The sequence below is a fragment of the Neofelis nebulosa genome, chromosome 3, assembly GCF_028018385.1.
Source record: "Neofelis nebulosa isolate mNeoNeb1 chromosome 3, mNeoNeb1.pri, whole genome shotgun sequence".
In the NCBI taxonomy this organism is placed as follows: domain Eukaryota; kingdom Metazoa; phylum Chordata; class Mammalia; order Carnivora; family Felidae; genus Neofelis; species Neofelis nebulosa.
This window is the reverse complement of record NC_080784.1, coordinates 200366635-200436978: the sequence shown is the minus strand read 5'-3', so window position 1 is coordinate 200436978 and position 70344 is coordinate 200366635. Positions and strand designations below refer to the sequence as shown.

The following is a 70344-nucleotide window of genomic DNA, read 5'->3' as shown; positions in this document are numbered from 1 at the left end:
CTACCACTTCCTGGAGAGCTCTCAAGTCAGAGTATCTTGAACGGAGTTGAACGGAAAGGGTCATTGTTTACAAAACATCTTTTTTTTTTTTTTAATGTTTTAAATATTTATTTATTTTTGAGACACAGAGCGACAGAGTGCAAGCAGGGGAGGGGCAGAGAGAGGGAGACAGAATCCGAAGCAGGCTCCAGGCTCCGAGCTGTCAACACAGAGCCCGACGCGGGGCTCGAACCCATGAAGCGTGGGATCGTGACCTGAGCCGAAGTTGGACGTTTAAGCGACTGAGCCACCCAGGCATCCCCAGCATCATTTTCAATGGCTATTTTAGCTTCTAGTTTTGCGGTGACCACATGTCGTTTAGCCAGTCGGTCAGGTACGTTGTTTTCCCTTTTCCGATATTACAAACAGCTCATAGAAATGAGATTCTATAATTCATGACTTTCTATGTCCGGCTTGATTTGTTTCATGTGATGTTGACCCTCATCCTGTTGTATCAGCTTCTTGATAAACCTTCTTTCCTTGGCTTCCAAGATCCTGTGTTCTTGTGTTTCCTCTCCTTCCCTAGCTGCCCCTTCTCTCAGAGCTGGGGCTAGGGTGAGGGAGGTGAGGCATTCGTGTTGGCAGCAAAACGTCTGGAGGCACCAAAACCCTCAATCATCAAGATAAATATCTAATGCAACATTTTTTAAAAGTCCACATGAATGCCAAAGAAGTCCATGCTGACGACGTGTTAACATTTCAAGTAAAGGCAGAATCCGGTGGCGCCAAGAGTGGGCAGAGACAAGGGAGGTGAGCCTTACAGATGGAGGGTTGGACCCAGGATGGTGAGAGTTGTGGCAGCCCCAGGACGCGAATCCAGTACGCGTTCATCTTGCTCCAATTCTGACTGTCGTAGTCCATGGTCACCAGCTTCTTCCAGGTCCGGCAGCCTTCCCCGTTCTATAGTGTCCTCATCTGAGTCAGACTTGAGATTTCAACTCAATGTCCCATACCAGTGTCCTAAACAATACTTCTTCCGGTCTGCCTTCGCCGTTTTCTGGCAGAACCCCAAGCCTGGGTGGCTAAGTCTCCACTTTCTCTTCTGCCCCATGGATGGGCTAGCCGGCCTGTGGATTCAGTCCCTAGGGCAGGGCGCCATGCTCAAACAGGGGTGATGCTCCCAGCACCTCACTCTCCATAGTGTTTGTCAAGCCTTCTTTACTTTTCTTGGCCCCGTAACCTCCCCGTCCGCCCCTTGCTCTCAGCAGATGGTTGCAGTGGCCCCCAGACTCAGCCAACGACTATCTGATACAAGGGTACAAAGAGCAGGTTCCCTTGAATTCAGGTGGGACGGCAGGTGGATATGATAAGGATTCCCCCATTTAATCCCCCAAAGACTCTGTGGCCATATACTCAATAACCATACACTGGGGCAAATTAGCCATCAGGCATTGGATACAGGCTCTGGGCTGGCACTGCTATTCTAATGGTCACAGCCCCCCATTAGAATCTGCTACACAGGAATCAAGTAGTCAGTATCGTTCTGGCCCAGGTATGTCATAGAGTGGGTACACTGAGTCACCAAACCCACCCCGCAGTCGTTTCCCTGGGTCCTGAACGTGTTTAGGAAAGACACGCTAAGACCCTGGAAAAGAACGCTCACATTGGTTCCTTGACCTGCAGAGTGAGAGATATTGCCTAAGAAAGCCCGAGAACTTCCACCCCGTGCCAAGGTAGTAAATGAGAAACAATATTACATTGTTTACAAAATGTGTGAGATTATTATTTGCAGAGATCAGCGCCACCCTCAGAGTATTGAGGCATCCAGGAGTAGTGGTCCCTGTGATATCCCCACGTGATTCACCAGGCTGACCCTCCCAGAACTCTACGGGTCAGAGCAAAAGACCCTGGAACTTTGGGAACTTAACCCAGTAGTAGATGCCCAGCTGTAGTTACTGACTGATATGGTGAGTCTTCTAGTGTGGATGCTTTTGAGTACGCTGAATGCAGCTTATTCATGGGCAACAAGATCTTTTTCTACACTGATGAGAGAGAACGATCAGAAGCAGTTTACATCCACATGGGACAACATGGTACCCACGTATGGCCTTCCTCTAGGGCTCTACTCCTTCTTCTGTTGTTGTGACGGCAGCGCAAAGGGACCTAGACCATCTGGACATCCTACGGGACATGGCAATGGTTTGCCATGTCGATGGCATTGTGTCAAGTGCCCTTGAAAAGCATGAAGTACTAATTCTGTGTGCTTTGGTAAAGCATGTTCATTCTGGAAGGTGGGAGGGAGGTAAACCAGACAAGATCCCAAAGGCCTAGAGCCCAAAGGGCCAAGGGTCACATCAGTGAAGCTCTTAGGGGTCCACTGGTGGAGACCATGCTGGAAAATCCTCTCTGGGGTAAAGGACAGAGTCTTGCACGTCGATCTCCTACCCCTGGGAAAGACATTCAACCTCTCCAGGTTTGAGAGGCACACATTCCACAACTGGGGATATGATTTCCACCTATGTGTCAGATGTGGAAGGTTTGCGTGGGACCCCAAGGTAGGCAAACCCCATGTACGGGTCCAGGAAGAGGCATAAGCAGCCTCGCCCCTGTGCTGTCCAGCCCAGTAGATCCCGCAGAACCACAGGCATCTGTGGGGAAAGATGTCAGATGGAGACCCTGCAGGCCCCATCGGGAGAGGCACGGTGCAGACCCCCAAGAGTCTAGAGCAAGACTGTGCCATCCACAGCAGAGGACTGGGCACTGTTTGAAAACAGCTCCCGGCATGCTGCTGGGCCTTAGTAGAAACTGTATCTGAGGATGCCATGCCATCTGAGCATGTGGCCACTCATGACCTTGACATTTGCTAAGATCGGGTAGGCCCTGGGAAGTGGAACATAGGGGGTTGAAGGTCCAGAGAGCCCTGCAAACTGCATGAACAGGTGCCCCAGGCCCCAGGTCATCTGCCTCTATGGCACTGATGCTTCTCCCTCAGCTGTGCTTCTCCCTCAGCTGATGCTTCTCCCTCAGCTGATGCTTCTCCTGCAGCGGACACCTTTGGCCAACGATACCATAAATGAGTGACACAAACCACAGGAATTTGCCTTCTCACAGCTCTGGAGGCTGGAGAGTCCAAGATCAAGGTTCCAGTAGGGTCGGGTTCTCCTGAGAGCTCTCCTCCTGGCTGGTAGATGGCCACCTTCTTATAGTGTCCTCACATAGCACAGAAGCACAGAGAGAGAGAGAGAAAGGACCACTTCCATGGTGTCTCTGCTTTAAGGACACTGGTCCTATCAGATCAGAGCCCCTCCCCACCCCTTATGACCTTATTTAACCGTAATTACTCTCCTGAAGACTTTGTCTCCAGATACCGTTGCAGCGGGGGCAGGACTTCGACAGGGGGACACGAGCATTCAGCCCATAGCACCAGCTGATAGAGCGAGAGAGTAATCTGAGCTCGGCTCGCGGGTGCATCAGCTTGGCACGGGGGCAAGCCCAAATGGTCTACAGCTGACCTGCAGCCACTCCGAGGGGGCCGGAAAGATAATGACCGGAGGACAGCGTCCATTGCCAGGACTTCAGGTGGTGCGTCTGGTCATCTACTTTGTGGCCCAAGGTCGGGGCACACAGCATGGCTTAAGAGGCTGTCTGGCAGGTGGCCCTTGCGTAACTCTCCAGCGTCCTGTTTCCTGGCTGCCCACCCACGCTGCACCAGGCACTTCCTCACCGTTCTCTAGATATTATGAGTCTTTTCCCAGGCTGTCCCTCCACCTAAATGCCTTCTCCATGTACTCATCCTTCACCACTCCGTCCAAGTGTCCTTTCCTTACACTACCCACCCCCCCTACAGGGTTGGCGGGTGTCCCTCTGTTCGCCTGGTTTTCTGCCTAATGGAAGTCTTGGCTTTGTCATGCATGCTGCGGTTCATTACAAACACTGATCCCCACCAGATCGCATGCACCTCGAAGGTCGAGGCCCCTGTAGGCTGACAGCTCCAGACCCACACGTCCAGCTACGCACTGGACATCGTCACCTGGGTGACTCACAGACTCTTGAGTTTCTCTCCTAAACGTTCCCCCATTCTGGGCCCCCCGTGGCCCCGTCTCAGGATGCAGTTCTCCCAGCTCCCTTGGGTAGCTAGAAACCTTGGTGGCATCCTGGTTCTTCCTCGCTTCCCTTTCGACCTCACCGTGCATCAGCAACACGCACCGGTTCTAGATCCAACCTGTCTCTCACCTCCACCTCTCCTCTCCCCTGGCTGCCACCGTTCTCAGCTACCTCTCCTGTGGGGTCACCGCTGGCTTCCCCCCGCACTGGGAGGACCCCCTTCGCTGCCACCATGCCGTCTTTCTCTCCATCCAGCCCCTGGTTTGCGTCCTTCCTGGTGTCTGTCACCCTTTACGATCGTTCTGTCTGTCGCCTGATGTTTGCTATCTCTCCCAAGCGGGGACTGTGTGTCTGTCCCTGTCAGCGTACCCCCAACAGTCAGCATGGTGGCCGACTCATAGAAAGTGCCCAACAAAAGCTCATTGACTTAGCGCTAAAGGCGCATTAACGGCCAGCTGGACTATTACGACCGGAGCGCGTTTGTGCGCGGCACTTAGATACGGACAGCACCAGTCCACACCGTGAGAATCAAGCACTTACACCCACGTTTCCAAAACACCAGTTCGTGAAGTCAAACACGGTCGTGATAAGTGCGGCGCCAGAGGGCAGAGGAAGGACAGGCAATCTGCCAGGCGAGGACCCCACATTGAGACAACCTTCTTGCCAGGGTCTGCTCCCATCCGCTGCCTGGAAATCACCGGCAGGGCAATTTCATCCGGAGGTTGGAGCAGCACTGAGAGCAGAGCCAAGGTCCTCAGCCAGGAAATTATATCCTGATTCCTCCCGTGAAAATTGTCCACTCGGAAGCCCGGGAAGGATGCAGGGGAATCCACCCCATCGGCCCGTCCGATTAATGTCTGACAACCTCTCCGGTCCCAATGCTTACCTCCCACAACGTTCATGATTACCCCTTTTCCTTCTCCTGTTTCCCCGTATTGAAATGCACGTGCATAAAAATCAAAGACGAGCTACTTCCTGGGGACAGGCTGCAAGGGCTCCCGAAAGACTCGGGAGGCTGCAAGGGCTCCCAAGAGAGCCGGGACCCCATTTGTAAGGTCAGTCATAACCTGGGTCCATTCTTCCGCTGGGTTTTGGTAGGAGAGCAAGACGGGAACACAGGGAAACAAATCAAATTTTAGAGGCTTCCCCTCTTTTGTCTGGTGCTATTTTCTCCCAGTTCTGACTTTTAACATTTCATTAAAAAAGCCATTTTGATCTTCTAAGAGTCAAGATTAAAAACAAAAACAAAAACAAACTACATCTTTCTTGTAAGAAATGGCTGCATTGACTGAAACCCATGTGGGGGATTTGATAAGGGACAGCAGCAGTGTTCCCTCCTGTTTTTGTAAAGAAGAAAGCAGGAAACCCAAGAAGGCGAATTGGACCCTTTGTCTGTGGTCATGAGGGAAGCCCGGGGCCAAGGCCAGCTGCGCTCAGGCCCCTGCGTCCCTGGCCCTCGACGTGCAGGGAAGGCGGGGTGGCGACGGCCACCTGCCAGGCACCCTGTATGCCTGAGCTCATGTCACCCAGTCCCCAAGCGCTCTGCAAGGGCACCATCCAGAGCCCGTGTCTGAGCAAGGAAAGCCTAAGGACAGTGTCGAGGTCAGACGCGGGCCGAGATGAAGTGAGACTCTAAGTCAGATCTGTCGGTGCCAAAGCCTGGGGGCTGCCTCTCCCCGATGTCTTTCCCTCCCCTGTTCAGGCATCCAGAGCCTCACATGTGCTCGGCTGGCCGGCGAGGGCCCTGGCTGGACTTTCTGGGCCCACGTCAATCAGCTGAACTCACCCGGTCTCCTTGCCAGGGCCCAGCGTCTCAGCCCTCTTTTTCTTCCCTCTTAGTTTTGTTTTGGTTTTAATGCTTATTTATTTATTTTTGAGAGAGAAATAGAGCACAAGCAGGGGAGGGTCAGAGAGAGGGGGAGACACGGAATCCGAGGCAGGCTCCAGGCTCCGAGCTGTCAGCCCAGAGCCCGACGCGGGGCTCGAACCCACGAACCGTGAGATCATGACCTGAGCTGAAGTCGGATGCTTCACTGACTGACCCACCCAGGCGCCCCAGCCTTTTCTTCCCTCTTAAATGGAGCCACCACCCTTCCTCCAACATCCACTCCTTGGGGATCCTCTAGCCACCCCAATGGGCCCACGCACGGAACACAGCATCCCACGCTCATTCTAGGACCTTGGGCCCTGACCCCTCGAGGGAACACGTGAGCAGTGCAACAACAATGACACATTAATGACAGTCATTTGTTGACTACCTTGCAGATGTTATACCTCATAACAACCGCAGGAGGGAACACCGTCTCAATCCACCGCAGACACCAAGAAAGCCAAGGCCCAGGGTGGTTCACTGATCCATCCAGAATGAAGTTAGCCAGGAGAAGAGCAGGGGCCACGCCAGGCTAGGGTTTCTGCACGGCATCCCAGACTAAGTCCAGCTTCCTGGAAGTGTGGAGCCTGGACTCAGACAGCCTGGGTTTATAGTCCAGCTGTGTGACCTTGGGAGAGTTACCCAACCTCTCTGGTTTCTGTTCCTTCATCGGTAAAGCGGAGATGATAAACATCCTACCTGCTTGGTGGGGTTGCTGAAGGGTTACCTGACACAGACGTAACATCCTTAGCGTCGTGCTTGGCAACTGGGCTTAATATATGCCACTGGTTATTTTTCTTCTAGGAATTTGTATTCCGCAAAACGTCATGGACGGTTGGGTAAGAATCTTAACTGAAGTTGGAATGCTAGAAAGTCAGGGGCGCCTGGGTGGCTCAGTTGGTTAAGCGTCCGGCTCTTGGTGTCAGCTTAGGTCACGATCTCATGGTTTGTGACATCGAGCCCTGCGTTGGTCTCTGCACTGACAGTGTGGAGCCTGCTTGGGAGTCTCTCTCTCTCTCAATCTCTCTCTGCCCTTCCCTGCTCGCATTATCTCTCTTTCTCAATAAATAAATAAGAGAGAGAGGGAGACACAGAATCTGAAGCAGGCTCCAGGCTCTGAGCTGACAGCACAGAGCCCAATGCGGGGCTCGAACCCACAAACCTTGAGATCATGAGCTGAGCTGAAGTTGGATGCTTAATCGACTGAGCCACCCAGTACATTTAACCAGAGAAAGTTTGCCCCGGCCACCTCCCCACCTCCAGGGAGGTGGGTGCCCAAGCCCACATCCCCACCGACACTGAGCATGGCCCGCTGAGAAAGCATCGCCCCAAGGGGCTAGACCTTCCTGTGCCTCACACACGAGGGCCTTGACTCAGCAGTGAGTCAACCCCGCGCTCCCAGCACGACCCGTCTAACGGGTGCACTGATTTCACGGGCAAGCCTCTGGGAATTAGCTCCAGTGGCATCTCCTCAAAGCATTGGTCAGGCTTCCTGTTTTCCACATCTGTGACTTGCCCATCAAGATCCTTTGCCATTTCCATAGTCGTTCCTGTCTTTCTTGGTAATTTCCAGAGAAGTTCTTGTGCATTGTGGGTATACAGCTGGCCCTTAAACAACACAGGTTTGAACTGTGCGAGTGGACTTCTATGGGGCTGGGCATTTTCTCTTCCTTGTGAATTTCTTAGTAACATTTCTCTAGCTTACTTTATTGTAAGAATATAGCATAAAACACATATAACATGTAAAATGTGGGCTATTTATGAATCCATCGGTCTTCCCGTCAACAGTAGGCTATCAGTAGTTAAACTGGGGGGAGGGAGTCAAAAATCATAAGTGGATTTTCGACTGTGTAGAGGGGTTTGCTCCCCAAAGGTGCACGTGGTCACGTCAGTTTCAGATATTACAAATACTCTGTTGCAATCTGTCATCTATGAATTTGTCCCTGGTGACCTCCCATGCAACAGACATCCTCTGTTTTTTTTATTTATTATTATTTTTTTTTAATTTTTTTTTTCAACGTTTTTTATTTATTTTTGGGACAGAGAGAGACAGAGCATGAACGGGGGAGGGGCAGAGAGAGAGGGAGACACAGAATCGGAAACAGGCTCCAGGCTCCGAGCCGTCAGCCCAGAGCCCGACGCGGGGCTCGAACTCACGGACCGGACCGCGAGATCGTGACCTGGCTGAAGTCGGACGCTTAACCGACTGCGCCACCCAGGCGCCCCAGACATCCTCTGTTTTGACGTGATCTCACTCGTCAGTTCACCGAGTAGATATCGGCTTGTTGGGATGCCTCTCAACAGAGGAGCCCCCAGCATGGACCGGAACATTCCAGAAGCAGTCCGAGCAGTGCACTGAGAGTCTGGGTGACTGAATCTGAGTAAGTGCAGAATGGCGTTGCCGCCGATCTCCGTTTTACGCCAACTCGCTGGCTTCTGTCTGCACCTTCAGACTGCTGAGGTTGTTCAATTCTGATCCAGAAACTGCACAGCACGGTGTCATCACGGCACACTGATAATCACACACGCTGTGGTTTGGTTGACATCTGATAGGTGGAGGGAGATTAAGGAGAGCCACATTCCATGCTGTGTCCTTCAGAGACCCTGTGTCCTACAGAGATCGTACCCTGTACGACGACTGTACCCCGTACTTGCCGTGTGACCCTGGCCACTCCCCTTCTCTGAGCCTCCTCTCTGTTGACTACAGCAATGATAGTGGCACCTGTATCACAAGCTGCCGTGAGTCGCAAGTGTGTTACTCCACGGAAAGAGGTGAGAACAGGGCCCGGGGCACAGAGAAGATACGGTACGAATGTTTTTGCCATGATTGCTAGCATTATGGAAGAATTACAATGCTCCCATTTAAGGGATATTGAAATGGAGTCTCAAAGAGTTGAAATAACTTGTCCCCACCACCCTGCCAAAGAAAACAGAGTCAAGGCTGCGTGCTCTGTCCACGGACCCCGCGGCTCACCCCAATTCCCTCCCAGGATGTCTAGGTGCGCTGAAATCTGCCTCTCTGTCTGTCCCTCGCTGGGCTTTGTGTTTGGCGTCTAAGGGCAGCGAGGATCAAGGCTACCTCTGCTCCCCGGAACAGACACTCACACGTTTGAAGAGGGTGCACGTGCACTCCTGACCCAAAGGACCTCTTCTCCCGGTTCACTGGCCCCTTCCCTTAAAGTGCCCTGTGGCCGACCACCCACGTGTGTGTCCCACCTGCTTCTGCTGCCCTCGGTCACGTGTGCTGGTTGCCTTCCATCTCGGTGTGGCCCTGCTTTGCTGTGACTTTTTGCTTGTTTTTAATGCTGTCCTGGAAACATGCTCTGGGGTGTAAAACCCACAGGAGAGTAGCATCTGTGTGTGTGTGGGGGTGCTATTTATTTTATTTATTTATTTTGAGAGAGAGAGAGAGAGAGAGCGAGAGCACAAGTGGGTGTTGGAACAGAGACAGAGGGAGAGAGAATCCCACCCAGGTTCTGTGCTGTTAGGTGCGGAGCCCGACGTGGGGCTCGAACCCACCAACTGTGAGATCATGACCTGACCTGAAATCAAGAGCCTGACGCTTAACCGACCGAGCCACCCGGGTGCCCCACACGGGGGGTTTTCTAAAGGACACTTGACTTTCTCAATCATGCTACTGTATCACCCCACTGGCCTCACGCGACCACCTTCGACGTCTTACTTTCCCCCTTTTGCAGATGAGAGAACTGAAGTGTCATTAATTTATCACCAATTCACCCTTTCCACGTCTTCGCGAACGCTTTAATAAACCCTCCTTGAGGGCTGTCTACATGCAGCCTTGTGTTCAGGACATGACGCCCAGCCGCTCCCCCCCGCCACGTACCCCAGTTCTTGAGAATTCAGGATGGGGCGCCGTGTGCACACTTCAGTCCGCACCGTAGAGAGAGAAGCCCAGAACTCTGGCCCCCGCTCTGCCCACTGGGCCCCCACCCCCCTGATATTTAAAACAACATGAGCTGCAGCCACAAAACACAAGACGGCTACTCACCACCTCCGGTCTTGGGCTCAGACCTTGGGGAGAGCTTCTGAGCTCACGGCCACTTAGGAACTAATTGGAGCCACATGATGGCCTTGAGATTCCTGCTGGCTGGACAGCCAGTCCTACCTCCCCGGTAGGGCTGGTCTCTCAAGAGTTTCCGTGAAGTCCCGTGGCTTTTTCAGTACTAGCTGCCCCCAGGCTGTTTGTCCAATCTGCTGACTGGATTCCTGTTGCCTCTTCAGAGCTCCTTCCGGATCTGACCACAATCCTCCTCCTTTCAAGGGGTGAGATGTTAATTTCCTTAATGACTCACTATTGCCCCACTCCAGTCAGGGTTTCGCAAACACTGGCACTGTTACCTTTTAACGATAATTCCATGCATTTCAGGATGTTTAGTAGCATCCCCAGATCCTCTGCCCACTTGATGTCCCTATCGCTCTTACACCCCCAGCCCCAGGCCCAGCCCCTCATCCTCCACCCCCTTGAGACAACAAAAAAGTCTCCAGACATTTGCCAGATGTCTCCCAAGGTTATCTCTGTCTTTATGCCACCGTTTCAACTGGATCCAGTGATCCGTATCACTCTCCCCATGCCTTTGCCATCACCCATTCTCTAGTTGTAGAAAACGAAAGTGGGGTGCTTTCTTTATGAGTGTGTTCAACAAGAGGTCAACCAGAGAGAGAGAGAGAGATTATTTTAAGGAATTGGCTCATATGATTGATGGAGGCACATGTCCAAAATCTGCAGGGCAGCCCAGCACGCTGTAGACCCAGAGAAGAGTTGAAGTCCAAGTCCAAAGACTGTCTGCTGCAGAGTTCCTTCGTGCTCAGAGGAGGTCAGTCTTTTCCCTCTGAAAGCCTTCAATTGATTAGATGGCCCCCAGCATTATGGAGGGCAATCAGCTTTATGCAAGGTCTACTCTGATTGAGATGTTAATCTCCTTCAGAAAACCCCTTCCTAGAAGCATCCAGGACAATGTTTGACTACATATCTTGGCACGGTGGCTCAGCCAAGTTGGCGCGTAAAATTAATCAGCATAGTCAGCAAGGATGAATGAATGTATGGCAAAGAAAGGGAGGATGTACTTGAACTCATCTGGAATGTGGACTTCCATGATTATTGTCTGAAATGTCCGTGCCACACTGGGGCCATCAGCGATTCTCAACCCTGGCCGTTACAATCACCTAGGCAGCCTTGAAAGAATGCAGATGTCAGGGGCGCCTGGGGGGCTCAGTCGGTTAAGCATCCGACTTCCACTCCTGTCATGATCTTGCAGTTCGTGAGTTCGAGCCCCATAATGGGCTCTGTGCTGACAGCTCAGAGCCTGGAGCCTGCTTCGGATTCTGTGTCTCCCTCTCTCTCTGCCCCTCCCTCATTCATGCTCTGTCTCTCTCTGTCTCAGAAATAAATAAACATTAAAAAAATTGTTTTTAAATAAAACAAAATAATAATAATAAAAAAAGATATTATCTTATCCTCACAATTACCCAATGAGGTAGAGTGTATGATGGCCCCAGGCTATAAATGAGGAAACCGAGGCACAGAGAGGTAAGTGACTTGCCCAAGAAAGTTGCTGACAGTCTTGGGTTCATCTGACTCTGAAGGTTAACATTTTTTTTTTAAGTTTATTTATTTATTTTGAGAGAGACACTGAGAAAGTGTAAGTGGGGGAGGGGCAGAGAGACAGAGGGACAGAGGATCCAAAGCGGGCTCTGTGCTGACAGCAGAGAGCCTGATACAGGGCTCGAACTCACGAACCATGAGGTCATGCCCTGAGCCGAAACCAAGAGTCAGATGCTTACCCCACCAAGCCACCCAGGCACCCCTGAAGGTTAAGGGTTTTTAGGAACTTTGCTTCCCAGAGACTTAGATCAGGATTACAGCCACTGGAAAAGAGGAGGCAAAAATGCCAGGATTCCTGGATGTCACCATCGTGTACCTAGAGAACCTAAGAAAATAGAAATCGAAATGAATATGAGAGCATAGTCATTAGCCACTTCACAAAGGCTTTTGTTTAAAAACAAAGTCACTTGACAAAAATGTTGGTGCATGTCCAAAATTCAGTCATGTTCCTGGTGAATAGCAGGGACAGAAATCATATTTAAAACAGGAAGCAGAAATCATATTTAAAAACGAAGATCCCATTCATAACAGCAACAAAAACATGAAATACCTGAGAATACATTTAGCACGAGGGGTGAGGTAGGTTAATGAACACAGCTACCAAATTTTATTAAGGGATATTAGAGAAGATTCGACCTTTGGAGAGATGGTCTGTGCCCACGGTAGGTACTGTAAAAATGCCACTTCTCTTCAAATTAGAGGTTAAAACAGTTTTCTTGTTTTCAAATAAAAATTGGGCATTGACGTAATTTTGAAGCAATTCAAAAATTCTCAGGTCTAATACAGAGTGCCTTCTGAGTTCCCAGCAACTTCTAGTATCTCGAAAGGAAAAGTCAGCCCTCCTGAGCTCTTGAATCACTTCCAGACTTCCTTTTAGATTCAGTTACCTAAGGCCATGAGATTCTTTTTGCTTGGCTATCCCTGGGCACACTCAGATCCAAACTGATTTATCCAAAAAGTGGCTTTACAGTTTTTAAAACCTTAAATTGTGAAACATATTGTAGGGTTACAAATATTATCCACACACCCACACTTTAACAAATAGTTAAATGTCTACCTGTGTACCATTTGGGGCCGACAGACTCTTAAGGGGGCCCCATGATCCGGCTTTCATGTGCTTGTGTGATCCTTCCCCCTGAGCATGGGTAGAACCTGCGGCCTGGTTCTGGACATAGAGAATATACCAAGAGTGAGGGGGTGTATGGGATTGCATGTGTGTGATTATGTTACATAAGATGGTAACTTCCACAGAATGATGTGTTGTGAGCTGGCCACAAGGCCGGGAACTGGGGACAGCCTCCAGCGCATACCCAGAGAGACGCCGAGGCCCTCAGCCCAGCAGCTTTCAGGAATCTGAGGGTTGTCAACAATCACATGAGCAAGGGAGGAGACCCTTCTCCAGTAGAGCCTCAGATGAGACCACAGCCCCAATCGACACCATGATTGTAGCCCCACAGAGGACACAGCTAAGCTTTGCCGAGACTCTGGGCCTACAGAATCATGAGATAACAGGCATATATGTTTTTAAGCTGGTAAATTCGGGAAAATATTGTTATTACCAATAGATAGCTAATGTACTACCACACAAGTGAAGCAATAGAATATTTCCAATGCTTTAGAGGCCCCATGTGCCTCTCCTAACACATTACTTCCCTCCTCCCAAGAAGAAAGCACTATCCTAATTTTTCTGTTGATCATTCCTTTGCCTTCCTTTGTAGATTTACCATCTATGTAAGTATCAGTAAATAGGATATGTTTGGGGGCACCTGGGTGGCTCAGTTGGTTGAGTGTCCGACTTTGGCTCAGGTCATGATCTTGCAGTTCGTGGGCTCGAGCCCCGCGTCGGGCTCTGTGCTGACAGCTCGGAGCCTGGAGCCTGCTTCGAGTTCTGTGTCTCCCTCTCTCTCTCTGCCCCTCCCCAACTCCTGCTCTGTCTCTCTCTCTCTCTCTCTCTCTCTCTCAAAATTAAATAAACATTAAAAAAAAAAGTGAAATACAACACAGAAGAACCTAAAGGTAAATATTCCTCTGATTTGAGAATAAATTTCCCAAGATTGTTTTAGCTTAGAAGGAATAAAAAATCGTGACATTTATTGATAAATTTGACTGCATAAAGATTGAACTCTTTTTACCAGAAAGCAACCTAAATGAAGTTGGAAGACAAAAAATAACCCATGAGTATGAAACAGTATCAACTTCTTGAGATATGTCAGGAGCTCACACTGACGCTCCAAAGGCTAGAGATTCATATAAGGAAAAGCAAAAATAATGAGTCTATCAGAAATGGTCAACGTCATGAGTGCAAATGGAATTGCAGTGCCATATTGGCAAAATTGGAGTGATGGTTCCCAAAGTTGGTGAGGGGTGGAGTGAGACAGGCGTCCCCTCACTGTTGGGAGCGATGCAAATGAAAAGAATGTTTCTGGGGAGCAGTGTGGACAAATCGTTCCTATATCTTGAAAATGTGCGTAGTCTTTGGTTATAGTTATCCCATTTGTGACCATTTGTCCCGAGCGAGAATCACAAATGCGATGACTGATGTTAAAACACGTTCATCAGGACATCTGCACTGGCAAAGATGGAAACAGAGTGAATATCAGGGGAATCACGAAACAAATTATGGTATATCCACCCGCTTGTCCGATACGATGCAGATATTAAGGAGTGTTTACTTACAGCCTTTAATGACAAAGATGAATTCTTATGGCTGTGCGTTAAACAAAAACAGCACTGGAATCCTCGTGATAGACTCTTCCCGCCAAAGAGACAGCAGTTTTTGGTGGGGTTGGACACACGGGGGTCAGATCCCAGCGACACTACCAATTTGCTGTGTACCTTTGCAAAGTTGCTTCATCCTTTGGAGCCTCAGATCTGCTCATGGCATTGCTTTAAGGATCCAATGAGATCACATAAACAAGATAGCCCTGCGTATTCTAGGTCCTTGAGAAATGTTACCTGCTGCCTCTTGTTAATAACACAGAACATGGGGTTTATGTGGCAGGCAGAGGGAAGAGGAAAGGACACCAAATCACGTACAGATTGATTATAAGTTTAAAATACATCTTTCTCCACTAAAGGTGGAACCAGTTGGTGTCAGTGTTCCATTTTTTTTTTCAACGTTTTTTTTATTTTTTTTATTTTTTTATTTATTTTTGGGACAGAGAGAGACAGAGCATGAACAGGGGAGGGGCAGAGAGAGAGAGGGAGACACAGAATCGGAAACAGGCTCCAGGCTCCGAGCCATCAGCCCAGAGCCTGACGCGGGGCTCGAACTCACGGACCGCGAGATCGTGACCTGGCTGAAGTCGGACGCTTAACCGACTGCGCCACCCAGGCGCCCCGTGTCAGTGTTCCATTTTTAAGGAAAAGTGGAAAAGAGTCGCCCGTCTGCATTTCCAGGAGAGTGGGGCTTCTGTCTTGGGTGGAGCCTGTGACAGTCTTGGGTTCACAGGACCCCAGCACCTGATTTTCAGGTGAGAAATCTCATACCAGTCTTATTTCCTAACACTCGACCTCTGAAAAAAATCTTGTAATGCTCTAACCCAGATGGGAAATGGGGTCTGGTGTGTGACCAGCCTGCCATGGTGGTCGTCAACTTTTGCTGTACATCAACACCAGCAAACACACAAAATGCAGATTCCCAGGCTCCGCACCGAGAGATTCAGATTTGGTAGGTCTGGAACGAGGCTGAGAAGCGCATGCGTGCGTGTGAAACATATTAAAGTTTGTCACTCGTAAGCATGAGCTCAATGCACATGTATACACCTGTGCATGTAGGGTATATGTGCACATGTGCTATATATGTACCGTGGTATACATATGGTATACTACGTACAGATAATACACTAGCATATATACCTGCATGTATATGTTTTTTCACATATGTATATACGTGTCTAACCACCATTCATATACAGATATAGAACAGTTCCAAAATCCCATACGCCCCCTCCCTTCAATAATCCCTACCCTCACGCTGGGTAACCATTATACTGTCAACACAGATGAGCTTAGTCCATTCTTCTTTTTTAAAAAAAATTTTTTTTAACGTTTATTTATTTTTGAGACAGAGAGAGACAGAGCATGAATGGGGGGAGGGTCAGAGAGAGGGAGACACAGAATCTGAAACAGGCTCCAGGCTCCGAGCGGTCAGCACAGAGCCCGACGCGGGGCTCGAACTCACGGACCGCGAGATCATGACCTGAGCCGAAGTCGGACACTTAACCAACCGACTGAGCCACCCAGGCGCCCCGAGCTTAGTTTGTTCTTAAATTTCATATAAAGGAAACCATCTCGTATTCACTCCTTTGCGCCTCGTTTCTCCTGCTCCACGGTATGTTTACAAGACGGATTCCAGGTTGTTCCCTGGAAAGGTAGTCGGTTCACTTTCATCGCCCAGGGTGGACAAACCACAGTGAGTCCCTCCATTCTTCCGTGGGTGGGCACCCAAGGCTTGAGGTTCTTTGGAAGAGTGCTGCTCCAGTGTTCTTACCCGTGTCTTTTGCGGGACGTAGACTCCCATCCTCTTGTTCATACTTGGGCGTGGGATCGATGGGCTGCCAAGGCAAGATGCGTCTAATGCCAGCAGACATTACCACACAGTAGAAATCCATGTTTGTATAAGGAGTTTTGACACAGGTGGTCTTGGACCACACTTTGAGAAACCCTACTTAGCCACAAGCCCCATTACGCGAGCAAACACATTCCTTTGAGTTGACCCTTTCTTGGGGTGCAAGTGGGGACAAGCTTGTTAACACTGAGATGCCAGCTAAGTGATTTGGGGAAGGGGGGAGAAATGCAAAATTAAATTTCTACCATCCCTTAGCACCTCTTTGGAACTAATGTTTGCAATTTACTGCTTGTGCTCCAGAACGAGAAGCTGAGAGCAGCGAAGCTTTGATGGGGGGGGGGGGGGGGGCGGGTAGGAAGGTGAGAAGCCAGGCCACTGTGCCCCATCAACCAAGCCCTAGCTCACCCCGACCACGAGCCAGAGTAATGTCCACTTAATTGCTGGTAAAAAGGGATATGCTTGGGACCTTGGGTTGTCCCTACAAGGAACAACTCTCCCTTCCACTCACCTTAAGCTAATTGCAAAGCCATTTCCCCATGCTCGTGACAAAGGAGGTGGCTTGCAGGAGGTGAGACAGATGGCCCTCCTCCTGCTGTGCCCAGCAGGTCTGACAATAAAGGCCGGTTATAGAAAAACTGGCTCTTTTAGCCAACTCTGGCCGTTTCAGCACAGACTCAGCCAGCTTGTCTGAGGTCAGAAGGCCAGGAGGCAGGGCTTCGTGTTGGCACACTGACAGGGGTGTGGGAAGGAGGGCCTGCCTGTCCTGCTGGCCAATGCCCTGCTTCTCCGGTCTTTCAGCCAGGAGCCGGTCACCCTCCCGGATTCCGGTGACCTCAGCAGGCTGGCTCAGCCGTGGCCCAGGCGTGATCTCAAGCTGCTCTCTGCTGTTTTCAGCGGAGCACTGCAATCAGGGGCCGCAGAGACCGGAGACACGAGCAGGTCTTCTCCAGAAATGGGAGAATGGCTTCCACTTGGAGGCAGGTGGGGGGACGGAGACGTGGGTTTAGCAAAAGAGCCGGGGCTCTGTCCACGCAAGGTGGGTGGTAACCCCACCCACCCCACCCGCCGGGCCGGGCCTCACGTCCCTCCCTCGGGCCCCACAGCTCCCTGTGTGTCGTCTACCAGAGGACTCCTCCCTCACACTCTCTCCCACTTCTCTAGAAACCCAGTGAAACAGGACAAACCGTGTCTGGCTTCCCTCAAAGCTGAGTATGTCCCCAAAGCTGGATGTGTTGCCTGGTACGTAATGATCGATGAATATTTAGTTGAATACACGAATGGATAAATAATTGAGCGGACTTTGAACCAAAAGGAAGAAGTCCAATATCTTGTTCACGCTCTCTTTAAGAGAATTAAGCCACTAGGATCACGGAGTTATAAAGCTCTTCTGCCCACAACAACAACAACAACAACAGATCCCTGGCTCTTTCAAAATGAAATCCCTAGCTCTTGTCGGAACTGGCAGGGACCGGAGATACTTGGGATCATCACAACCGAAGTAGGAAGCTACCGGGATCTAGGGTGTAGAGGCCACAAACATCACCAAACCTCCCCGGATGAACAGGCTGGTCCAGCCCAACACAGCGGTGTCCCGGGCAAACTGTGAATAATGCCGAGGCCGAGAGGGCGTGATGTGAGCACGCGGTCTGCTGGACGGCTGGTGTTGACCTTGTGGGTACCAAGTGGAGGCAGCAAATCTAAATCTGCCGGGGAGAAACTTGCTCCAGTCAAAAGCAAGACTGGAAAACTGAAACCGATAACGACCGCTCAGAGATTTTACAAGCGTTATCAGCAGAAGCCAAAGATTTGGTACATCTGTGTGTCAGCAAGTGAATGCATGCTGTTTCTATAGGACATCCCGGCTAACCCCAGAAGCGTGTTTGCGTCTTGTAGCTAAGGTAACACACTGATAAAGGCACTTCCCAGACCGAAGATTGTGGGTTTTGGCTTTTTAATTTGGCCAGACCTGGAATACTAGCTTCATCTAGACAAACAGTATTTTGCAACCTTCATCTATTATCAGTGTTCTTCCCATATGCAATGAGTTGGATGCTATATTGGAAAGGAAAGAAGGCAGGAAGAAGGGAGGGAGGGAAGGAAGGAAGGAAGGAAGGAAGGAAGGAAGGAAGGAAGGAAGGAAGGAAGGAGAGGAGGAAGGAGGGAAAGGGAGGAAGGAAAGGGAGAGAGGGAAGGGAGGGAGGAAGAGAGGGAGGGAAGGAAGGAAGGAAAGAAGGAAGGAAGGGAAGGAGAAAGGAGAGAAAGGGAGGAAGGAAAGGGAGAGAGGGGAGGAAGGAAGGAAGAAGGGAGGGAGAAAGGAAAGGAGGGAAGGAAGGAAGGAAGGAAAGGGAGGGAGGGAGGAAGAAGGAGTGAATTAAAGAAGGTGTTAATAGTCAAAGATAGAAGTTATTCGGGGCACAGGCTCGACCTGCATTCATGCAGCACAGAGGACACCCAGGTGAGCACAAAGGCGGAAGACAAGGCCACTTGTGGCTCTCCTGGAGCAGTCAGAAGTGTGACCTCCCCACTCCCTAGTCTGCTGAAAAAATAACACGTCTCAGACTTACCATCCTCAGGATGCCGGGAAGTCTAACTTATGCCCAGATCATTAGAGAGCAAGTTGATGGTCATAATTCAGGTGCCAGTAAGATGGCGTCTGTGTCCACCTGTGAAATGATGCTGCTCCCCAGGTGGCCACGCCGATGGTTCCAGCCGGCATTTCTTACAATCTTTTGTGGGGGTGGGAAACAAGGGGATACACAACATGACCTTCGGTGAAGGCTCTACTAGTTTAAGCTAATTTGTTTATTATACAAGAACACAAGTGCTGGATTAAGTTCTTAATAATAGTTCCTTGCATTCTTCCCTCAATAGCCCTATTAAAACAAATCCCCCGCAAATCTGGCTTCCCTGCGTCCCCCACACCCACCCTATGCCCGGAGGCTCAGCGTGGACACTTAGCCTGTCCCAGACCCCTCAGGAGGTGGGCGGCAGATCGAGGGCTAACGGCTCTTCTAATCAGCGTCTGATGTTGGACGTGGGTCCTGGAAATGCACTCCTGCGTCTATGGTCTGCTTGCTTCGAGCCTAATTGGTCCAACGGCGCCTCCTTTGCTCTGCTGCGCCCCCAGGCAAGTCACGAGGTCTCTCCCCTTCCCGCTCACGGTGGCCCCTGCCATCTGACCTGCTCCACAGCAGCAGGGGGACCTGCCCTCTGGGGCGTCCAGCGGGGCCCGAGGCCTGTCTGGCAGCCAGCTCGGTCACTATGTGTCCTGTGTCCTGCAAACCAACTGCCCCCCAGATCTAGTCCGCACGCCTGAAAACGGGACAGAGAGTGAACTCCCCCACCAGGCTGGGGAGATCGTCCGCTTTGTGATGTGAACGATTGAGCGGCTCCCCCCCAGGCATCGTGGTTGCCATTTACCTGTGAGACACGAGTCTGATGGGCAAGACAGTGTTCATCTTCCTCATTTTTTTTTTTTTAATTACGGCATAGAAGGTACCAGAATAGATAAACGCAATCACGAAGTGCAGCGGTATCCAAATCAAAAGGCTCGATTTAGGGTCACTGGAGCTAGTCTGGCTCAGGCACAAAAATGTTTTTTTATACGCTTCCCTTCTTCACACGGGATTTCTAACATCCCGGGACCTACTGGGTCGGTTGTTTCCAAGATTCTTTTGTCCTTTCAAAATTAGTCAGTTATTGGGGTACCTGGGTGGCTCAGTCGGTTAAGCATTCTATTCTTGGTCATGATCTCACAGTTCATGGGTTCGAGCCCCATATCAGGGCTCTGAGCTGTCAGCTCAGAGCCTGCTGGGGATTCTCCCTCTCCCTCTCTCTCTCTCTGCCCCTCCCTTGCTCTCTCTCTCTCAAAACTTAAAAAAAAAGAAATCTACTAAAACCCCAAAATTAGTCCGTTATTAAGAATTAATTGCATTCACTATATTAATTTATAATTAATAGTCATTAATAATTAACCATAGTATTGATTTTAATTATTACTATGATGATAAACCAAGAAATAACTAAATGATGGGGCACCTGGGTGGCTCAGTCAACTAAGCGTGCCACTGGCTCAGGCCATGATCTTGCAGTTTGTGAGTTCGAGCTCCTTGTCAGGCTCTGTGCTGACGGCTCAGAGCCTGGCGCCTGCTCTGGATTCTGTGTCTCCCTCCCTCTCTGCCCCTCCCCTGCTCATGCTCTGCCTCTCTGTCTTGCAAAAATACATAAACATTAACAAAAAAAGAGAAAGAAATGACAGTAAACTCATAAATGACGAGTCACTTAGAAAGGGCACTTCTGTGGTGACAAGTTCTTTACCTTGAGCAGGAAGGCACCTGGGTGGCCCCAAAGTTACACCTCAAGTGGAACGCACATACAGGTAGGTATCCCTCGCTTTTCCAAACTTTGCGTGACGCTCCTACGGAAGCTCCTACGACGCTTTTACGAAAGACCTACATTAGTACCCGTTTTCACTAGCTGGAAGAAGTCCAAAGAGGATTTGCACTTTTGTGAAAAATGGCGAAAAGCAAAAGGAGCGGTCGGAGTTGGTTTTGCAGCGAGGGGAGCCGGTGCAGAGGCAGCGCCCCCCCGCGCCTTCCCCGGGAACCACACTCAGCCCTTGATTGTCAAGCCGCTAGCTTGGCACCTTGTCTGTGAGCCTCTGGGCGGCATCTCGACTTGTGTGCGTCTGTGAGCAAGATGTGCCCGAAAGTATCGGAAAAGCCTTAGAGAAGTTTCATTTGGGGGTCTGGGGATGCTAAAAAAGTTTTCTGTAGAAATAAATGGTAACTACTTCTTTGCTTTTGGCCATTTTGGCTCAGAAAGTTTCACAGGCAAACTGTACTTTGATTAGCCGGGCCACCCTGTATGTTGTCAGTACTCAATTCCCTCATCCTCTAAGGAGATTCTCTATGCCCCGTGGCCCTCAGAATCCTGGCTTACAGTAAGCCTATGAAAACAACCTCCCCTTCCCTCAGTTTCTGTTCCCTAGTAGTTGCTAATTACTGATTTTAGACAGGATTATGATAGCCAGGAGTAAATCCGAAAACAGCAGACTCCCAGAAATCTGGGACTTAATGCAAGAACATGGGGGAAAAAAAATCGAGGTTTTTGTATTAAATGTGAGGTTTATAATTGTTTATCTCCATAAAAGGGATAAATGAATAAATCCAAGCAAGAACACCGGATGATATTAAACCCTGTCTTGGGTATTTTTCAGGAAAGTCACGGCCGGATTTCCTGTTTAGCTTTCTGAAAGCCTCTTCCCAGCCTCGAGAGACCACCTGCTCCAGGAAGCCTGCCCTGATTTCCTTCCTCAGAGTTCCCCCTGGACTTCACGTGGGCTCCTCCTGGGGCACAGGTCACTATTTGTTGTATGTTATCACTAGGTGCGTACTCATTTGGTGCCCTGCATTCACAGTGCTAACTACCGTATGTGTTACTTACAAATCAATTTCCTAATTCCTTCTACATCTACAATGTCTCACATTTATGGCATTAACCGTGGGCCAGACACTGATGTAGGCTTTACCTGGGGTATCTCACATAATCCCTGCACAACCGTGAGGTGTGTACCATTATTACCCCCAGTTTACAGATGTAGAAACTGATGCAGACTATAGACACCAACAGCCCCGATACGCAGGTCTTTCTTTGTTTCTGTGTTAAGTCAGCTTGGGCTAGGCTCTGCTGTGGTAACCACGAAATCAGTGGATTTATGGAATAAGGGTTTATTTGCTGCTTGCACCGCAGTCAGGGCGGGAGCAGAGATGAACACACAGCCCTTACCCACCTCTGCCTGAAAGCGCCCCCCGCTAGCCCTTACAGGGTGCAGTATGAAGGCGTCCCTCCTCGAAAGGAGTAGGGATCTTGGGTCAACTCAAGCTCTGCTTTAGAAAGCCTCTAGTGAGGGGTGTCTGGGTGGCTCAGTCAGTCAAGCGTCTGACTTCAGCCCTGGTCATGATCTCACAGTTTGTGGGTTCGAGCCCTACATCGGGCTCTGTGCTGACAGCTCAGAGTCTGGACCCCACTTTGGATTCTGTGTCTCCCTCTCTCTCTGCCCCTCCCCTGCTCATGCTCTGGCTCTCAAAAATAAACATTAAAAAAAATTTTTTTTAAACACAAAGCCTCCAGTGAGGAATTGAGGCGGGTGACTCCCTGTGCTGTCTGGTGTACGGCCCTCCTGCCTCCCAGCTTTGTGTCTTCTCGACCAGAAAACCTTGGTTTCAAGATCCAAGCCTGTGGTCTTTTTCCATAAATGTAGTCACTTTATATGCATTATTCTATCAGTTTTCTATCAAAAATTTTTAAAACGGTCTCATGTATGCACATATAATTTCCATTAAAAAAAAAAAATCCCGTGTGCTCAAGGAAAATTATACCGAGCATAAAAATGTACCCATCCTTGGGCCTAGTGCATAAAGCGTGGCGTTTGCTGTATTTTTAAATGTTTACTGTGTTTTTTTCTGCTTCAGTGCACTTTAAAAAATTACAGCCAAATGTATCATTCTTTTATTCTTTATAGTTTTTCTCATTCTTAGCAATACTCATGTCTGTGTGGACGCAAAGTCCCTGGATTTCTTCTAGTATTATTGAAACTCCGTTGTTTAAAATAAAAAACTTGCATCTGCTTTTGATTTAGCCTGGTGTAAGAACAAGGTACACAATCTTATTTTTTTCAGATTGTTACCAAACTTAATCTTCATTGTTTAGTGAATAATTCGCCATTTCCCCATTGATGTGAAGTGAAAAGCAGCCCATCCCCAGTCCACACAGGAATGAACCACACTCCTGGACTTTGTGATTTGTGGTGGCCCCAGCTTTAGATATTATAGACTTAACATTTAATTCTCTCTTCCTCTCACAGGTCCTTTTTATACATGAACTATGGAAGCAGTATGATGAAACCAGAAGAACAACTACAAATTTAGACATCTTTACGATGTTGTCTTTCTAGCCAAGAAAATAACCTTTCACAATTAAAAGGAGTGTTTGGGAATTTCGGTTTTTTCCCACATCTAAACGCACGCTATTCCTTACTTTTGAAAGCAACCCCAGAAAGGTCACAGACTGCCCCAGCACTTGAGAATCAGTGGGATCTGGGGATCATCTGGTCCGCTGTTTTCAGTTTACGGATAATCCATTTAGGCCCAGAGAAGGGAGAGGAGGTGGCCCAGGTCACACAGCAATTTGGCAGCTGGGATGAGGATCCAGAAGGCCCCTTCCCTGGGGCTTCTCTCCCACCACTGGGTAGATCCAACGATCCGGGTTCCGGAACTGTCTACCTCTGAGGGTGCAGGCCAGGGAGAAACCAGAAGGTCCTGCACAGCTCTCCCCGTCCCCGCCCCCACGGGCCCCCCACCACACAGAGTCAGCAATCCACAGTGAAGAGAAAGACATTTAATCACTTCTTGGTCTTATCTCTTAAAGCGCTCAAAGTGTTTTCACAAGTGCAAAGGGAGCGATTGCTCTCGGCCGACATTTACCAGCAATTTCCGACACACGCAAAAGAACTACAGATCACCGTGCTTTATACTTACTTTTAATTTCTGCACTGAAAAAAAAAAAAAAGGTGAAAACCATAACAGGTTAGTTTACAGTGACTTCACCTCTGCCTTTAAATTAACCTTTGCTCTTGAGGGCAGAAGGGGGAAAGAAAGACAGGAACACATCAGAGCGGGAGAGCAAACGGGGGCCGAGACACCTGGGTCCCGCTAACAAGGGCTCTGAAACCCGGAGGCGGCGCCCTCAGCGCGCTAGCCCGTAAACACGGACAGGCAACAGTTAAGATACACTTAAAAAAAAAAAAAAAAAAAAAATCCCGCAATTCCGTTCTTAAAATCAAGCACAAAAACGGACAGTGAACTCAAGGTCCGCTGCGGAGGCCACCACACAGCGCACGCCCCGGCTCCGAGCGGCACCTGCTCTACACACAAGGCCGGCTTCGCTGAGCTGCCCGGAGCGCGCCCTCTCCTCGCCGGCAGGGGGCGCTCTGCAGGTGAGGTGGCGGACAGAGAGCAAGAGCCGCGAGGCGGGGGGGGGGGGGGGGGGGGGGGGGCCGGTGGGCGAGCGGGTCTGTGTGCTTTCGAGGCTCTGCCTCTGGAATGTTCTGCACTCGGGCTGGGCTGGGCTGGGTGGTGGGTTTTAGTTACGCTCCACACGCTGTTTAAGTGCTTGCTTTATTTTTCATGTGCAAACGGTCACTGTCTAAAGCTTTCAGAAGGACGTGTACAGACAGGAACACCCTGCAGAGACGAGACGCGGGTGCTCGTGAGCTAAGGCCCCTCCCTCTGGAGGGGGGCAGGGGCGGGGGGCGCACGACAGAGAGATTTAGAGAAATGATGTGTTCTGCTGCGGTTAGGCGCTAGTCCCTGATTCGGTCCGTCCACGGGAGGGGGCTCCTCAGTAGGTGATTGTCCACTCTTTGACAGAGGCGTCGTGGGAGGTGGTGACCAGCGTGCGCTCGTCCAGCCAGGCCAGGCTGCTGACGTGGTGGAGCCGGTGCGCATCTGGGAAGAAAGAAGGCGCTCTGAACAAGGGCCCCGCGTCCCCAGTCCCACAACCCCTTCGGCCTGGGGCAGGAGACCCGCTGCGCCGGCACCAACAACAGGCCCGAGAAACCCAGTTGGACGGCTATTCATCGGACCCTGCCCCTCTTCGCAGGAGAAGCATGGGGCGGGGAAGGAAGGTGGGCGCGGGCATTCTCGACCCCCCCCTCCCTCCCCGGCACCCAGCATGACTGACGCTTGGGCTCAGCAGCGTCCTTGCTGGACCTCCCAGACACGGGTACCGTCCTGACAACCAGATACCTCCCCTGGGAGACAAAACTGCTCCTCCCCCGAAAAATCTTTTTTTTTGTGCATAAAACAAGACACAGACAGTACACAAACGGCTTCCTGGGCTGTCTGCGGTAATAAAATGCGGTGGCAATGAATAAAGGCTGAGAAGCACTGGGCGGGCGGGTCTCCTCACCCCACCCCTCTCTGTAACAGGTGCACCAGGCATGACCCAATTCCTCCCCAGTCTCCTGCCCTCACCCAACGGACACCTGCACCGGGAACTTGCTGGGTCTTACTACACAGCCAGGAGGGCTCGTGGGAATCTGTCCTGTGTGGCCCGCAGCCTGCTGTGCCCTCCCTCTGCCTACAGCACCCGCAACAGGCCTCGAGGTGGACTCAGAGATACTATTAAATAGAAAAGCCTCCCATTTGTTTTAACACGAAAGGCTGCCCGCTGTGCAGAAAAGGGCGAGGGGGACCAGATGGCACAAGGAGGCCACTGAGGAGCAGTTCAGGAGGGAGAGGCGGGTTGGGGGGGGGGGGGGTCACCAGGCAGAATTTCAGATCCACCTCGGACAGGCGTGGTCCCTCCCAGGGCTCTGAGCCACGTGTGACTACGGAGCCACAGGCAGAAAAAATGTGTTGCATTAAATAAAACTTATGGAGAACAGTTTCACCTGTTTTTAAAAAGGGGGGGGGGTGCTAGGAAAGCGTGAAGGCCACGTGAGGCTCCACTACACTGCCCGCCATGGGTGGAGAATCTACCCTGCTCAGCGTTTGGTGCAAGGGGGTGAGGAGGGGGAAGGGAAGTGCCGTGGTCTGAGTGTTGGCGTCTGCTCCCAAAAACCGCATGCTGAAAACCTAGCGCCCAAGGCGACGGTATTAGGAGGTAGGACCTTAGAAGAGCTGGGGTCACAAGCGGGAGCACTGCTCCTTCCCCCCGCGTGAGGCCCGACGAGAAGTGTCTGACCTCGAAGAGCCCCCCCACCCCTCCAGCCACACCGACCTCGTCTCCGGAGCTGTGAGCAGTCGCTCTGTGGTTTGAGCCGCCCAGCCTGTGATGCTTTGGCACAGAGGCCCAACGACTAAGACAGGAGGAGAGGTCAAGAGTGGCCCCCGTGCCCTGTGGACGGAGACCACCTGCTCTCACGCTGGGAACACGAGCGTGCTTGGTCGCTCGTGTCCGGCAGGGGCCGGCAGAACGCAGCAGACGGAACCGTGCCTCCCGGCCAACTCCCCGGAAACAGACGGGACACTCAGGCCCGGGAGCCGAGGCAGGAGCGAGAGTCACCTTGGATCTTGACCCTGGTCTCGGGGTCACTCAGGGTCCAGACGTACACCATCATGTCCATGCCGCCGGACGCAAAGTGTTCGTTGTCTGGGGACCAGGCCAGGCAGACGATCTTTGCATGGTGTCCATAAAAGACGTTGTTCTCCTAGTCGCGGGGTGAGAACAGAAAGGTGGTAGTCAGGGTTCAGGCCAGAGTGGCGTGTGTCACCTCGCCCGGCCCTCGCGGTGACAATGAGGGTCGACTTCAGAGGCGCTTTCTCTGCCAGGCACTGCGCACGTCTCACGGACGCCTCAGAAGAACCCGCGGTGCCCGCTGCTCTGTGAGAGGAGGAAACTGAGGCCCAGGAAGGAGCGCCCCAACATCAAGCAGCAGCCACTGCGTCCCCTGGGCCCCCTGCATCACAGCACTTATCCTGAAGCGCTAGATGTGTGTGCGGTCCACACTGAGCCCTTGGCCCAGCGAGGGGACAGGAACACCTGCCGAGAAACAGCCACCCAGGCTCAAGGGGGTCCTGCTCCGTGCAGGCAGCACTCAGTGAAGTGAATGCTCGGGGCAGAGGGAGGCCGGCCTGCCTCTCCCCTCACACACCTGCCCGCTACCCTGGAGCCCAGGCTGGGGGCAGGGGCCCGGACAGAGGCTGTGAGCTGGATGAGGCCTAATGCTTCCCTTGATGCTTTAGGAATGCTTTTCCTTCAGAGCACTCCGTTTTCTTATTCCCTAGAAAGGGTCAACCTGATGGTGATTTTCTTTCCCAAGTGTGCCTGGTCTGTGCACTGCTGGTCCCGCTCCTGAGGACCGCTTACTTAGCAGGCCGTGAACCAGACCTGGGCGGTACAGAGACGAAGTCATTTACATAGAGTCTGAGGAACGTGGTCAGGGGGCCGAAGGAAATCTGGGAGGCGGGGTGTTATGTCCGTGGAGGTCCGGGTTCCAGGCGTGTGCCCAACTCCAGCGTATACCTGCATTTGCTCACACCTGCCGTCAGAAGTGACGTTACGGGAAAGACAACTAAAAGGAGACTCCCCTCTAGTTAACGATACATAAGCCTAAGTATTTACGGGGAAACATACGGATGTCTGTAGTTTACTTTAAAAGCACCCAAAATGAAGATGAAAATCACTGGATGGATGAGGGGACACAGCGAGACATTAATGGCAGAATCTAGATGGTAAATTCTTCAGCCTCTGCCATGTTCCAACCCATCCTAAGTGCGGGGGCTGGCACACTGAAGGGCCCAGGGACCCGGAACCCCCCAGCCAGTGCCCCCTGCTGTGGCCACAGACAGCAAGCGACAGAACCCCTAGCTGAGCTCAGTCCCCTGTCTGTGAACCGGGGCGAACAGCTCTGGGCCCGAGTTCTCCCCACGATGAACGCTCCCGCCCCTTGGCTGTGAAGTTCCTTGGCTGTCCTCCCAGGCCCAGGCACGTCTACCCTCGCTGAGCCGCTGCCCAGCTTCCTACCCAACCCGCCCCCCCCGCCCTGCCCCCACACGAACAGTGCTGGGATGATCAGTGTCCACCTTCCCAAGACTTTAAATGGCAGTGAGACTCCCGAGGAAAATCTAGTCTCAGCCCTTCGACCTTGGCGAAAAAGAAGGTCCCTGAGACCAGGAGTCACTTAGCCAGGCAATCCGGGTGACCGATCGGTCTGTCTTCCCAGCACGCCTCGCCGGTGCCCGGGGCCCTTCCTGGCAACCGTTCTGCCTCGTTAACCAGCCACAAGCTCCTGGACGACAGGGTGTATCTCCCTGCCCTATGTCACTCAGCTCTGAGAGCATGGGTGCCACGTGGTCTTGGGCATCCGTGGCTCCCCACTCGCCATCTGCACCGCCCGGCACGGGGACAGAGCCGCGCGGCCCGCCCACTCACCGAGTAACCATCAGCGACGCTGAAGACCGTGACCACTTTGCTGGCGTCACACACGGCGAGGAAGGCGCCATCGTGGGAGTATGCCACATCGGTCACAGGGCCCTTGGCCTCCAGGAGCTTGCCCTCGTCCTTGAGCGTGGTGCCCAGGATGGAGTACAAGCGGACATTCCCATCCTGCAGGACAGAAGAGCGGCAGGTCACTTCCCGTTGTGTGCACACGAGTGCACACAGGCGTGTACACACACACACACACGCTCCTGACACCCTCCTAAAACCTCTCAGCAGTTCCCAGGGCTCGCTCAGCACAGTTGGGAAGAATTACTCGGGAGGGTAATTGAAATGCAGAATGCTAGGCACCCCCAATTCTGACTGTGTGTTTGGGTGCTCAGGATTCTGCCTTTTTTCATAAATGTTCCAGTAAGTTCTAACACAGGTGACCACAGGCCAAGCTCTGAGAATGACCTATACATGACAGCACTCCAGTGAGGGCCCTTGGTCTGGCTTTGTCCCCTCTGGCCACGCTGCCTGTCCCCTGTGCTCTGTCCCTGCCCTGCTTCCTTCAGGTACCAACTCACTCCGACCAGGCCCCTGCTCTGTCCAGCCTGCTGTTGCCTAGGATGCCCTGTGGCTGCCCTGGGAGGCAAATGGAGGGCCAGCCCGCCCCCTCGGGGCAGTGGAGCTGTCAGTGTGGCACAGACAATCTCAGGTCTCCTAGCTATGTCCACGACGCACTCCTCTCTGCCTCTAACATGGGAGGAACAGCCTCATCCAGCCCCCACAGGGTTCCTGAGCACGGGAGTTCCGGGGCTCACGCGACAAGCCCATCCAATGCCTAATGCAGCGGGGGTCGGGGCTCCACGTCTCGTGAGCACACTGCCCACGAGGAACACATTCCAACGAAGGAAAAGCCTGTGTTCACAGATGGCACATGAAGCACATCCTGGGAGGCCCACACCGATGTCCACTACTGGGCCAAGTACGTGATGGGACAGCCACCTGCTGCAAGGTCATCAAAATAAACCAAGACGGCTAGTGTGTGTGAGACGTGGGGAAACTCGGTATAGACATACGTATGTCCTGTGCCATCATGGCGATTCACAGGCCAGGAGTGGTAGACAACCAGGAAAGATGGAAGCTGCCGAGGCCTCGGGGACTGAGGGGAGCTGAGGGGACGACAAACTAGCCATCTTTCTTTTCAAGAGAAACAGTAAAGGTCTGATAAGCAGGGCACAGTGGTACGGCCTTGCAGGGGGAACACCAGGTTCAAACCCCACATCTGACCTTGACCTCCTACCCCGGGACCAAGGCTGTGAGCTCCTCCCTAAGAAGGTGACACCTGTTTCTCAGAACCTGCCAGAGGACAGCATCTGGAAAGGAATGGGGGACGGGCCCAGGAAAGACCACTGGGACTGCAGGTGCGCCGGCCGACGGAGACGGCGTCTGGGCCGGGTGGGAGCCCTGTGGGAACCGCCGGGGCTGTGGCCCAGTCCCGGCCTTGGGCTGCCTGGTGGGAGGAGACGCGGTGCGCCCTGTGGAGGGGCAGCCACACTCACAGGGACACGTCTGCTGCTGCACGGACAGGCAGCAAGTCCAAGTGGAGTGGCCAGCGTGGAGCTGATGCACCCCACGCGCCAGGTGCAAGCCACGCCCCCAGGCCAGCCTTTCGACCCTCACGCCGGATCCATGAGGACGGCCGTGCGCCTCTCGGTGGGCAGCTGATCCCCGGGTCCTCAAGCGGCTGGGGAGCAGGCGGCCCCTGGCCGGTCTCTGACACGGCAGGTGCTGCCTGACGCCCGCTTCCTTCCCTGGAGGCACGAAGGTCTGCCGGACCTCCTCCGCCAGGGGCCCCCCAGGACCAGACGGGAAGAAGGGAACCAGTTTGCCTCGGCCTGGTGGGCAAAGACCGGTCCCGCGGCTCTAGGTTTAGAGAGCGGGAGCGCCACACGGTGCAAGACAGGGCCAGCACTGAAGGAAAACCCTGAACCTATCGGGTCAGTGCTGCTTCCGAGGCGCTGAGCATCTTCTCGTCACGCTCCCTTCTACAACCTGCAAGCCCAGCTCATCCATGCCGGTCCTCTCAACATGCCAAGTCACGTGTGCCCCAAGTACTCACGTGGCCGATGGCTCCTGCCGCAGGCCCTCCGGCCCAGTACCACCCCGCCTGAGCTCACTGCCTGGGGCCCCCACCACTCCCCTCCCGTCCTGCCTCGGGTCATCCCCGCGCTCATATGGCTCGTGTCACCCCCAAACCACCCAGACGAGCCAGGGCAGAGGACGTGAGGGACGGGAGCCTTACCGCGCCCCCGACAGCCACCGTCTCACCGCTGGGGTGCACCGCCACGACTTCGGGCTCGTAGCCAGGGTCGTCGATGCTGAAGCACTTCTTCTGATCTTTGAGCAGGACGATCTGAAAAGCACAGTCCACCAGTCAAGGTGCAGTGGCCAGGGTCAGATTGCTCGGCCCTGCTCTGAGCTCTGTCCCGAAGCTCGCTGGGGGCGGGGGCCCTGGGATGCTGGTTCCGTGCGCCCTCCCTTGCTAGCCGTTGGGGACAGGGACAGTTCCTAGTCACGGTATCACAATACCAGCTGCTGTCACCATCGCCACGTTACTGCCATTGCCACTACGAGCACCCACTCCTCGGGAAGCCATCTGCCATCTGAACTCCCTTCCTCTTGTTACGCAGTAAACGAGCCTTGCCAAACAGCGTTCTCACGAGGTTCAAGAGACACAAACGTTTGGCTCTAAGGCAACACTGGGAACAAACGGGACACACGACGATTCTCAGTTCTGGTTTCCCAGGTCCAAAGAAACCCCCTTCGCAGCTCCGATCTGCAGCGTGTGAAACCTCCAACGTGTCAGACGGGCGTCCCCCGCGGCTGGGGAGATGGCCTTGGTACCCGTCTTGCAGACAGAAAACCAGGCCCCAGGTGTGGGCGCCAGCGGGCAGAGAGCAGAGCCAGGCCCAGGTCCACGGAGGCTCTTTCTCCCCAACAGGCCTCCTCTAGAGCGCGCCTGGTCCCAGGGAGCGGAAGGACAGCACGCGCGGGTGGCACACAGAAAGACGGCTGGAGGCGCCCCACTGGGCCCCCTGGCAGCACGTCCCTGCTTCCCTTGGACTCCGTCGGGGGCAGGACGGAGTCCTCAGGCAGGGCTGAGCGCCTGGGCGTCCCAGACCCACCGAGGGGCTCTGCACACAGACCTACTCAGCCTCCCAGGCTAAAAGACGCTGGAGGTGCCTCAACATTATCAAATATAGTCCCTGCCAGAAGCAAAATAGCCACTGAAGTTCACGCAGCGTGTGCCACAGCCTTGCCAATGGTGCTGCACGCGTTGTGGGCCCCTTCCCCACCCCGGAGAGGGCACCGTCACCCCACCCACCGTGCGGAGGAGAAACTGGGGTACACCCAGAGCCACAGGTCCGAGGCCTCACAACTCGCAAAACCAAGTTGTGGGGCGCCTGGGTGGCTCAGTCAGTTAAGCCACCACGATTTCGGCTCAGGTCATGATCTCGCAGTTCGTGAGTTTGAGCCCCGTGTCGGGCTCTGTGTTGACAGCTCAGAGCCTGGAGGCTGCTTCGGATTCTGGGTCTCCCTCTTTCTGCCCCTCCCCCACTCACGTGCTCTTTCTCAAAAATAAACATTAAAAAAAAATTTTTAATAAAAGACAGGAAAAAAACCCAAAATAAACCCAGAAAACAAGCAACCAAGCTGGGACGCACGTCCGGGCCCACAAGACCTCAGCGTCCCCGGCTAGCACAGTGTACCTCCTGCCATCTGGTGGGGACCCTCTGCCGCCCTGCACCCCCACTCGCTCCTTGCCTCCCCTCTTGCCACCAGCTCACTGGCCTGTTCCCAGATAGCGTGGCCCTGATCTGGGACAGCTTTGTCTTCACCCCACCGCACCCCAGCCCGAGCTGCCAGCTGTCCCCCCCCTGCCCCCCTCTCCAGTGGCTTCCGCTTCTGGCGTCCTATGGGGTGAGGGCCAGGGGAAGAGGAGCAGGTGGGTGGGTGCCGGTACCCTCACTGAGACGTGAAAATGCACCTGAACAACCTGCCCCTGTCACCCGCCCAGCAGGTGCGGGCACTGGGTTTACCCGACAGGGGAGGCCTTAGGAGCATGAGCATCTGAGACGAGGCTGGACCCTGGCTGTTTCCTGACCTAGAATCACAGCCTCCTTCTGGCATGTTCCGCTGACCCTACGGCCTGCACTGGGGAGTTCAAGAGAAGCTTCCTACCTGGAGCGGGGGAGGGGCAGGGCCAGGGCAGCAGCGGCACGGCACGGAACAACGCTGTACTCCGTGGCCCCCCTGACCCGCTTGCACACGCCTCGCCGCCGTGAGCCTTGGAGGAGGGCCTGTCAGGACGGCCCTCCGCAGGCAGGAAACTGCCGCCTGAGGCCCTGCCACAGAGCCCAGCCCCGCCCATCCTTCTGGAAGGCTGCCTCTCCGTGCCCCCTCCCCCGCCCCACAGCGCTCCACGCGGTTCACTCCAGCAGTTCTCCCACTGACCACCCAGGCTGCCTGGTAATTGCCCGGCCGAAGTTCCTGTTATCTGGGACGTGGAAGTCCGTTGGCGCGGCACGGGGTGGGGCGGCTACTCGGAGCGGCCAGCCTTCTCTAGCAGGGCTGTCGCTCCTGCCATTGGGGGCTCGGTCACTCCTGCCCTCCCTGATCTACATGGCGGGACGCCTGGGTCTGCGGACACGGGCCGCCTGTTTCGGAGCAGGACGTGGTATGGAGCAGGTCAGGCTGGGGTCTCAGTCAAGAGACCAGAGATGCTGAAATGCTGAAAGATCAGGTGTGTAGGTGGCCCGTCTTGAACAGGAACCCAGGCTGCACACCTGGAATGGCCCAGGTGCCCCGGCCATCACGCAGCCTTGGGGAAGAGAGCCGACTACTGTCTGCCTCAGCCTCGTTTACGAATGAACTTACACGGGCACGAGGGGCCGGACCCACACGTCCTCGAAATCCTCCCCGTGAGCTGTCAGGGAGGGAGGAGAAAAGCAGAGCCCAGAGAGGGCGAGGAACGTGCATGGAATCACACGCTCCAGGGCTCGGGGCTGGGATGTGAACTCCTGTCGTGAGGAGGACACCGCCCCTGCTGTGCCTCCAGCAGGCCTTGTGGGCTGATGGACACGGGGGGTGCCGTGGGAGGCCGGACCCCGGTGCCAGGCTGAGACTGGGTCGAGCAACGGCTCCCTGTTGACTCAGCCAAGCCGGTGGTTCCCCCTCCCATCCCCCCACTCGCAAAGGCATACAAAAGCCTTGTCAAGGCTGAGAAATCTAACTCCTGAAGCCTGTGGTCTGTGGGTGTTGGCAGTAATGTTACCCCCCTTTCTACCCCAGGTCAAAGAAAACCAAACATGGGAACTGTATTTTGCTAGCAATCTATCAACAAGGTCTTGTTGTGACCCGTTTAGAAAGTTCACAAGGTACACAGAACTAAATGTTTTGGCTGGCAGCGATCATGTGAAACCTGTTTATTCTTAGAATGACCTGATCCATAAGAGTCTTGATATAAAAGATTGTGTACAGCAACAATAAAGCTGTCACTTGGGTCATCAGCCCAGGGGACCCTCCTGTTCCCAAACTGGCTTCTGTTCTTTTTTTTTCTTACGTTCCCCTACCCTCAGGACCCTGATCTCGGTGTTTGTTGTGCCGGTCGCAACAGGGTGCCTGATGCCCGACAGCTGCCCAGGTACGAATCGCAGCTCCGCTCTCTGTCCGCCGCAGACCGTGGGCAAGCAGCTTACCCTCCTTGTGCCTCTGTTTCCTCATCTATAACATGGGGATGATGCTGTCCTAGAGAACAGGACTGCTGAGGACCGACTGATCGAACACACGTGCAGTGCTCGGTACAGACAGGTGTCAGAGCTCCTGTCAAATGGGAGAGCAGCATAGCTCGGACCTCAGACCTGGCGCTCTGCCGCTCCCTCCGGCCAGACCGACGCGGACCTACCTGCCCGATGCACACGACCACGGCGTAGCCTCCGGGGCCCACAGCCACGCACTTGGGTTGGACGTCCAGCTTCACAACCCCCTGCCCGCTGTTGGAGACAAGGGAAAACGCATTACACCCACCTCACGGGGGCTCAGTGTGCGTGTTAAGCACACCACACACTCATTGCACACCCGAGCAACTCAGGGTAGGAAGTGAAAGCTCTACTCCGTCCGTGCCACAGGAGCCACGAGCGGAGACCTGGGACCACAAAGGAAGGACCCTTTCTGGGACAGAGACCAGAGATCACACAGGGGCTGGTGGCGGGCAAGAGGAAGTAAGGAAGGGGGCCCCCGACGAGCTGTTGGCCCTCATCCCTGGCGTTCCCAGGGCACGGATCGAACTGAGCCCACCCCTCACGCCAGCAGCCACACAGCCACTCTGCTCAGCACGGTGACCCTTCCAAAGAAGCTGGCGTGTCCATGGGTGAAAATCCTATGTTCGCTTTTGGCGGACGCCCTGAAACCACGCCCTAGGGGAACTTGCACACACACACCCCTGTGACCAGGCCAAATGCGGGGTCCACGTGGCTCGGGGTCTCCCTCCGGTGAGGCTCAGGGCGCCGCACCGCGTGCAGCTCCTGGGAAGGCTTTCACGGGGGCCGTGCTGAGGCGGGGTCACTACGGGGCAGCACGGAGGGCGGCTGGGGCCTGGACGCTGGGTTCTGGGCCAGCTTCTGCCCTTCACCGTGAGGCTCAGCTGACTCCAGGCCCGGTCCTGCCAGGCGCGGGGGGGGGACACACCGCATCCAAGTGAGGGTCACCAGCATGTCTCCAGGAGTCTGGAGGGACGGGGGTCCGCACACGGAGCACAGTGGGGAGGCAGGGGGCGGGGGGAGACAGGCGCCCCATCCGTGCTTCTACGAGCCAGACCTTGCTCTCCTTCCTCCCCACTGTGCACGGGAAGCTACAGGCTATTTGCTAACAGCCGCTATCCCAGCTCCGGGGCCGACCAGTTCAAGACCCCAGAGCCAGACCAAACAAGACCGCCTCTTACTCAGATCACCTGGGTGCCTGTCTGTCCTCTGGAGCCACCCACCACGTGCCAGGGGCCTTCGAGGGCCTTGCTGGGCCTTCCCAACAGCCCGCAAGGCAGCCTCGCCTCCTCTGTTGCCTTCCTTCGCTGTTGAGGAACAGAACGAGGAAGGCGCTCGGGCTGAGATGTTCTGCTTACTTCCCAGGCAGAGTCTACACCCGTCATGGTCTACGTGGGCCACCTGGACTCTAACCCGGCCCGTGGCCGAAGGCCTGGCCCTGGGAGCCTGTGGGGACAGCGCTGAGAAGAGCCACGTGTCATCGGCAGCACTAAGCGCTGCAGGCAAGGGGCCTCCTGTTCCAGGGCGCGCGCCCCGGCCCTGGCCCGCTCACCTGTAGTCCCTCAGCGTGAGGTTGGTATACCGCACCGTATCGTCCATGCTGCAGCTCACCAGCTGCCCAGACTCGTCCACGGTCATCCTGGACACCTGGTTCGTGTGGCCCTTGCCGGCGAAGGAGTCGTTCTCCCCGGTCTCTGAATCCCAGTAATGTGGGGCGGGGGGTTAAGGAAAGGCCACCTCCAGGAGACGGTGCAGGCCCCGCTGGGGAGGCCTGGCCATTCCTCGCTTGGGGCAGCATATTCGGGACAGGACCGTGGGCACGGGGCCCGAGGGGAAGCCCAGGGCGAGTTTATGTCTCAATTCCAGGACAGGCGTTCTGGTGTCGCAGCGAGCAGGCCACTGAGGACACGCTGAGTTACAAACAGTGCAACCTGAGGCCACGGGAGCCGATCATGGGACCGCGCCAGTCCCCGCCAGCTGACGGTGTGTGCGGGTCACAGTCCCCCCGTGACGGGCTCCTGCAGCGAGGGGACGGGGCCCTGCCAGAGTGGAGGCTGGCCAGTAACTTGTCACCGGGACGGGACGCTGTGCGGCTGAGCCCATGCTGCAGCCTGCTTTCTGCGGCGGGCCATCCAGCCCGGGACTGTCGGCAGGAGACTGGTCCCTCCCCACGCAAACAGATGGCCAGCTAGGACCACCACATAACAGCCCGGGGCTGACCCACTTGGCAGGGTGGGTTTATAGACCGTGGGTTTGGGGTGTTCCGGCAGAAGGTGTGTTTTAAGCTATGGGACTTCTCTTTCATATGAACAATCGCAAATCTCACTTTAAATGAAGATCATCGCCCCCATCAGAAAGCTACAGTTGTGTTCCACTGTTGACATGCTCTTGTGATGGAGACCCCAGCCCTCCATACCCGAGGGAACATTAGTACCTGGGAGCCTCGGGGGTTCATGTCGGCGTGCTCCGATGCCGGGGCAGACCTGGAAGGGGAGGGGGGCCACGCCAGGGCAGCTGAAGATGGCACGCTGCTCCAGGAGAGACAGGTTCTAGAGCCTTCTCTGCCTCTGATTCTAATGCAGCTCCCACCGTATGCCACCCTCCTTACATTTGACGGGGTGGAGAGTGACCTATGTGCCCCCTCCCCCGGGGTGTGGGGAGACCTCCCTAGCCGGATCTCTCCCCTGAAAACCGCAGAGCCTTGGAGCGATGAGCCGGCTCTGCAGGGGTGAAGGAAGGAGCACACGGTTCCGGGACAGCCCCTTCCAAGAACTAAGAAGCACGCAGACTAGGAAACAGTCCACACAGGGCCAGGCCTTTCACACGGCGCCAGCAGCTGGATGACCTGCCCGGGCCCCACCCAGTACCCTATGGACCGCAATCTTGGGAGGAGGAGGGGCTACCGGCCCCAGGCCACAAACAGCACGGCTGTGAGGGCGGCTTCACGTGCCTCCAGAGAAAGTCTCCAGGGACCGTCAGGAACCTCACCAGAGGGAGAAACAGGCCCCAGTCCCTTGCTGCCCACAAGCAGTGTGAGTCTGCGGAAGGCCCTGGAGCGTTCTGAGCTTCGGTCTTCCATTTTTAAAACAAGGGGACCGTCCTGAAAGGTTCTAGCTTCTACTGAATTCTGAGACTTCTGACTCACTGCTTATGAGAGGGATCGGGCCGCTCGAGGGGCCCACGCGGAAGAGAGGCAGCTTGGACCAGAGTTCCATCCAGAGCCACTCCCAGCCGCCCAGGAAAAAGTGACCCGCCAGGTCTGGGCTGCAGCCTTGTCCCCAGTGTGGACACGGCCCGTCTGAGCAGCCAGGGCTGGCTGCGCCCTGCTGCTGCCACCTGGCTGTCCTTGCCTCTGGGTCCGCGAGGACAGAAACCTCCCACGTCTCCTGCCAGCGGCCCCACAGCCAGCTCTGTGAGTCAAAGGATATTAATGTGTCCATCGTGGCTCCCGGAGTAGATGTAGGACTTGCCTCCGTTTTTGTGCACCGTCAGACACTGGATTGACTTGCTGTGACCCTGTGGGGGACACGGACGGGGCAGGGTGAGCGCAGAGCACAGCATCCTGCCGCTGCAACTTGCCAGCCACCCTCTACTGACTGACACGTGCCCCTGGGTGACAAAGAGGCGGAAGACCCTCGACACTGCCGCTGACGTCAGTGGCAACACCCAGCGGCCCCCCGCGTGCCTGCAAACGCCTCCCCGGAGCCCCGGTCAGCTTTATCCCCAGCTGACTGAGCAGGTGACAAAATCGTATTGTGCAGCCTCTTCCCTCCTAGTACCTCAGCTTAACCCGGGCCAAGGACAGGATCTAAGGGAGCCCAGGAGCCAAGAGCCTCGTCTCAGTAGCGCCCCCGCAAGGGGGAAATGCTGCTCACACCTGTGGAGCTGCAGCAGCTAACAGACGGGTCTCGGGGGGGTCTGGAGCTCAGAGGCGGGTGGAGAGGCGTCCGGGCCACCCAGAGAGACCCAGGCAGTCCTGGGGTGCTGCTGACAGCCTGTTCTCTTCCCAGACCTGTAACTCACAAGCTGTTCGAGGGCTCTGACCAACACCCCCCCCCCAACTTCCCTGCCTGGCAACGTGGCAGGCACAGAGGACTCTACAGCTGGACCTCTGCTGCAAAGGGGACACGTAACCCCTCTGTAACTGTTAAGGGGGTGGGGGGCCTGATCACTGATCCCCCTTCACCAGGGGCGGGAGGAGGGCCTTTGCCAGTAATGCTCTGCTGACGGTTGGCACAATTTTGCACAGGCCCCGACCCAGGAACTTCCAAGCTTTCTGTGGGGTTCCACTTGTTGCCACGATGTGGCAAGTGTCTTCAGAGGAACGGTGCACAGTTCTCAGGGGACATACTGGGCTACTCCCACCTCCTGTCTCCTTCTAGGACAGGGCCCTGCCAGCCCTGACACTTTAAGTGTGGTCCTCAGACCAGAGCCAGCCCTACTGGGCGTCCACCTGTGTCCTGGGGACTCGGGACCTGCACTCGGTAAGATGCCCTGGGGCTCTGTGCACAATCTCTGCCTGGGGCCACCGCCTCACCTGGGAACTTGTGAGAACCCCGGGCTCTCGTGTGCCCCACAGATGTCCACGGACGAACCCAGCTGCAGTGTTTTAACAAGCTGGCCCTCTCGGATGAGCCTGATGGACCTTCTCCCTTGAGAATCGGTGCTCCGGCTACACAGGAGAATCCCCTGGGTGTGTTTACAAGTACCAGCACCTAGGCCCATCCCTACAGGGATGACCCAGTCCCTCTGGGGCAAGCCAGGCACCAGCCCTTTTTAAATCTGAACATGCAACCAAGGCTGAGAACTGCTCTTCTGACTCCAGTCTTTTCCTGAGCTCCCACATGTGGCTTAGAAACCCCTGCAGCCCAGGATCGGCACCAGATACGTTGGGATTCACACACCTACACACTGGCAGGCACGGGGCCAGGAGTCTCTTCTGAGAACTGTAAAAGCCCACAAGATTCCCTGAGCTGGCCTGGGAGAACGGAAGCCTAACTTGTGGTCCCTGTGCTTCTGGTGGCCTATGGGAAACCGCCCTCCTGGGCACAGGTGGGCTGACGGCGATGCCTGAATGTCTCAAGCAATTTCTCCCCATCACATCTGGAGGCCCAGCAAAGTGACTGTCCTGGGGTGGGGCCCACCCCCAGCACCCCCAGCACCCCCAGGCTCAGTGTCAGGCCGGATACACCCTTCACAGCACGTCCATCACACCAGGCTGGGGCCTAACTCGAGGAGGGGTCCCCACGCCCCGTCCTCAGGGCCAAGGTGGGTGAAGCTTCATGACAGCAGATGGCACGAGGCCAGCAGTGAGGACAGATGCGGCCGTTGCAGTGGGTCAGTCCTCCCTCCACGCAGCATCCGCACCTGAATGGGACACAGTGGTTCCCACCCTGGACGATGCCTCCCTTGACTCCTGGGCAGAAGCAAGGCCTGCAGGGATAGCAGCAGAGCCCGCCCTGTCCTCAGGGAGCTCCTGGCTCTTGCCTGGCTGCTGATTTCCAGAGATAGTGAGATCACAAGGGCTAAGGCGGAAGAAGACGCACTCATCCCTGTCAAAGGAGGAGCACTGGGGGCAGACCCTGGGCATCACCCGGCCCAAGGAAGCCTGCAGGTGACAGGACGGGAGCCGGGGACAGGGTCCTACCACCTCCCGTGGCTTGCTGCTACACAAACTCCCAGCTGGGCATTCAAGGCCTCTGTACCCTAAGGTCCACCTGCTTCTCCAAGCTCATTCCCTGCCACGGGCCTTCCCTGCTTGAACCACCCAAAACCCAAAGTCTCTCCTTCCCACGTTCAAATGCCACCTAAACGCCAAGGTCCAGCGCCAAGGCCTCCTGATCCTCCTTGAGGCTCTCTGCGGGCCCTCCGTGTCTGTAGCGATGCCCTTGGGCTCCGTGTGTTACACCTGGAAGCTCCGAAGTGAGGGAGGCTGCCCCAGAGAGGTCAGAGGGGCTCCTGACTGCAGGGTGAGGGCCACCGTCCAACAACCCAGGCCCTGAATCCTGGCGCTTCTAGAAACTCAAGGAGAGCTCGACATCCGGACTCTCACTTCTGCTGAACGCACGTCCCACTTGCCAAGCCCCCAGGGCCGGCCCCTAACTCAGCCTCACCTTGATGACCCGCAGGGGCTTGCTGGGGTTGTTTCTGTCCAGGTAATTGATGTACCCGGACAGGGAGACGCTGAGCAGGTGGTCCTTCTGCCACAAGCAGCCCAGCTGCTGGTCCAGGACGGTGGAGCCCATCGTAAACGTGCTGACGACAGAGTTCACGTTGACGTCCCAAATCTTAGAGGTTTTGTCTCCGGAGGCAGAAAGCAAGTGGGTGCCGTCAGGACTCCAACTGATCTGTCAAATGGAACAGTGGACCACGTGTCAGAGAACAGAGTGGGAAGGGGCCTCAGGAAGCAGCCTGTCCACAGCCCTCAGCCCGGGAGGGACCCGCTGGGACCACGACACCCTTTCCACGGGACCCTGAAGCCCACTACCGCCACCCCTGCTTCCAACTCTTCACTGATGATGGCAAACACAGATGCCGCCCGACCACAGCCGCAGACAAATCTGTACTCACGGCATAAATGCCTCCGTCGTGAGCCTTGTTTCCTCCCAGGGCACACACTTTCTCTCCCGTCTTTCCATCATAGATGTAGATCTTTTGAGGAATAAACACACACACACACACACACACACACACACACGGGTCACAGGTGTGAGGATGCTCTTGCCAGCTGTGCGTGAAACCAGCCCCTCCTGCCACGGCTCTACCGTCAAGAGTCTGCTACTGTGACTCCTAAAAAAAAGCAACCTGAAACGAGTGCTAACGGGATTTCCAGCTCTATTAAAAAGGAGAAAGGTAGGGCGCCTGTGTGGCTCAGTCAGTTGTGTACCTGACTCTTGATTTTGGCTCACGTCGTGATCTCAGGGTTGGGGGATCGACCCCCACATCAGGCTCTGTACTGAGCGCAGAATCTGCCTGGGATTCTCTCTCTCCCCCTCTGCCCTCACCCCGCTCACACTCTCTCCAAAAATAGAAAACAAAAGGAGAGGTGAAAAGGGGTCCACCAACCCAGTAACCCGAGCGCCTTCCAGGAGCGGGAGGGAGGGGGAGTTCTAGTTCCTCATGGGAACACGGGCTTTGGAGGGTCTGCCTGCCCTGAACCACTGGGAGGCCATCGATGAGCCCCCGCCCCCGCCCTCAGCCCTCACCTGGCCGTCCGCGCTGGCTGTGGCAAACCTGTTCCCGTCAGGAGAGAATCGCACACAGTTGACAAAGCGGCTGTGGTCCTGTGGGAAGATGTACAGTTATCCACCTGATGACGGGAGGTTCTGGAAAGTTCTTTATGAAATATGCAGTCTGCTTCACACATCCACTCTGGCTGCCGATGTGAACTGCCAGGTCACAGGACGACCTCAGGGCTTAAATAAACAAGTCTGAAGCAGCCCCTGACTCACTGGGAGGGCCAGGCCTCCCCATTCCCACACTCAGGGTGCATTCCTTCCCCTCTGGCAGACACAACCTGCCGTCTTCCCTCAGGGGCCCAGTGAGAACTCCAGTCCAGAACCTGGAGGCCTCTTGGCTGAGTCTCCAGGGTGCAGCACCTTGGGTTGGAGCTAACAGCCAGAAATTCAACGATGGTCATGTACTTCCTGGGAGCAAGACTCCAAGTGACCCTCCAGGGGTGAGTCCCTTTCCTAGAGGAACAACTCACTCTTTCCCAAATCGAGGGTTCGTATAAGAAAACATCCTCTAAACACCCCCTGCTCCTCCCCACCCTGGCAAGCACTATTAGCTCTCCCAAGGGTAAGAAGGGTTAACTGCTTCTGTGGGTATAAACAGCTAACCTTCAGGAAAACCCCCCACTCATCACCTGCCCCACAGTGCCCTCCAAAGCCAAGCACTGACTCAACTTAATCAGGAGCTGCATGCGAGGGGTCCACATGTGTGTCTGTCATGTTATGGGTTGAATTACGCCCCAAAGACACAAGCTGAATTGGTGCTATCTGAATGGAAACCTCACTTGGAAAGAGGGTCTTTCCAGAAGCAATCAAGATGAGGTCATTAGCACGGTCCTAATGCAATGACCCAGACGGGTGGGGGGGAGGGGGGTGCAGAACAAGCCCAGATAGAGGCGGACTGGGGTTAGGCTCCCTTGAGCCAAAGAACCCCAGAGGTAACAGAATTGGGAAGGAGTCGGGGGGTGGAGGAACAAGCTGGGGACACCTGGATCTCAGGCTCTGGCTTCCAGAAACGAGAACAAATGCCTGGCGATCACGCCGCGTGTTGCCGAACTTCGTTAGGGCATGTGGAACGCGTCATCCGAAACGCTCCTGCGGTCACAACCCTTCACGGACACCGTGACCACTGTCCTCATGAAGAAACCCAGGCCAGGAAGGAGAAGTCGGGGCTGGGTTCCCGGGCAGTGGAGCCCCAGAGCCGGGATCAAAGGAATCCATGTGTCTGCAAAGTCCAGCTGGGAGGGGGAGGACGGGTTTCCCTGGTGGAGGCAGCCCTCGCTCCACAGCACCACATGACTGCGATCTGGCTCCAGGCCAGGTGCTCAGGCCCCACGAGATGCGGTCCCCGTCCTGAGCTGGAGCCCAAAGCAGGCCCGGCACCTCCTATTCAGCACTTCCTCCCCTTCCCTCAGCTGTAGGCCAGAAGCAGCCAAAGCCGCATCTCACCGGGAGGGACCCCCTGCAGGGGTGGGGAGGCCAGGTCACCCTCGAGGGACCAGCTGGGACAAGAAAGCCTGAGCACCGAGGGGGGCGATGCTGGTGGCTGGTTTACACAGCCTGCTTTCCTTCCTGCCTCCTTCCGGTGAGCACCGTCATGGGGCTGGGACTTGGCTCTGACCGAAGAACTTGTCCTCTGGGGCACCATCACCGGTGCCCCTGACGGAGGCACGATGGGCTCACGGCTTCAGCCCGCACTTGGCTTTGGTTGTGCGACCGCCAGGAGGCGGTCCCTATTACGAACAGGCCACCCGTCTGCCTCCCGGGGCCCAGCTTCCACCGGGGTGACAGGGACCTGAGTTTGCTGTGTGTGCTCATCTGTGTTAAGGCTGGCCTTCCCTGCTCCCGGGTCTGTGCTCCGAGACCAGCAGCAGGAGCAGTCCAGCAACGTGAGCCACAGTGGAACCAAACTGCTCTCCAAACCAGGATCCTACGAGCCCTCCTGGCTGCTTCTGCCTCCACCACCATCACCGGTCACCCGCCACCTAGCCACCGCGAGGGCTTCAGGGAGCCTCCAGGCACTTCCCAGGAGACAACAGGGCTGGGAGAGAACCCGGGGCTCCTATTTCTCCTCCAGAGCTCTGGACTTGACTGCACTGGCTCTGGGGCCTTCCGGCAGGGAGCCACCCAGGTGCTGTCCATCCAGCCGCGGCCGGCCCAGGGAAGCAGGGCCCCCCAAACTGGGACACCAAAAGCACGCACGACAAATGGAGCAGACCCTGGGCTAAATAGGGGGCTACGGTGGGGTGCTGATTCCCCTTTACTGGGCGTAAGGAATATACTATGAATTAGCTGGCCAGCCATCATTTAATTCCGCCTCGTAACAAACTTCAGTTTTGCCGGTTCCCTTAGAGAACAGGAATGTCCCCGTATCCCAACCCCAGCTGGCCTTAGTCAGGACGCCCTCCTGAAGGGCACCGGACACCCAAGCCCCGCACCTGCCCAGGTCCAGCCAACAGCTGGAGCGATCCCGCTGTGCTGCCACAGCCTCTCCCCAGACCCTCCGCCCCATCTCTCTGAATCGGGTCTCTGAGAGCACTCAGCACCCCTGATGTTACAGGGGACACCACACGGTGGGTCTGTGGCCCTTCTCCCTGCTGGAACGCAGCATGCCCCTCCCCAGGCCCGGGAACAAGGCAGGTTGTGGGACAGCCCCGGCCGGTCTGGCGCGGGCCAGGCACGGCAGACAAGCTGAGGCCCAGGCACTGTGTGAACCCAAGGCCTCGGGCTTTAGAAACTCCTCCCCGTCAGCTTTTCCTGCAGCTTGAGCCAAGAGCCCAAATGAGCCGGAGACTGATGTCTGCTCCCGAAATAGCCCACTTAAAGGGAGACGGCAGTGAACAGCCCGTTAACCAAAAAAGTGAGGGCTAAAAATAGCCCGCTCCACGGGGAGGTGAGGCCTGAGTGCAAGAAGGACCGGGTCTGGGGAAACTTCACAGGGAGGGTTCAGACATCCGAAGGTTTCCTGCGGCTGCCTAACCCAGCCACCACCTACTGAGCGGGGGCTCCCGGCCCCTCCCCAACCCCCCAGAGGAGTCACGGCATAGGCCATCCCCCATCCCCTGATGTGGAAGGCCCTCGGGGTCCGGTCTAATCCTGCCCGCCCATCAGTTACGGCGAACACTCACTGGAGCTCTGGCGGGGACCCGGTCAGTGGATCCTCCCCAGAACGCCCCACTGTCATTATCTCCCCATCATCACCTGACCCCCCCCCCATCACCCCCTCTCGACACCGAGAACACGGAGTCATTGAAGCCATTAGGTAATAAGTAATGTACCTGAGCCCACGTCACTGATAGGGTCAGAGCACCACGGGGCTCCCTGGCCTGACTCCAGCTGGTCAGCTCAGATGTCCCCTCTGGGAGCCCTCCCTGGCCCGCTGGCCTCAGCTGTCCCCTGAACATTCGACTGCTACTGACACTCACAGCGACATGCCCCAGGCCCACCTGCCTTGTTCCCTGTCATGAGCTCGTGGAGGGAGGAACAGGCTCCAACGTTGGTGCCCTCCCCCTCCCCGAGCCCAGCCTCCACAGCCAGTGCTCTGAGAAGGGGTTTCTGCCTTGACCTGAAACATGGCCTCGCCTTGCTTCGGTCTATGTCACCTCCACACCCGGCTCCCCCCACCTCCCGCTCTGAAGTCTTCCCTGTAAGGTGGTGCGAGGGGCCGCACCGCATCCTTCGCCAAGTTCCTCGCCAGCCTCAGCCTGGCTGAGAAGCACCAAAGTGACCCCTACCCTCTGCCTGCCTCTCCCGCCACCCTGGACAGACTGGTTCAGCTACTGCGGACTCCGGAGAAAGAGGACTAGAGAAGGCGACAGCAAGCTTCTCCGTGTGAGCCTGGCTGGGCCAGTCATCCTGCCGTCGGCCACGGCTTGTGCGGGAGGCCAGGAAGGAAGCAGGGGAGGGGACGTGCCCTGCTGCCCCCCAGCACACCCGTCGCGAACGCACCCACAGCTCTCTGAAAAGCAAGACCAGTGCACACGAGGGCGGAAAGGCTAGGCCTGACCAGGCAGGGCATTCTGTGGGCCCAGCCCAGGCCCCCGATACACTTCGAAGGAGCCATATGGCTGCTTCGTGCCCTGTTGTGAGTCAGGACGGCAGAAACACCACCAGAAAATCCTGCATATCAGAGCTCCAATTTTACTTCACGGTCTGGAAAGGCAGCAGTTCTAATAATAGCGAAGACAGATTTGTAGCTCACGTCCCCTCCCGCTGTGTAGAGGGACGTGGGACGCCCCCGCCTGGAGCCGCCTGTGGAGGGGGAGACGCCACGGGCGGCAGGGGAGAGCCGCTCCCAGAGCAGCCGACCGCACCGCACCCGCACCTGGGAGGAGAGGAGACCAGGTGTCCCCCCGCCGCAGGGGCTCCCTCCGCTCTCACACACTCGGGCGGGAAGTTTCCACCTCCAGGTCAGCCGGCCGCCGCCTGCGGAAGGAGGCCCGGGGCACAGGAGTGCCGGTTCGGCAATCGTTGAATTAGACAAACTGCCCTAGCGACCACAACACCTGGAAGCGGGTCGGGATGTGGACGCAGTCTTCCGAAGGGCCTGCTCCAGAAGGGGCGTCCACGGTCGGCCCAGGGCGGCCAACCTGCTCACCGGACGGAGGAGGAAGCGCGGGGCCAGAGACTCGCAGAGCACCCCAGCGGGCAGGTGCTTTGGCGCGGCAGGCCAGCGGACGATGCTCAGCTGGGCCGGTTCTCACCCGTCCAGACGCATCCATTGCAGGGACGCACTTGGCGGGGAAGACATGCCTGCGGTAGAGGAGTGGGCAAGGGCCCACCCACCCCTTCTTTCTCAGCTCCTCAAAGGGAACCTCTACCTTTACCCACAGAACGCCAGGGCCAGGGGCGGAGACAGCAATGCCCAAAGCCTCTGTCCTACAACTGGCCTCCTGTGGTCCCGGGGGGCCGGGGGTGCCCACGGCCTCTGAAATATGGGTGGGCCCGGGCCTATTCAGGTGAAGGTTCCCCCACCCTGTGTGTCTACAGCCTCCTGGGCTCGCCGCGGTTTTAGGTGAAGGAACACTAACGCTGAAGCCAGAGTCTGAGGGCTCAGCAGAGGGTGGCTGACGCTGATCCGGGACTCAGGCCTGGAGGAACCAGGAGTCTATACTCCCTCTGCACGACATTAGCAGCTGGTTTAAACCAATAAACGCGAGCACAAAAAAGGAAAGCAATTTGATTCCCCTCCTCAGGCCAGCAGGACGGGCAGGTGGTCTGACGTGAGTGAGTATGGTCGCTCTGGTTTGTCTCGAAACCCCCGCGCTTCCCCTCGGGTACGAGCGCCGTCTGCGTGCTGACACTGAGAGCACAGCTTCCTCTTTCTCAGGGCAACTGGAACTCAGCTCCTCTGCGCTCCCGACGTGCCCACCCCTTATCCCACGGCCTTAAACGTGCTCGAGAGGAAGACGGCAAGAAGCTGGAGCCTGGACGGGTGGCCAGCCAGCCATCCACTCCAGCTTTACTCCGGGGTTTTGAGGCTCCAGGGCGGACACACGTGCACAAGTCAGACTCATCTACAAAGCTGTCAACACTTTGCAAGGCATTTTGGGTGGGTGCCCGGGGGGGGCGGGGGGCAAGTGCTCTCCCCATCCTTTACCCTCTAGGTCAACTGAGCCTCTTAGAATCTTCTCCAACGGAAGCCCAAGGAACTCCTCGTGGACACGGAGACGTTCACCAGCAGCTCACGTGCGCCCACAGCTCGGCGGGGCCGGCGGAGGAGGGCCGTCACCATCCGTCTCCTGAAGAGACCCGGAACACCAATCGCCCACCCGAGGGTCGCAGAGCCAGCCAGCTGCCGCGCCGGGCGGCCACCCAGTGCCCCCCATTCCCGGCCCACAGCCCTTCTGACCTCTCCCAGGTCCTTACGCAGGACCCGCGGGTGACAGGTTCCACAGGCAGACTGTGGGGACGAGCTGTGTGCCCTTTCTGGGCACAGGTGCCAGCCGGGCAAATGTCCGCACCTGAACCCCCCCCCCCCCCCGGGCCAGGGTGTTGGGGTGAGGGCTGTGTTCTCAGATTAGAAAGGAAAACGGAACGGAAGGGCATTCTGGCCAAGGCCCCAAGTGAGCATGTGGAGAAGGCTGGCAGTGGGGTGAAGTCACAGGCTCAAGCTGACTGGACTCAAAACCTGGCTCCGCTTACTTGCCACTGAGCTGCTCCCTGCCGGGTTTTCTCTCCATCTGCGAAGAGGAAACCATCCCTCCCGGGGCGGGGAAGGGAGCCCCACCAGCTCAGAGCCCAGATCACAGCCAAGTGAAATCAAACAGCGGGGGAGGCGGAGGGGGGGACCTGGGGGCAGGGACAGCTTCACTGAGACAAGCTAGGACGACCTCCTGTTGCCACAGAAACCTCCTGTCTCCGTCCTCCGTCCTCCTTCCCCTCCTGGGTGCGAGGCAGGACGCTCAGTTATCTGACTCCATCTGACTCAGCACTCACCGCTCACCCTGTATCCCATGGTACGTCCGCCTGCACGTAGGAAGCACGGACCTCGAGCCACAGCCTTCAACAAAGCCGCCACCACCTACAAGCCAGGCAGCAGCCACAGGAGACAGCCACACGGACTGCTGCAAAGGGACCTCCGAGCTGCACGCTCTGCAGGGCACAGAAAGCCTTGCTGTGCTTCCCATGCAGCCGGCCAGGCCCTGCTCAAGGGCCCCGGGGACGGATGGAAGCCTGTTTCACTACCAGCAGGAACCCCTGCAGAGCCCTTCAGTGTCCGACAGCAAATTCCGCCCACTGCCCCAGTGCTGCCCCGTGGGGGACCTGCAGAGGAAGTGTCGTCATCCTTTCTAGCCACACCCTGCCCGCTATCCATGAATCACTGTGGTTAGTCACCGGAGTTTAGAGCAGGCCCCAGTGAGTCTCTTTAAGGGCATTCTCTCATTTAATCCTCCATGAGGTAGGGCAAGGAACCGCTCTGGACCCGCGGGCAGCTGTGCAGTAAAGTTCATGGTTAAAATGCTCTGGTATCGATGCCTCCATACCCACCTTGCAGACGGGAAAAGGGAGGCTTAGGTTCAGACCCTCGTCGCAGTCAGGGAGCACGTGCAGGGCTAGGACATGCTCCGCTAAGGCATTTAGAGCATGAGTCTTTGCGAGTCGAAGCATCTAACTCTCTTCATCACATGTCACGTTCCAGCCGGGACCCTGCCCTCATCACCTCACCAGACGAGACAAATCCAGGTATCCCCGGAAGCTCGCCACCTCGACCGCTTGGGAGGCTCAGCAGGTCACAAGCTGGCACCACCAGAGCCAGGCCTGGGCCACCCCTTTCTGATAAGGCTCCTCCAGCCAGAACGCTCACCTGGCCACACGGCATCAGAGATGCACCCTCCCTGCAACCCCAGAAACATACACCTCTCCCGGGGCGAGCGCCTCCCTGCTGGAAGCATCCAGGCGGGCCTGAGCGCAGGACTAGGCGGGCCGGGGGCTCGAGTGCTGCCCCACGCGCTTCGTGTGTGAAGTTCTCCTGTAAACTCCACTTCCGTCCACGCGTCAACACGTCACGACATTAATGGCACGTGCCTGCGACCCAGCTGCCATAGCTGCAGGTCTGGACTGCTGGTTTCGCGTGCAAGCCACCCCCAGGGGGAAGTCCACTTACGCCGATTGTGAACTTGAACTTGAACGGTGGCCCCTCAAAGAACGCGGCACAGTTATCGTCACTGCCCGTTGCCAGCCGGTACGGTCTGCTCTGCTTGATGTCCACGCTGTTGATGACTTTGTTGTGTCCCGTGATCTCGCCCACGGAAGAGCCACTGTCCCACAGGAAGACGGCTCCAAACCTTGACCCAATGAGAGGAGTCACAGGAAAAAGTCAACCCTGGGGACAGTCAATGAGATGTGGACAGCTGAGTGGCCAGTGCTCGGGGTGGGGGTGGGCAGTGCTCGTGGCCACACTTCATGCACGCTCGTTAAAGGAGTCAACGCTGAAGGCCTCCCATGGTTTCAGCTCTGCACAGTATTTGCTGGAGAATCCGAGAGCAAGTGCCTTTGGGAAGGGACTGGAATCCCTATTCGGTCTATATGGTCGAGGCCGACAGGCCTCCCATGTGGAATGTGCCTTAGAAACACCTGCCAGGGGAGTAGCCCTATGGCTTACCAGTTTCCTAACAGTTTTACTGGGCGGGACCAAGATATTTAGCAGCCGCCACCCCTGCTGGAAAGGCAAGGATGTCCTGCGCTCAGCTGGCATCTGATAAAAACGTACCGTGGGGGTTACTACGTGTGACTGAATGAAAACGGAATTGCTGAGACCAACAGGATGACTGGAAAAGTTATGGCAGAATTAATACCTGTCAGAACACGCAGTAAAAATAGCCTCTGAGTAGGGAGATGTGTGCCTGCCAAATTCCAAGTGCTCGACGGTGGCCGTGGTGCCCTGGGGGGAACCCTGACCTCGCTCGGAGTCAGAAACCTGAGTCGCGGTACCGACCCCGGTGGTCACTAGAGCCGTGAGCGCGGTGGCCACTGCGGGCCACCTGCCCCCTCTTCCTTCGTTAAGTGACCATCTCAGGTGGGGTGCACAGCTCCCTGCAGCCAGGCGTGGCCATGGCATGCTGGGAGGGACCCCAGTAATGCTCCTGAGAGCTGTAACTCTTTCACCTTCTCGTTTCCTGCAGCCTGGACTGTGGGCATGACGGCTGGAGCTCCAGGAGGTGAGGGGCCACGGATGTCAGAGACAGAGAGAAGGTACCAGGGCCGCGGGGGGACTCCACACGAGTCCAAGCTGGCACAGGTGTCACTGCTCCCCTCCCACCGGGGGCACCCAGAAAGAAAGCAAAGCCAAGGGACACGGGCAGGGAGGGCCGAAGCCAGAGACTCACTTCTCCCTTCCTTCCCCGACCACTGCGATCCTCTTACTGTCTTCCGTCCAAGCAATGTCCTTGATCTTTCCAGCGAAAGGCTGATACTCATACTTTAAGAGGTGCTCCTTCTGAGTGGTATCCCAGATCCTCAGCTTCCCAGATACATCTGTGGACACAAGGGGGTAGCGAGAGCCATGTTTACCCCTGGGGCAGGGCCGTGTGGGCACAAGGCACGCCCGGACAGCACCGCCCAGGGTTCCCAGGCTTGCTGGCGTTGCCCGAGGCTGCTGCTGGGAGGAGGGACGTGTCTCAGGTAAGCAAAACCCGCCACCGGTCAATCAGAGCCCGTGGCCTCTGTGAGGGCCACTACCGGGTCTCTGGGGGGTGCCAGCAGTCACCTGGATGACGCACCCTGGGTGTGGATCAGAACGCCCAGAGACACGCGGAGGCACACTTCCGAGGCATCAGGAAGCGGTCTGGTTCTGGGACTGTGGTTTCCTCGTAGGGGGATCCAAGCGGCGCATGGGTCTCGGGCAGCTTTCTTAACGCTTGGGACCGAAGTTCTTCATTTCCAAAGTGTGACAGTACTAGTGACGGCCACCTCTCCCGTGCAGTGGCCGTGCTCACACAGACAAGGAGTGCAGCTGTGTGCAGCTAATGCATGCCGTGACGCGCACGGTGGCCCCCACCGGGGCTCCCCTCCACTCCACCCGTGCCGCCCTCTGGCATCTAAGGCACACCCCACAGCCCAGACGACTTGGGTGCTGCAGGATCCCCGTGTGAGGCCCACGAGGGTCCTGGAAGGGGAAGCGGCACATCCTTCCCTTCCCCGCCAGGGTCCCGTCACCAAGTTAGTCATCGCTTCACAGCGAACTAAGGCTCCGCAGGAGGCTGCCGGAGAGCCTGACCCATGAGCAAACCCCAGGGGCCCACAGTCCTGTGCGGCAGACAGGGAGAAGCTGACTTCCACATGGAGAGCACCACGCGGGGGTCCTGGAGACGTGGTGCTCTCTGGGCGAGGCCTGGGAAGGCTGCCTGGCCGAGGTGAGCTGCAAAGGGGACCTGCAGCCAGGGGCGTCCCTAACAAGGCAGCCAGCAGGAAATGAAAGGAAAAAGCAGAGGCTAGGTGTGCACGACGGACACTCACGCTCACACGTGTGCACACACTCATGCACACACCAGGCTGTGGTCGGCTGTGCCCAGGCCGGTCCAGGGGGCTCTACGGAGTCGTGTAGAATCGGCATCTACACTTGAGTGTAGCAGAGGCTGACAGTGTCCCACCCGCTCGACCAGGACGGACCCAGCCTTCCCGCCTCCCTGGGCTCTGCTTCCTGGGCGGCTCAGGCTCCTTCCCAGGCCCGGCACCAGCTGCTTGCCCCATGCCTCCCTCACCAGACCGCCAGCCGCCTCCCACGGGCCCTGCTCGTCCGGTATAACTGACGACGTGACGTTACTTTCAGGGGTACAACTCAGGGATGTGACAAGTTTGCACATTACGCCGTGCTCACAAGTAGCTACCTTCTGTCCCCACACGTCGTTATCGCAGCGTCACCGACTGTATTCCCCAGCTGTGCCTTTCGTTCCCATGACTTCCTTACTCCACACCTGGAAGCCTGTATGACCGACCCTCTCCCCTCCACCCATTTTCCCACCCCCACCCCCTCCCCTCTAGCCACCACCAGCATGTTCTCCGTATTTATAGGTCTGATTCTGCTTTTTGTTAATTCATCCTTTTTTTAAGATTCCACTCCTAAGAGGAATCACACAGTATTTCTCCTTCTCAGTCTGCTTTGCTTAGCAGATTACCTTCTAGGTCCTCCCGTGGTATCTCAAGTGGCGCGGTCTCATCCTTTTTATGACTGTGTCATGTTCCGCTGTGTGTGTGTATATATATATACACATATGTGCACATACATACATGTATATACATATATATGTATACATACACATACATATACACGCCACGTTGTCTGTATCCGTTCATCTACTGAGAGACCCTTAGCTTGCTTCCATACATTTAATCCTTTCTGGAAGCAGCTGGGACTAGAAAAGAGACAGTGGGACTTGAAGGCCAGGTGCTCAGGCCCAACTGGGGCAGGCAGCACCCTGTGCAGTCATGAGATACTGTTCAAGGGCCCACGAGCCCCAAGCCCATGCTAAGTGCTGAGGGCACAGCAAAGACACCTTCCCTGGGATACAGGACACCTGCAGGAGGCCACAGACGATGGGGAAAGAGTGCCTGCTGTCTACCACTTGGAAGGCGTCTCCCCCTCCAGGCAGTAAGAGGGGGGCACTGAGGGGGGCAGTCTGGGTGAGCCTGCCCCCTCTCTCCAGCAGCTTAGTAACATGGCGGGGGGGGGGGGGGGCGGTGACAGGGAGCAGGGAGTGTGAGGGCCCTTCAGTGCCTTTCATCAAGGCCTCTCCTCTATGTTCCTCACTTGAGCAACTCTCCTCTCCTCTCCTCTAGGCATGGGGCCCTTTCCTGGATGCCCGCAACTCTGCAGCCTGGGATTCACAGCCCGGGGGGTGCCCCAGGGACTGAGCGTGGGGCACAGACCGCCAGCATCAAAATTACACAAGGAAGACACTGCTGGGGGGGACTGGGCCTGCCCTGGAAATGGCTCTGCACTGAGAACATGGGACCGTGGGCTACATCAACCCCAGGGCAGAGACTGACTGTGTTTTTTGGGGCTGGGGGTCCAGCCCCTGCCATGGGCTCCTTACTCAGGCCTTCCGGAAGGCTTGATCATTGAGCAGACACAGACCATTCAGACTTACAGGAATCTAAAGGTCCCGCAGAAAGCTAGAACCCCATCTGGGAGCGAGCTGCAGGCCTCCCAGGGTACTAGGCCCATCCCCTGCAGAACCTGGGCACCCCAGGTTCCAGGTAACCCAGTTAACCAGAGCACGCACTTTCCCAGCCTCCCTCCTGCACACTCCAAACCCTACTACACGACCACACTATTTTTAGCCCAGGACCTAATCTCTGCAGTGGAGGCTTCCTTGTGTGCACTCGATTAAAGGGAGCAGCAGGCTAGAAACGAAAACGTGATCTCCACCCAGGAACACCTGATCTGCACACGGCCCAAACCTCCCTCAGTTCCTCTGCCAAGTCAGGGCACTTTTCCGAGAAAGTCAAGATCAAACCGATCCTTTACTTCTGTGGACTGTCCTTTGCCACGGTCTCTGGGCCAGCCTCCCTCACCAATTCAGCGCTGGGGTCTGAAGCGGCCAGATTTCCGGCCGGTGCAGCACCCCGCCCGGGGCTCCCAAGTGATTCAGCGGCTGGACCTGTGGCTCCCGGCACCAGGGCCACATCCTGGGGCTTTCAAGGAAAAGGTATTTTGCTGGCAAGCAGGAACAGGGGGCGGAACTGCAGGGCGAAAATAAATCAAGGAATATAAATCAAAGGTTTACGAGGGGTGCCTGGATGGCTCAGGTCATGGTCTCTCGGTCCATGAGTTCGAGCCCCGTGTCGGGCTCTGTGCTGACAGCTCAGAGCCTGGAGCCTGCTTCAGATTCTGTGTCTCCCTCTCTCTCTGCCCCTCCCCCACTCACGCTCTGTCTCTCGCTCTCTCAAAAATAGATAAACGTTAAAAAAAAATAAGAAAAAATAAAAACAAATAAATGAAAGGTTTACGGATAGCCTTGGAGTAGATCTAAACACAAGCGTCATTAAGTGCCCACTATGGGATAGACTCCTGGCCGAGCCCTTCACACACATCCCTGACCGCCGGCATTTGCCATCAGCCAGCACACCTGTTGCCCTGGCATGTCCTACTTTTAGTGGCAGACACTTGGGTCACCTGCTGTCAGGTGGCCACCAGTGCAAGACCATCGTAGGCCTCTCACACCCATTGCTACTCTGGATCCTCTGTCCAGTTTCTGGGAGAGAACGTCAAGGCCCAGGAAGGTAAGTTACTCAAGGAAGCCTGCCAGTCAGTTAAGGGGCACACCCTCCAGGGACAGGGAGCGACCCAGTGCAGACCAAACGGCTCCCGGAGTGTATGAACTCCAGCCTCCTCTCCTGGCTGGTTAGTTCTTCCAGCCATTCCTTCATCTGTTGTTCTCTGGGGACGCTGACAAGGCCCAGGCCCGCATCAGCCCACTCGCCTGGCTCTCCCTGGGGCTGGAGACAGGGCTGGGCACAGGCAAGGCAGCCATAAGCATCTTGTAGAGCATAGGAACGAATGAGTGAGTGAATGAATGCGAGACACGGGTAAGCCACGCTAACTTCTGTGCCTCCCTTTCTCATCAAAGATCTACCCCAAAGACCCGGGGTAAACAAAGCATCCTACGTGGCAAAGATCTTTCTGTCCCTCCGCTTAGCCAGCCTCCCACAGAGCCACACAAAAGCCTGGCTAGAGAGAGCAAAGGCACAGACCAGAGCGCTTGCCTGAGGCCAGCATTGAGAGGGACTGGGAAAGGAGCAGCTCATGAATAAAGGTGACACGAGACAAAGCTGCAATTCAGAAAGCACACACACACACAAAATGAGCTCCAAAACATCATGATACAGCTGCCCACAAAGGCCTCTGGCCAGCCTCGAGTGAGCATTTCTGCTGACCTCGGAGCCGGAACCGGCTGGAACACTGCCAACTACAAAGTCCTGCCATGGGGCTTTTTGGAGGCTTCTACGTCCCTTGTCAGCCCCAAGTGGAACTAATCACACTGGTTCCACCTGCTGCCCCCCCTTTTCCACCACCCCCCCCTCCCACCACCCTACCCTCCGAAGCCTGAAGCCCAGTTTGGCCTGGGGGCCTCCCGGACCCCACCACATGCATCCATGAGCCACCCACGCACACAGGTACCTCCAGAGGCGATGTAGAACCCGCTGGGCGCGTACTTGGCCACCACCACCTGATGGGCATGCTCCGTGTAGATGTCAGCAACGGCTGGGTTCTGCAAGGAGGAGACAGAAGGAACACAAGGAATGCTTCCCACTCTCCCGGCTAGTGGATGTCGGGGCGTGAGGAGTGGGATAACACACACACAAGCACCGAAGTCAAAACCTCCATAAAGAGAAATCGCAGCAGCACCTCCACCTGCCCGCACAGCTTTGGGCGACAGAAATCCAGGTAGTTTCGTCTCTTTCTCTTTAGCCCAGAGCTGTAGAACTTGAGAGGAAGGTGTGTCTTTTGCTTTTCCGCACTTGCCATAGTACCAGTAGGTACTTGTGAAACACACACACACGAGACAGAAGTTGCACTGAAAGTCGACTGTCCTACTTCCCTTGGCGGGAGGCTGCCATCGGCAGCTGCGTTCTTGAGGCACCTGTGGTCCCCCTGTTCACAAGCATCTCTACCCCGGCTGCCACTGGACGGCCTGTCACGGGGCCCTGCTTCGAGCTCCAGGAGCACAGTGGGGCGTGCGGGTGGGAGCCTCTCTTTGTTACAACCTTCGCCGGGAAACGTGGGCTTCCCGCTCGCTTCGCAGCACAGATGGAGGGTTGGCTGGACTGGCACCAAGAACGGGGCCGGCATCCGGGAGCAGGAGTACCTCTACTACTCAGCACCAAGGTTTCAACGTAGAGTTTACTAAAAGTAGAGCACGGCGTCCCCCACTCGCACACGCAGCCGAGAGGCCTCAGTCAACCCGACACACGCGTACTGAGATGCTCTCAATTCGTCTCGGCAGCCGGGCTCTCTTTCAGGGGGGGAATAAAGACGCGGTTATCTACTCCTGATTCCCGCTGTCCACTTTCTCTCAACCGAGGGCTCTTGAAGGAGGCAGCTGCCCACAGGCTGGAGACTGAGGCCATGGCAGGTCCCAGCGTGGGATGCCCAGCGTTCCGGAGGCGGCTGCTAGAGGTACGTCTAACCTGATCCCCAACCGCCCCCACCTCTCGCCGACCTGACCACAAGATCAGAGGCCTGCACTCTTCTCCGCCCTCTGGCTATGGGATCCCCCTCCCTCAAGACTGAGTCCAGAGGGGTACACCCTGAATTCTGGCCCCGCCCACCGCCAGCCGCCTTCTGGCTTTCCTCTTAGCCCCGCGTCCTGCAAACATCGTTCCCCTGGCCAGGAGCAGCCTTCCTGCCTGCTGACACCTACGTACGAGGCCTAACCAAAGACCTGTCTCCTGCATGAAACCTCCCGGGACGGCCTCTTCTCTTTTCGGTGCCTCCGACGCTTGTGCTGTGCCACTCTGCTTTTCCAAGAGACGTACATTAAGTACCTGTTTCCACTGACTGAAAGAAATCTGAACAGCATTTTTCACTTTCATGACGAAAGGTAAAAGGCCAAGATAGCATTCGGCATCAGTGCCACAGCAAGATGAGCCGGTCTGGGGTGGATGTGCCCCCCCAGAGCAGCGAGCGGCGCCCCCCAGCTCCTTCCCTGGGAACCACACTCATCACCTCAGCGTCAAGCTGTCAGAGCTCCGAGCTGTGTCTGAGAGCATCTGCGCTTTATTTATTTCGTGCATCTGTTAGCAAGATGTGTCCTAAGGTCTCAGAAAAGCCTGAGAAAGGTGATTTGGGGCGGGCCTAGGACCACTCAAAATTTTTTTCATTATAAAGTAACGATAACTATTTCTTTGCTTTAGGCCATTTTGGCTCACAAAACGTTTCCTAGAACACTGTGTTTTTGGACTGCGGGGAGAGCTGTAGTCCTGAACCTTCTTGTCATCTCTTCTCATCTGTTTTTCTGCAACCTGCTTCCAGGGCATTTATCTTTTCAGCCATCACGGCAGTTAACGAGTAGCAGGTGCTCAATAAACGGTTTTTTGGAGAAAGAAAAGTGGACGGAGCCCCTTTTACCCCCGAGACTTAATGCTTAGCATTAAGTGACGCAGCAGGCACTTGATACACATTCTTCGCAGATTAATCCATCTGAGAATAACCATTTGCTAGTGAAATTAAAAAGGTATGAGGTATTCAAATGGGATGTCATGAATGGCAAACAGGCACAGGAAAAGGTGCTCGATGTCATCAGCCTTTTGGGAAAAGCAAATCGAAACTACAATAAGATACCGCTACATGCCCGCTGGAATCAGCAAGACCAAAAGAACGGTATCACCAAATGCTGGCAAGGACAGGGGTGCGGGGCGCTGGGATGTTCACGTATTGCTGGCAGGAACGCAAGGCGACGCGGATGGAAAATAGTCTGGCTGGTTTTGCACGAAGTTAGGCAGACGCTTCCCACACAAAACCCTGCAATCCCACTCCTAGGTACGTACCCAAGAAATAAAAGCACATGTCCACAAAAAGACACATGTGTGAGGGTTCATAGCTGCTTTATGCATTAATAGCCCCAAACTGGGAACAACCCAAAGGTCCACCAACAGGCGAATGAAGAAACACCGCGCTGGATCCATACAGTGGATACAACCCTGCGATAAGGGGGAACAAACGACCGACTACCAACTCAGCAACCACACTCAGCAACTCCAGTGAACCTTACAGGCATTATGCTAAGTGAAAAGGACACAGAAGACCACCCTGGGTTGCGTGGCTCCTTCTCCAGGTTGTTCCAGAGAAGGCAAACTTAAAGGGACAGAAAGCAGATTGGTCCTTGCTGGGTGCTGGGGTGAAGGGAGCCCACTGGCCGCAACGGGTTAGGAGAGCGCTTCTGGAAATGACGGGAGGTTCTGTGTCCAGATTACAGTGGTGGTTACAGGCTGTGCACATTTGTCAGGCTGTGCAGCAGAGGAATCTTCCTGATCTTCCTGTATCTAAATTATGCCTCAATAAAATTAAGATGTCTGGTATCCAACCCACTCCTGGCCCAAATTAGCGCTTCATATTCTATAACCCAACCATGGGACGCCTGGGTGGTTCAGTCGGTTAAGCGTCCGACTTTGGCTCAGGCCGTGATCTCACGGTTCGTGAGTCTGAGCCCCACGTCGGGCTCTGTGCTGACAGCTCAGAGCCTGGAGTCTGCTTTGGACTCTGTGTCTCCCCCTCTCTCTGCCCCTCCCATGCTCATGCCTGTCTCTCTCTTAATAAATAAACGTTAAAAAAAAAAATTTCAAAACCTGACTACAGACAAGACCCCTTGCCCAGAAACTGGCCAAAAGAGGTCCTCAGACAGGCCACCACTACCAAGATCCTTCTCCAGATGTCTGTTTCAAGGCTGACTGAGGGGCACCACCAGCCCACTTTACAGATGAGAAATCCATCCCAAGGACAACTTGCCAATATGTTGGCACTCAGCCCCACTGGGGGTTCCGAGGACCTAGGGCAGGGATACCAGATGAGTAGGTAGAGGTTCTGGGCAGAAGTTCTGCCCCTAAACGGTCAGGGTTGCCAGTTGCAGGGGCTGTGAAACGCCCAAGGTCATCCCCAGCAGGCTCGGCACCAGAATCCCAGGCTGCATGAGACATGGCTCTTGTCTGCCTTGCAAATGCAACTGAGCCAGCGAGCGAGGGGCCAGATTCTCCAACTGAACACGACGATTTCAGCCGAGTGTGTGCCAACCTCCCCAGCTCTGCTCGGCACACACAGGGAGGCTGGCTACTAGAGGCAGAAATAACGGGTCCCCTGTCCCCACTGTGTCCTGCCAGCTCAGGCTCATTCCAGATCAGCGGAATCTGTAGTCTGTAAGGCCCCAGGACTGGGACCCAACACCCACTCCCCTGCCTCACTTGTCCCTCTCCTGCTGCCTCGGTGAAGAATACACTTGGGTGAGTAATTTATTTGGAGCAGGGCTAGGGAAGAGAGGAAATGAGGCACAGAAGGGAAATAAGCCAATTCCGGGTGCACCAAGGAATAACCCTGTGGCAGCAGGAGCTCCGCCTCCCTCGGGGCCTTGGGAGATGCTTCAGGCCAGGCCTTGGGGTCATCCCCCAAAGGGTGCTGAGGCTGGGACGCCCCTCCCCCAGGCCTTCCTGCACTTCTACTGGCAGTGCGGGTGCTTGCCACCAGGGTACAGGAAACCTGAGACACAGACCAGGGCGAGACCCGGGTGCCGAGGGGATGTGGGCTGGCTGGCTGATGGCTGGCTCGCCGCAACTTTCCATCTCCCGACCCCAGGCCTGCTCCTGGCCCTCCACACTCCCGCCAGCCTTCTTCAACAGTTCCCAAACCCACCTCCTCTTTCCGCCCCTGCCAGATTCCGTCCAGGTCCCTCCTGGGGACCACGACAGTACCTTCTGGACTGCTCTCTACCTTCCGTGGACCACTACACCCCTCATCCCCCGTCTCTAAGTCCCATGTCTCATGACCTGGTTCCCCTGCTTGATATCCTTCCCTTGGGAGCGGCAGAACCTGACCCCACTAACTGCACTCTTCCCGGACCCCCCAGCACACACAGGACCCCCCACTCCAGCCCCACTCAGGCCCTCCCGGGCTGAAGAGCTGCTCCCTGGGCCTTACCTGGCCAGGGCCCCTTCCCTCCCCAGGCACATGTGGGGACTAGAATGGGAGCCACCCACCCCCAGCTCAGGGTCTGGCAGTGGGCACTCAGCAACATCACTGAGTGACACACAGAGCTCGGGGCTGGTGAGACCCCGGGGTCAGTCCCGGAATGCGGCCCCCGCGCCCGGGAGGCCCAAGACACGGGCCATGGCCGGCCATCATGCACCTGCAGACCCAAAGGCCTGCGGGGGCAGCAAGATGACGGTGTTTGGGCTGCTGACAGAGTGCCAGATTGGGGCCCAGCGGGGCCAGATGAAAGCAGACCTCTCAACCGAACCTCAGGAGGCCAATTCTCCGTGCGGACCAGACACCCCCTGGCCTCCCCCTGCGCCAAGACCCCTCCCCAGGGCCAGACCTTCTGCCAGGAGACTAACCCCCATACCTTCCCAGGCCCCGCCCCATCCGGGAGATTCGCTACACCAACGAAAGGTGGGGGGGGTTCCCAAAAGTCACTTTGTTCGGGCAGCATCTGGGCCGCCAGCTTCCCCAAAGCTCCTTCACGTCCCCATGTCTGCTCAGGCTCTATCTAGTGCCAAGGAGGGGTCAGAGGCCATCACACCATGTATAGTGGGGCTGGTGACTGGCCCAGGTCACAGGGAGTGGCAGCTTTCACCTCAGCTCCTGAGCCACAGTGAGCGCAGCGGACGCATCAGGAGGTTGGAAAGGCCTCCCCTGCCCACCAGGGCTGAAGCCGTCGGACAGGGCTCTGCGAGAGGGGCCTCCGGGCTGTCCTGCAGCAGCCGATGTCCCCTGGAGCCTCCAGAGAAAGCCCTAGGCTCCTCCAAACTTGGACCAGGCAAAGTGAGCATGACCTTCCAGGAGGATTGCATTTCAGAGCTTTCTAAATTCTTCTAGTTCCTAAAAGCAGTAACCGGTAGCTGGACCTGTGTATCAGACATGATCTGCAAGAGGCTCTGTTCACTGATGACCAAGGACAAACTCAAATTACTGCACGGTAACCCGGCTCCGAAGCAGCTACAAGACATCTGTACTTCCCGACCGGCAAGGCTGAACCCAGCAGCCGAGCCCCTCCACACAGCCTCAAAAGACACACAGAACACGGACGGATGGCTCATTTACTCCTTCCAAGAATCTGGGCTGGCCCTGGGGATCCAGTGGTGAGTGAATGCTTTGCAGAAATAAAACCCGCCACCCAAGCTGCACCCAACGAGCACCGCCCTGCTCGGTGCCTCGACCTTGGAGGCTCCCTCTCGCCTGCAGGAAACGCACCCTCCCCCAGCAATCCAAGGTCCACTTTCCATGATGCCCTGCTCCTTCCTCCATGAAATCACTATGTGACTTTCTTCCCTTTACCTGCCTCGGCCTGGAACGCCTTCGCTCCTTCCTGATCCTTGATGATGTCTCCTGTTACCTTCTAACACCCAGGTGAAAGCCACCTCCGAGAATCCTTCCCCAATGCTCCCAACTGGAGACGGTCTCCCCCAACCCCCAATGCCTATTCCCATCCGACCTCCCACCCCACCACCCTTACTACTCTCCGCCATGTACCGCGGGCCATTCTGACATCCGCAAGGCTTCACGCTAAGCGAACTCCACAGAGGGCAGGGCCTGTATCTGATCCAACAAGGCAGCCTCCAAATGCCCCAGGAGACCAGGGCTCGCTGGACCCCGAGGGCCGTTTGCGAAATCGCTGTGTATGGAGAGTTCACTCTTGGCCAGGGGACCCTTCTGCCGAGTCCTCTGAAACCTCACAGGAAGGTAACCTCACAACCCACTTCACAGGCCAAGAGACGTGGGCACAGAACGAATGACGTGCCCAAGGCTAACCGCTGGTAAGCGGTGGAGGTGGGGACCTGAAGTCAGGTAAGAGCCTTCATTCCTGAGTTTTGGTCTCTCACTTATGGTTGGAACCATCGTTAGCCTGATTCTTTTAACTCAGAGTAGCACTTCTGTCTAGCCCACAGGTTTCTGAACAGTGTGGGGCCAGGTCATTCAGCAGTCCTACAGGGCCCACCCCTCCCAGAGTGACTTTCCCTCCTGCCTCCCAGCTCAACGCCTTCCCCACGGAGCAAACCAAGCCTTAGAGCAGGGACCCCAGCACAGACAAGGCCACCGCCACCTCCCTTCCTGTCCCTCCTCTCCCTCTGCCTGCGCAGGGCCTCACTGAGCAGTCATGAAGGGACCCCTGGGGCTTCAGTCTGGCACCTCTAGAAAGAGACAGCACTGAGCCACCAGGGCGGATGTGAAGAAGAAGGCACCGTGTACCGTCACAGCCCAGGCAACCCTCCAGGAATACTTGTGAAAGGACTCTGTGACATCCCACGGTGACCCTGTTACCCGTTCTCCCTGTTCTTACAGATAAGAAAACCAAACCGGATGAAGTACGTTATGTGAAGTGCTCGGCCACTGCCCAGCATACCAAATGCTCAACAAAGATGAGCTCCTTTACCAGAGGCGGTGCTCAGGGCAGCGCGCTGGACCAGCAGAAGCCTGTGGTCCCTGCAGAGAAGGGCTGAACACGGGCGGGGCTGGGGCTGGGGCTGGGGGTGGGGATGCCCAGGCTGGGATGGCCTGTGGTGGAGAAACTGCCATTTTCTGGGTAAGGTTCCAGGGAGCAGAGATAAAACTGGTGGGTAGAAGCTACTAGCAAGCTGAGCGGAGCCTGGGATCCAGGTCTTTCTAGGGGGTCCACCACCACCAAAGCCGGGCAGGTTCTACCGAGACTCTGGAAGAGAAGCAAAGAAGCAAAACAGGGCCCTTTCCAGTGCACAGCCTACACGTCATCTGCAACAAGGCCCCGTGGGGGATGACGGCTGGGTGCGGCACAGGGATCCAAATGGGCACCTCCAACCGTTCCGGGGCATGGCTGTCTTCCACAACCCAAGAGGAACCAGGACCACCTCTCCGCTGGCCTCAGACATGAAGCGGCAACCTTGACTTCTTTAAGCTCCAAGGCTCTGAGAGCCCGATCTATGCCCCCACAGACAGGGTTAAGGAATGTACTGAAGCCACCGCCCGGAGCCCGTGTCAAACTTCCTCCAACCTCCGTGCACATTTGGTTCCCGGTCTACATTCTCCCCCATCTCTGCTATGTCTCTGTCTCGCTCCTCTTCCCGGAGAACTCTTACTCATCCTCCAAAACCCAACTCAGAGGTGTCCCTTCTCCAGGAAACTTCCTTGTTGCTCTGTGGTGCAACTGGTTCTTCCCTCGTTTCCAAATCATTCAGGACATTCTTTTTCTTTCTTTCTTTTTTTTTTTTTTCCCAGTTTATTTATTTTTGAGAGAAAGAGAGAGCACGAGCGAGGGAGGGGCAGAAGAAAGGGAGAGAATCCCAAGCACAGCACGGAGCCTGAGGCAGGGCTCGAACTCGCAAACCATGAGGTCATGACCTGAGCCGAAATCAGGGTCAGCGCTTAACCGACTGAGCCACCCAGGTGCCCCCAAATCACTCAGAAGATTCTTTTAAAGTGCTTAACCAGAGCATTAGAATGTTACTCACCAAGGTTCTCAACACTAACGAGATTTTGGGCCACATAACTTATAGGACAGTCCTGAGCATTGTGGGATCCTGGCAACATCCCTGGCTTCTGCCCACTGGATAGATACCAGTAGCACAAAAAAATGTCTCCAGACATTGCCAGATAGCTCTTAGGGGGTGGGGCTGGGGGCAAAACCTCCTCCCAGCCACTGATTTAAATCTTGGACACGGTGACCATGGGCAGGGCTCCGCAAGACAAGCTTGGTGAACGTGTGGGGGAAAACAGGAAGCAAGGGCTGGTTCTAGCAGCTAATCAGCACTTGCGGAGTGCGTTTGTCTTGAACCTCCAACCTGAGGCACAGAACAAGCTCTACTACAGATCTGATCACGTTACTGGTCCACACAGCTCCGTGGCCTTGTCTGGGCCTGACTCCTCTTAAAGATCAGACCCTCCCCCAGGTCTCTCCCGGGTTAAGCTCACGCATGTGCTACCCTGCTCATTTTCTGCACAGGTGCTAACCCAGCACACTGCTCCCTTCGGTCACCTGCTGGCTTGTTTCACTCCCAGCGAGGCCACGAGCTCCGTGCAGGAGGGGGCCTCCCCTGGATCTGTGCTCCCAGCACACACAGCAGGGACTCAGGAGGCATGTGCAGACAGACAGAAGGGACAATGTCAGCCCTTCTCAAGCCATCTGTCCCTTTACATACCCCCTCCCCCATGGGGGGGGGGGATGCACAGGTGGTCCTTCTACACATGACTGGCTGCAGACCGCACCATGAGAAGCTCAGCACTCAGGTTCAACAACCCTGAACTTCATACTGCGCTTGGAAGCAGAGAGTGTTGAACTGCAACAAACATTTCACTTCCTAGAATTTGATTTCATGCACCTAATTTTTCAAATATACACATTTCAGTTCTGGAACCTAGGGACCGGGTCCTTTAAAAGCAAGCCCCAAACTCGCTTGTAGCAAATCTGCTGACTGCCTGTGGCAGCTTTCAAGGGGCTTCTGACACTGGGCAGTTCAGAATCATGGAGAAGCTTCTTCACTGCCACTGGGAGAAAGCTCTTCCCTGTCTCTGCAGAATAGGCAGGGGCAATGGTGACGCTGACCTCGAAGTAAGAATATACCAGGCTCTCCCCTTCTGGAGTTTTCTTTTTTCTGATTTTTATTTTAGAGAGAGCACAAGGGGGCACGAGGAGAATCTTAAGCAGGCTCCACTCTTAGCACGGAGCTCAACACGGGGCTCCATCCCGCGACCCTGGGATCATGACCTGAGTCAAAAGGGTATGGATACCCGGAGATGAGTGAGAAGGGTGGGGTGGGATTTTGGGGGTGAGACTGAGGTACCAGGCTCGATGGTGAGGCCGCATCAGCCATAGTAAGGGAGGGCAAAGAGGACAACGAATGCCACCTCCTATTTTACCAAAGCCGGTCCAGCCGTGCTCTGAGAACAGACTGGAGGAGAGCCAGCACGGTATCAGGGAGACCAGTTTGGGTTTTCTGTCTTGCAACCCAGAGAGGATGGTAGCTTGGAGGAGGTGGAAACAGCAGGTAGAAAGAATGCCGGATCCTGAAGGTAGTTTGAGAGGAGTCGCTAGGACTCACTGGAGAATTAAACATGGCGTGGAAGAAAAAGAGGGAAGCCGAGCAGAAGTTCAAGGTTTGGGGCCTGAACAGCTGGAGACATAGCGTTGCTGTCTGGGGGCCAGGACACACAGGAAACCCTACTGTGCTTAGGACACGTCAAGTAGAAGGCAATCAGACATCTGTTGGACATTCCACAACCGGGTCTCCACCTTTCCTTCGGATCTCTTCTCCTTCTTGAGCCTGTAATTTAACCAGACCATCTTCCTTCCTGTTCCCTGAATGTTCACGAGGGCTCCCGTCTTTTCTCCCAGGAATGTTGTACCCTAATAAAAACGGTGCCCATCCTTAATCGAGTACCAACGGTCCCTGAATCCAACAAGAGCCTGGGGTGCCTGATGTACATCCAGATCAGGAAGGGACGCGTTAGCAGCACCGTGCTGTCCTGGGCCCTGCAGAAACTTACAAATAGGTGGGAAAGAAGAGCAGAGGCACCCTCAACAGAGAACGGTGAAGTCTGGGGTACCGGTAAAAAGAAAGACTTCCGAAGAACGAGCAGAATGAGTTGCACGAGGCGGGGAATGTTGGCGAAGGGGGTGCTCGTGTGCGACTGTGAACAATTCCGGTGGAAACAACTCTGATCACTGGCCTCCTTGAACTTCGCTGGCCTGACCTCTCTTCGGAGCAATGGGCCCAGCGGCGGGGGGGGGGGGGGGGTGGTGCTGAGAGAGATGCTGCCGTTGAAGAACCCTCCCTGGTACCAGACACACAGTGGGCACCTCACGGGAGGCCTCCCGTCTGGAAGTACACGCAGACTGCTGGGACATGAGCATGACTGCTAGGGGCAGGCCTGCTGTTCCAATGCGCTGGATCCCTGAGAACGCTTTAGTCCACTTTGTTTGCCAAACTGCCAGCGAGTATCTACTCTGGGTCGTCTAAACTTTTATTTACTCGACATCTCGGGACCTCACCCTGGAGACCTCCGGATCCTTACCATCTAAGTCCTTGGCAAGGTTTCCCCCAGTTCTGAGCGAGGCCAGATCAGCTTTCTAGGAATCCGTGTGACTAGCACAAGAGCTGTTAGCACTTTTAGAGAACGTTCACACCCACCCACCTTCGTTTGAGGTGCCCAGCAAGCCCAGGCAGGGCTGAAACTGTCACACGGGGCTCAGTCTTGAGCAGAGGGGCAACGGTGACAGGCTGGCTTACCCAGAGATGAGGGCAGAGCCAGAAGCACCTCAGACCAGGTAGAGGCCTCTCCTTTTACAGGCAAGAAAGTGGAGGCCCACACAGCTCCTTCGCTCCCTCAGCCAGTTGTGAGGTTCCTGAGGGCAAGTGCACCCAATCAGCAACAATCCCAACCCACTAGGGGTAATCACTCACAACAGATGTGAATCTAAGCTGACATCCCTTGGGAGCACGGCCAATCAAAACCATCTACCTACATACTGTGCACGAGGCCCGACCCCAAGCACAGTTCAGGAGAAAACATTCCCCCCCCCCCTCCCCCCGGCAATGGTTGTGCTGGCACTTTCCCCTTCCATCCCGTCACTCAGGCTGGGGAAGGGTGAAGAAAGATTTCAGTGTGCAATCTCGGCGGTGGGGACACCAACAAGCAGACTGGGTCATTTGGGTAATTACACAGGAGTAACAGGATTCCCCACGACATTGGCTCGACAAGCATTCTTGGCCTGAGTACAGAATGTCTGTCTCAATGCTTCATGGGAATAAACCATTCCTGATTTTGCGCCGGGGCTCAGATCCGGATGGTGTGCAGAGAGGCCTGAGTGTGAGTCCTGGCCGCTCACACCGAGAGCCCCTGGGTGTTGGTAATGATTATACACAAGGGCCATTTACCAAGCACTGGGTGTGTGCCAGGCGAGCCGGTGGGAGGGACGCATCATCTCATGCAGCGGGCACAGGGGTCAGGGGAAGTGGGGGGGGGGGGGGGAGCCTGGTGTCATCACCTCCATTTTACAGATGAGGGCACTGGGATTCCCAGGCCCAAGTCACCAGCTACCCCAAGGTCAAGCAGCAGCTGGCCGGGTGTGTCCGATCCCCCTAATCCAGAGCGCTTATGCTTATGATCTGAACTAATCTGAGCCTCAGTTTCCCCATGAAAAGAGTGAGAAGTGGGCCTGGCCACCTTGAAACCATCTCCTAGTCTGCTAGGCTTCCGAGGTGTGGTCCCAAGGCTGAGGGGGCGTGGCGTCCTCACCCTCCTCAGGCTGCCGAGAGAGAGCGGGAGAAGAAGCCGTAGAGGGGAAGAGGAATTAACCTGAGAGTCGCGCCCAAGATAGGAAGCCCCGCCTGGGCGGGGGGATACGGGGAGGAGGTACTCACGTCGATGTTTCTTAGAATGACGCACTTCCCATTGGTGTAAAGAAAATTGTTGCCCTTGGGGTCGCCGCCGATGATTTTAGAGACGCCCCTCTCCACCTGGGGGAGGCTGGCGAACACCTTCTCTGCGGAGACACAAATCAAGCAGAGCACGTTAGGGGCAGCCCCCGCCTCATCCCCCAGGCCGGGCTGAGGACGGAGAGGTGGGAGCGGACTAGAGAGGGGCCCTGGACCGGTCTCAGCCGGTCACCTGTTGCCACCGCCAGGAGGGGCGGCAGCCACTTTGAAGGAGCGCAAGGGACCGCGCGACTTCCTGGTCTACGCTCCCGACCAGGCCCTTCAGGGACGCGGGGGCTCCCACGGGCCCAGCCCGCAGCGCCAACTTTGGGGCACCCCCTCCCGGGCCGGGGATCGCCGCCGGGCGCCCCGAGGGCGGCGGGGCGCTCGCCGGCCTGCGCCCTCACCCCTCCCCCGCGGCACGGGACCCCGCCGGGCCGCCCGCGCCCCACCGATGGCCGAGGGGACGGGGGACATAGGCGCCCACCCCGGGGGCACGGGGCCGCGGTACTTACTGATCTCGTACGGCATCCTGCCCACTTGTTACCGCGCCGCGCTCGCCGAGAGCCTCCGAGGCCGCCCGCGCCGCGAAGCAGACTGGCGGAGGCCGGGCCGGGGACGGGGGCCGAAAGGCGGCGCCGGGCGTGCCGGGCGCGGAGGGGGCGGTCCGAGGCCGGGGCTCCGAGGCCGGCTCGCGCCCTGCCCTGCGCGCTGCCGCTGCGGACGCGCCGAACCCGGAAGCGCGGCCCCGCGCGCGGCTCGCCCCCAGCTTTGACCATATATAGTCAAGCGCTCGGCTCGGCGGCTGCAGCCCGCGTGAGCCTGCGCGGACGGGGCCGCCCTCCCCCTCGCCCCGCGCGGGGCCCGCCCCGGCCGCCCCGCCCCCGGAAGTGACGTTGCACACGGTCCTGTAAAAGGGCGGCGCGGGAGCGCCCACTCCATCAGAGTGGTCCTGGCCGCGGTTGGAGGAGGGTCGCGGAGTGCTTCGGGGGGAAGGGAGGGCGGGCTTTTCGGGCGGCTCCTCGCTGGAGTTCTGCGGGGGCCGAGCGTGCTGTAGCGGGGGGCCGCGGAAGTCCTCTCCGTGCTTGTGTTTCCGTAGCGGGCGTTCGGGTTTTGCAAACATAGTGGGTTTCTGTGGTTTTTTTTTCTTGGAAGCTAGATGAGTGGGAGTCCCCCTTCCTCAAAAACTGTCTCGCAGCAGAAACCTTAGGGATGTGTCTTTCTGGGCCCAAACTCTCTCTGTCTCTCTGTCTCTCTCTCTCCCTCCCTCTCTCCCTCAAAACTTTAGAAAGCTAAAAAGCCAAGGAGAGCAAAAGGGAACGTAGGTTCTAAGAAAACCAGAGTGGGTCAATGACGGAGGAGGAAGGCAAAGGGGAACTTGGAAGATCGAGGCAGCGGCTCGGAGGTGTTGCTGCGAGCCTCACTTTTCAGCAGGGGTTGTAGTTTTCCTGAGATGGGGGCGGGCGGGGGGGGGGCGGCTAAAGGAGAATCTGTGAAGCACCTGTGGGTACGTAAGCGTCTGAAGCCTGCGCTAGAAAACCTCACACTGTGATGCTTGAATTCCTATTTTTCTAATCTGGGAAGCCTAGTAGGCTCTGCTTTCGAACTGGATCCGGGTTCTCTCTCAAGAACCGAGCCTTGAACGCTCACCTGGGTAAATGCAGGTTCTTGTTATCTAGTCTGTTAGGCTCCTATCCTCCCTCCCCTTCAACTCAGTCTGTCTTCCAGACTGTAGCCTGAGCGTTTTTTTCTAGAAGCTGAAACCTATTTTTTTGCTTTACAAAACTCAAAGCTCGTGGGCTCAAAAGCTGAGGCCTTCAAAGTGCCCGACTGGGCCCTAAGTAAAAAGTCTCAGGGTTACAAAAGACTCCATCTACTGCCCTTAGCTCTATCTTTCTTCTGCACACCGGCTGCCTTGTTGCTCCCGGAATGTCCCAGGAATATTCCTACTCCAGGGCCTGGGTGATTTGTTTTCTACTTTGAATTATTCTCTCCAGAAGTACTTAACTGCTTCAGGGTCTCCTCAATAAACGTCACCTTCCCTGACGACCTTACTTTAAATCACAAGCTTCCAGCCCTTAGGAATACATTCCTGAATCCTCCCTTTCCTGTGGTTTGTCTAGAGTAGATCCATCTGGCCCACATTGGATGTCCAAATGGATGCCCCTGCACCCCACATGCAATCTTGGATCAAGAAACAAGGGATGTTAAGGTAGTTCTGTGAACAGGACTATAGAAACGTTAATTAAATCTTTACCAAATGAGGATTCCTAAAACAAGTGGTCAAGCAAGTGTTGGCTATTAACCAGAGAAACCAGGATTTAATGATCAGACTTTAATGGGACTTAAGGTTCAGAACAGGTGAATTTAAGTTCACCCCTAGGGTATTTACATCGTGGAAGGACCCCGGTGGAAATAAAACTAAGGTACCCAACCTCAAGCACTTGCAAGCTTTAACATGTATATAAAGCCTTCTGTTGGATTTTGATGCTACTTGGAAAGCAAACCTAAGTGCAACATTCCCCAAACCCTGGCTCGAGGTCTTGCTGCTAGCTTGTGATGTTGATCTGTGGACTTAAATTGGGGGTGGGGATGGGGGTGCTGCCATTAGCTTAGTTTACAGACAACATGACTTGGCAGGCAGTTGGGATACCAGGGTGTTATTCCTCTGGTTCGTCTCTAGTGTGAGAAACCCGCTGAACCAATCCAGGGGGACGCGGATACTGGGAGCACAGTGAAGTGAGGCTGTAATGAACGTTCTTGCAAGAGCAGGTAACCGGATAGACACAACGGGGCAGTTAAGAAAGGCAACTGATCTAGGGTGCAAATCCCTCCCCTGGTTCCTCATTGGCTGAATACTACAGAGGTTATAGCCTTACCCGGAGGTCAGCTATGCCCACGTAAGGCAAAAACTACAGTCCTTGAGGGGCGCAGAAACTTTGGTTTTTTGGTGCATGCTCATTGCAAAGCCCAAGAAAATAAGCCTGCAAAAGTGGGGAGGGGAAGAACCAGGAAGTGAAGTATCCAAGGGTTTAGAACTCCGGCAGGGGAGGTGGGGACGGAGAGGGGAGGTTCATATGTATTTCAAATAGGTTGTAAACCTGTTGAAAGCACTGCTTTTCCTTCTGAAAAGGAATCCTCTTCTCACATCTGGAATGTTCTGTTTGGTTGTCTAAGCTGTAAGGACTCAGTGACCCCTGAGTGATATGTGCTGTGACTAACCGTAGTTCCAGTGCTTTTCCTCGGGTTCTCCTCCCTTATGTACACCTTGGTTAATTCAACCACCTAACAGCCTGCCCTTGGTCTCCAGTGAGGACCCTGAATGTCTGTATCCTGGTGACTCCTACTCTACGTGTTGGTCCAGCCACTTCTGGCAACTCCTGTTCCCAGCTGCCTCCCTGGCATCTCGGGGAGGTCCCGAGGGCACTTCCTGGGACTAAACCAGTCTAAGACCAACTCCCCCACCCCCACCCCCACCCCCAACCTCTCCTACACAGGGCTGATTCTTTGAGGGCTCCCTTCCCACAGCGACCAGTAATTCCTGTCTCCGGCTGCACTGGTCAGAAACCTTAGCCTGATCTCACCCCTACATTCGACCCTTCACCAAATCTCGTTCCTTGAAT

At 55.7% G+C, this 70344-nt stretch overlaps 2 protein-coding genes across 2 annotated transcripts in view; both read right to left on the bottom strand.

Annotated features, from left to right (window-relative positions):
* The window catches only part of SLC2A9 (solute carrier family 2 member 9), a 241531-nt gene extending 231261 nt beyond the window's left edge, over nt 1-10270 (bottom strand). The window contains exon 1 of the mRNA XM_058723094.1: nt 9963-10270. The gene's annotated coding sequence lies outside the window, so the exon portion shown is untranslated. The remainder of the gene's footprint in view (nt 1-9962) is intronic.
* A 13254-nt stretch (nt 10271-23524) lies between these two features.
* WDR1 (WD repeat domain 1) lies at nt 23525-67400 on the bottom strand. Its single transcript, XM_058723092.1, has 15 exons — nt 67237-67400; nt 66668-66789; nt 54750-54840; nt 49957-50104; nt 48735-48915; nt 41102-41179; nt 40467-40547; nt 40010-40243; nt 37320-37412; nt 35449-35600; nt 34043-34130; nt 30380-30490; nt 28084-28257; nt 26215-26359; nt 23525-24653 (listed from the first exon to the last, which is right to left on the bottom strand). Exons 1-15 carry the CDS (start codon nt 67250-67252, stop codon nt 24547-24549), a joined length of 1821 nt encoding a protein of 606 aa, XP_058579075.1. The 5' UTR covers nt 67253-67400; the 3' UTR covers nt 23525-24546.
* Between the last annotated feature and the right edge of the window lie 2944 nt (nt 67401-70344).

Bases quoted from the DNA above. Each gene is read 5' to 3' on its own strand.
- WDR1 (XM_058723092.1), bottom strand. The intron at 50,105-54,749 runs GTACCTGTGTGC...TTGTGTCCACAG, and splicing joins GTTCTACATCGCCTCTGGAG to ATGTATCTGGGAAGCTGAGG. The intron at 40,244-40,466 runs GTGAGTACAGAT...TCCATTTGACAG, and splicing joins ACGACGGAGGCATTTATGCC to ATCAGTTGGAGTCCTGACGG.